At 43.3% G+C, this 72,089-nt stretch overlaps 1 protein-coding gene across 1 annotated transcript; it reads left to right on the top strand.

Annotated features, from left to right (window-relative positions):
* The first annotated feature begins 33,913 nt into the window (after positions 1–33,913).
* Positions 33,914–52,805, top strand: barx1 (BARX homeobox 1). Its single transcript, XM_003223971.4, has 4 exons — positions 33,914–34,681; positions 46,434–46,755; positions 49,180–49,264; positions 52,127–52,805. The coding sequence occupies exons 1-4, from the start codon at positions 34,444–34,446 to the stop codon at positions 52,289–52,291; spliced, it is 810 nt and encodes a 269-aa protein (XP_003224019.1). The 5' UTR covers positions 33,914–34,443; the 3' UTR covers positions 52,292–52,805.
* Positions 52,806–72,089: the final 19,284 nt, after the last annotated feature.

Below are 72,089 nucleotides of genomic sequence, written 5' to 3'. Positions count from 1 at the left end.
TCAGGGGAATTACGCTTGGTGGTGGACTACAGAGCATTGAACAATATCACCAAGCGGAACAGCTATCCCCTGCCCTTAATCTCGGATCTACTGGACCGACTTCGAGGAGCCAAGGTCTACACCAAGCTGGATCTTCGGGGGGCTTATAATCTAGTTCGCATCAGAGAAGGGGACGAGTGGAAGACCGCCTTCCAGACTAAATTCGGATTATTCGAGTCCCGAGTTATGAATTTCGGTTTATGCGGAGCTCCCGCAACGTTCCAGCATTTTGTCAACGATATTTTTCAGGACTATCTAGACAGATTCTTGATAATCTACCTGGACGATTTTTTGGTGTTTTCCAGATCACAATCAGAACATGAGAACCACGTCAAAATGGTGTTGCAACGACTGCGGGATCATGGACTTTATGCCAAGCTAGAAAAATGCGCTTTTGATCTACAAGAGGTAGATTTCCTTGGCTACCGCATCTCGCCTCTAGGGCTTTCCATGGATCCAGCCAAAGTTTCAGCAGTATTGGAATGGCGGGCGCCAACTAACAAGAAAGAGGTGCAGCGTTTCTTGGGGTTCGCGAACTACTACCGCAAGTTCATTCCAGATTTTGCCCGCTGGTCCGACCCCATCACTAGCTGCATCCGTGGAAAGCAGCCTTTCCGCTGGACTGATCAAGCAGAGAAAGGGTTCCAGCAACTGAAGAAACTATTCACCTCCCAGCCAATTCTACAGCACCCAAATCCTGGAACCCCTTTTGTGGTGCAAGCGGACGCCTCTGATGTGGCAATTGGGGCTGTACTCTTACAACCGGTGGGAGATCACCTCCACCCCTGTGCCTTTTATTCTCGTCAACTAACCACACCAGAGAGGAATTACACCATTTGGGAAAAAGAACTACTGGCCATAAAGGCAGCCTTTGAAACTTGGAGACATTGGCTAGAAGGGGCCAAATTCCCCATTGAAGTCCACACTGATCATCGTAATCTAGAACATCTAAGAACTGCCCGCAAACTAAATCAGAGGCAGCAACGTTGGGCTTTATTCTTTGAACGTTTCAACTTCCAGATTCATTATGTGACCCCAGCTCAAACCAAGCAAGCAGACGCCCTGTCACGTAAACCGGAATACGCTGCAGGACGCAAGGAGACCTTTGAATCCCAACTGCTACAACCTGAGAACTTTGCCACGCTCACAGTGGGGAACACCAAATCCAGTCCCATTGGTTCAACTTCCCCTACTCCAGGACCCATCTGTGCTCAAGAAATCAGGGCTAGTCAGCAAGCAGATGCCTGGGCGCAGGACCAACTTCGCCAAGGTCTGCATTTTCCCTTTTCGCTTAAAGATGGGCTGCTCTGCTATAGAAATCATGTTTATATCCCACCCGGACCGGGCAGGGAAAAAGCGCTTCGTCTGTGTCATGACTGCAAACCAGCAGGACACTTCGGACTATTTAAAACCATGCATTTGATCCTAAGAGATTTTTGGTGGCCCAAGATCCGCAAGGATGTGGAAAAATATGTCAACACCTGCCCAGTATGCCAGCGCTCCAAGATACGAAGGGAGAAGCCCTCAGGGCTTTTGCACCCCCTTCCTACCCCATCTCGCCCATGGGAAATAATTTCCGCGGATTTCATCACTGACCTACCACCTTCCTGTGGATTCACCACGATCTTAGTGGTGGTGGACCTATTCACCAAGTTAGCCCATTTCATTCCCTGCGAAGGCCTCCCCACGGCCAAAGAAACTGCGGATCTATTTCTTCAGCATGTTTTCAGACTACATGGATTGCCCAAGAGTTTAGTCACAGACCGTGGATCTCAATTCACCTCTCGTTTTTGGAAGGCACTACAAAAACTACTGGGCATAGACTCTCGCTTATCTTCAGCTCATCATCCCCAAACAGATGGGCAAACGGAGCGCACCAATGCCACTTTGGAGCAGTATCTTCGCTGTTATGTAAACTACCAACAGGACAATTGGGCTTCTCTGTTACCACTGTCTGAGTTTGCCTACAATAATGGAGTTCAAGCTTCTACAAAAGAAACGCCGTTCTTTGCAAACTACGGTTTCCATCCACGTTTCTTTCCCCCTGTCATTGAAACTTCAGAAGTTCCCGCAGCAGAGGATTGGCTGCAGGAACTCACAGCGGTGCAACAACTTTTGCTCCAGCAACTGGACCAAGCCAAGGAGGACTATAAACGCCACGCTGACAAACACCGCCAGCCGGGCCCCGAAATCAAGGTAGGAGATCGGGTTTTCCTGTCCACTCGCTTTCTGCCCTCCCACCGCCCATGCCGGAAGTTAGATGCCCGCTTCATTGGCCCCTATCCAGTGGTGGCGCAATTAAACCCCGTGACTTTCAAACTCCAACTTCCGCGTTCAATGCGCATTCACCCAGTGTTTCACCGTTCCCTGCTCCTTCCGGCGGATGGTGTGCGTCCTGATACAGACCAACCGGCCCCCCCTCCTGTTTTGATGAATGGGGAGGAGGAGTTCGAGGTTGAGGACATTTTGGATTCTCGCTTTCATCGCCGCCGCCTACAATATCTCATTGACTGGGTGGGTTTTGGGCCTGAGGAACGCTCTTGGGAAGACGCCTCCACAGTCCATGCTCCTGATCTAACCCGTCGCTTCCATCTGACCTATCCCACCAAACCGCGACCTCGCGCCTCGGGGAGAGGACCCCAGTTTGGGAGGGGCCCTGAGGAGGGGGATAGTGTGATGAACCATGGGCCTTGTAGTCCTGCTCAGGACATTGTAATCCCTGATGAAGATGAAAACTTGGGTTTTTTACCTTCCCAGTCTGAACTGGATTCCTCTCAGCCAGATCTTTCCCAGGCAGATCTGGAAACCTTGCACCTGCAAGAAAGTTGTGCCCCAGAAGTATGTCAAACAACCCCAGAGCCTACTTCTCCCGTGTTCTTGCGCCGGGAGTTTTGTAAACAACAGAGAAGTTTGGATTCAGCTTCGCGCAGGAGTGCGAGGATAGCAGCTAAGAATGTTGCCAATTAACATTGGTTCTCGTGAGAATCTTTAAGGAGTTTAACATCTGGTCTCAGAGTTTAGCTTTCGTTTCTGATTCCCAGAGAACCGCTTTGGTGAGAAAGTTGGACTCTATATAGGTGTTTTGCCCGCGTAGCAACTTCGCGGAGTCAATTCGTCAGCCTGCGGAGCGAGTTGTGTTTGGACAGCGCGCTCCGATTCAAGCCTCGCTTCAGCTCAAGCCTTGCCTTGCTATCCAGCCTTCGCCTTGCTTCCCAGCCTTGTTTACCTACGGACTTTGCCTTGTTTCCCAGGACTAATCCTTGCCTTGTTTCACGGATTTTACCAAGTTATTCCACGGACCTTGTTCTTGTTCTTAGTTACCTTGTTCCACGTTCAAGCCTTGTTTCAAGTATCAAGTTATTTCCTAGCCACGCTCAAGTTTTATGGACTAAAGGACCTTGTCATCTCCCCTCACTTTGCTTGGCAAAGTGAGTGTTTCGGTTATTGGATTACAACTTTGGACCTTAATATTTCTTATTGGACGTTGCTTTTTTGGACTAATTCTGACCCTTCCTGAAGGGTCTAATTCTGGACTATTTTCTACACTTGTTTTTATTAACTTTATATATTCCTTCAATAAAGATATTAGTTAGATTCTGGCCTCTGTGTATGGTTATTGGTGCCTCTGCCGCCTGGGTCGTGACACTGTGGTATAATACAGAACAATATAATCTCTAAAACCAGGACAGTAAATAAAGAGCAACACTCTGAAAGCAGGGAAATTGGGAATTCCAGAAAGGAAACAATCAGGGCCAGCTAACACCTCTCAACAGGGGATTCCCCCAGGCAGAAAGCAGACAGGCTTTGAAGCTGTAAGGCCATTAAATGCTAATCAAGGTGCCTAATTGCAGCATTCATATCTGCCACAATGAGACTATTAATTGCTATTCAAACTGGCCAACCAAGGATTCCGCAAGGTCGAATGCGGCCAGGCTTGCAAGCAGCAAGGCTATTCAGTGCTTTTCAACTTGGCCAACCAAGATTTCCCCTAGGTGAAAAACCCCCAGGCTTTGAAGCCATGAGGCTATTCCGTCCCGTTCAACCTGCCCAAGGAAGGATGCCCTATGTAGAAAGCGGCCAGGCCTTTAAGCTGCAAGACTATCAGTGCAATTCAAGCTGGCCAAACAATGATTACCCTACAAAGGAAGTAGCCAGGCTTCAAAGGGGCTCTGATTGAGGGTGTTACTCCAACTACTCCAGAAAACGGCCAGGCTTTGAGGCTGCAAAGCTATTCTCATAAACCACAGCAACGCGTGGCCGGGCAAAGCTAGTATTATTATATTATTTTATCTCTCTATAGTTATTAGCATTTGGCAAAAACTTCTGTTAGAGAAGTTTCTTTTCCTCAGTACTCTTCATTTCAGCAATAATCACAGGCATGATTCACGTTCTGTTTGTTCATGTAAATCAGTGTTCGTTGCTGTTATTGAGGCGTTTGCTTTTGATGCTAGCTATTTTGTCACAAAATGAAGGCTTCACTACCTTTTCCTCCCTATCAGTGCAATTGAAACCTGCCTTAATAAAGGACATAATGGTCCTGCTGATAGAAATAGGGAGGTAACAGAACAGCCTTATTATTAGCTCTACTAAACTCAGCCCACCCACTCCCTTAAAAAAAACTGTTTTGAGACAACTAATAATATTATGCTGGATTTTTAAGGGTTCTTCCACTGAGATTCTTAAGGAGTATTTTATGTGTACTCCTTAAGAGTACAGAATACATTTAGCCCAGTGAGGAGAAGTTTAAGAGTGGACATGTTGGCATGTTTCATCATTCTGCTCCCTCGAGAGCCCTGATACATAAGATTGCTACTTGCTGCAGAAGGATGCTGTGGAAAGATTCCAGATCAATGCAGAAGAGAGAGGGATGTTTTCAGGTACTTTCTGATTCTGAAAAGGGAAGGTGGACTTCATCAGGTTCTGGATCTTAATTGTGTCAGTTGGTACATAAGACCAAGAAAGTTAAAAATTATGGCACTGCTTTTGATTCTACCATTCCTTTTCAAAGAAGACTGGCTCATATCAATTAAACTTTGAGACGCTTACTTCTACATAGGCATAAGTGCAAAATATCGCAAGTTTCTCAGATTTGCTATTGGCAACCCTAACCCTAACCCTAACCCTTTACCAATTCAAGGTGCTTCCCTTTGGACTCTCCACAACCTTGAGAGTTTTTATCAAATATATGGCAACAGTAATCTCTTTTTTCAGGGCTGCAGATTTACTCACATTTAGAAAATAAGTTGCTGGTGTAGTCCTCTCTTAGAACAAGCTCCTCCAAGACCTTTGCTGTGTCAGGTCCCTGCTCCTTGCCATTCTTTTCTTGCTATATAAAGACTTCTGGGGCTCTCGGACATCACTGCAGTGGTAAATCTCTGGCATGTTTGAGATTCTGACATCTCCAGCATTGGTTCCTTAAGCACTTCATCCTTTTAGAAATCATCAATGCAGAAGGTTAACCATAACTTCATGAGTGCTTCCATCTCTTGTTTGGTAGACAAGACTTTCAACTCTCCGACAGGCATTCTTTTTCTGGAGCATCCTGGCTTTGCTGAAAGACATTGTTAAAGATAGCAACCTCCCAAGCCTCTCACTATTTATTTGGTAATGTGTATATTTGCTAGCCTTTATTCTGTGTGTATGTTGATTTGCCAGTTTGACTAACCTCTTTGGTATGGGACATGTGCAGACATGTGATTGTACTGAGCATCTTCAGACTCAGGACTCGATTTTGTATTTAGTCTGCTTTACACCTCAGTGGAGATGGATGTCTGTTGCCATTTTGGACTTCAGCAGAGAATCATGACTTATGGACTTCAGTTAGTACCAATTTACTTAAAGACTATGGACTATCAATTAAGAATGATACCCTGTGTACTCAACACCGAGAAGCTATATCCTATCTATAACTGAACTTTAATAAGAAATGTGCCTGTATGGTGAATTAATACAAGATGTTTATGAGTAAACAAGATAAGTTATTTTTCAAAGAATACTTTGTTGTTGTTTTTATCTCTGAGTACATATTTTAAACTAAGAGGTTTCAAGGGAGTATGCATCTTTTGGGCAACTTCAGCTGCAAAGAAACAACCATCCTCTGCTAACCAAATATATTTTGTAGTGGCATGTCTTTGTCATTGGCAGTTCGAAGACATGGTTCTTCAGTTGAACAGCTGAGTTACCTGTGTGCCATTACATGAATGCTTGTGAATATCACTTGTTCAAAGAGTTGACTTCTAACAATGTCATGCTTTTCTTGACTAGTGGTTTTCAAAAGGTGGTCTCCATATATTCATGCAGATTCACATTTGCCTATCTGTTTTGAGGTTCCAGCAGGCAGTGCTATTCTGTATGGTTTTTATTGTCTACTATAACTGTTTGTTAACTGCTTTTAAAAAAAAATTCAGGAGTGTTTTTGGATTGCTTTCAAATGTTTTATCTTCAAAGTGTTTTAATTGTCTTTATTTGTTCATGACCTTAGGAGTCTTTGCTGACTGGGAGCTAATATACAAGCATTGCAATGGAAGGATGGAAGTCACAAGCAGCCACAAAACTTCTGGAGAATTTTGCCTACCCTTCTGAAAGTTTAAGAAAGTGTCAGAGTTTCTGATTTCATCTGTTCAATAAAAGTGGAGACATTTTCCTCCACCTTAACGTGACTTTAATCTTCTTCATTTTCCCCATTCTTCATTCCCTGCTCTTAAAAATGTATAATGTAAGTTCAAGTGCCATTTCTTGTAATCAGCACCTTTCTGAGGTTTCTGAATATATTCTGGAGTTACAGCAGCAACAGCAACAATTAGCAAAATCCAGGCAGAGTTAAGCACATTTTAATCCTATTGTTTTAAATGAGAGGATGAGGCTAGCTTTGACTAGCACTTGAACTTATTGAAAGCCATTTCAGGAGTGCAATCTGCATGAAACTTTAAAAAACAAAAACAAAACCCATATAAGTTAAGAAACCTATGCCTTTAAGTATAATTGAGGAAGTAAAGGGGCCATTAAGGGACACAAGTGTACACATATTTGCTGCAGATAAGATTTTCATATTTCTACTAAAATTAATTCAATAATGTTAGTGCTATAGCTTTTCAAGGCCAGCAGAGGGTACTCTTGTCTATGAAAACATTCACATCCAACATCCAGTCCTCTTGTAAATGCTTGAGGAGCTCAGAGTTATTGTTAGGAAACAGTCAAGGTAGAAAGAGCATTTTATCATTTTTTTGTTCTCCTACTCTTTTATACAGTATTTAGATATGCAATGTTATGTTTCAGGAACTCAAATCACTTTGGTATGTACCTGAAAATGAACCTGTGACCACACTCTGAAGTGAAAAAAATATAGTTATTCAGTAGCATAGCACAAAATGAGCAGCAACATACCCTGTTTCCTCTAAAATAAGACATCCCCAGAAAATAAGACCTAATAGCGGTTTTGTTGAATTGCTAAATATAAGGCCTCCCCCGAAAGTAAGACCTAGAAAAGTTTGTGTTTGGAAGCATGCCCACAGAACAGAACACCAGAGCTTGCAGGATCGGTAAATGTACGTACCACAGATTGTTGTACATGGAAATAATGGTAGTAACAAGAAATTCTTGATAAGATTCACAGTTTGTCTGGTTATTCTGGTTTGTGATGACAACTACTGTACAGTATATAATAAATGTTCATTTGTTTTGTTCAACAATAAATGCGAATTCTTCTTCATGGAAAAATAAGACATCCCCTGAAAATAAGACCTAGAGCATCTTTGGGAGCAAAAATTATTATAAGACACTGTCTTATTTTCGGGGAAACATGGTAGTAAAACTAACTAGCTGATATTTCACAATCTTTTTGTTGTTTATGTTATTATATATGTTATTATATAAGAAACCTCATAGAAACAATTTGAACACCTAGAGTTAAAAAAACCATGAATTTTACAGACAAAGATGTGGATTTGTTTTTTTTTACAAGGATCTGGGATAATTTCCGGATGTAAGCTGAAAGTTGTAACTTTGGCGAGTAGAATATTTAATTACTGCTCCCTCTCCCAGAACAGAGAATAGTAATCATGTTAGCCCTCCAGGCATTGTAAGATTTCAGTTCCCCTCATTCCTTGCCGTTGGCCGAGCTGTCTAGGACTGTTGGATTGGCAGGCCAAACAACATCTGGAGGATTGCATTGTTCACCTCTATTCCTCTGGAAGGAATGTTCACTGTCGAGGTTCTAGCCAGCCACATTCTCTAGGAAACTATAAGACAGAGGTAGGGATGACGCAGCTCTCCAGATGTTGTTGGGTTGCATGTCAAAGACAGCATGGCCAGTTGATGAGGAATGCTGGGAATGACAATCCAATATTATCCAAATGGATATATAGTTCCCACTCCTGACCTAAGAGGAAGCTGCCCTCCATACTTTCATCAATTGGATTCATTTGCTTTTGTTTTATACTTTTACAAACTTTGGGGTTTCCCTCTGAATGCTGGTATCTCCCTTTTCTATCTCATTATCCTCATTTGGGTTCAATTACTATTAATTATCACTGATTGATCTTGCTTCTATCATGAGAGAGAATGTGTTTTAGGACTTCATCACACTACAGCATCTATCCAATTTAAATACGGTTGCTGTGTCCTGCAGAATTCTGGGGTTTGTAGTTTAGGGTGGGGCCTTTAAACTGCTGAGCCAGAGAGTTCTGGGCCTCACTAAACTACAAATCCCAGAATTCTGCAGGAGGCAGCAACTGGATTTAAAGTGGACCCATGCTAGTGTGATGAAGTCCTTAGATCAGCTGTCTGAAATTCTGCTATCTAGGGACAGCCATCTCTTTGGTTGCTATTGGAAAAAGAATGCTGGTTTACACATTCCATTTGGTCTTATCTTTAGCAGGGGTCCTTCTAATGTTATGTTCTTAAAATATGGCTAGGTTATTTTCATATTTTAAATATTTTCCTCATAGTGTAGTGAGTTAGTGTTAAACTAGGACTCTGGGAGACCAGGGTTCAAATTCCTGCTTGGCCATGGAAACCAAATGGTTAATTTAAGGCAAGTTATACTTTTCAACTTCAGAGTAAGGCAATGGCAAACCTTCTCTAAACAAATTTTGCCAAGAAAATCCTATGATAAAATTGCTATAATGAGGAAATGGCTTGAAGGTACACAACAACAACAACCACAACACCCTAGCATTCAAAAATATCTTCCAAACTGGCTTTAACAAACATTTCCACATCCATTTTAAAGAATGACAGAAACAAAACAAAAAAACATTAATAGGAGGGATCTTACAATGAAACCATCAGCAATGAATGAAATGATTTAAAAAAACATAACCCGAGAAAGTCCTTTATACCAGATTTGACTATATGTTGGTCTAGATCAGCACCTTCGGCTGTTAGCATTAATACAAGTTGTGTGTCCCTTATCCAAAATGCTTACAACTAGAAGTTCCAAGGATTTTTTAATTGAATATATTTATTGACATATGGTATGTGCACATAATGAGTTATGGAGCACAAGTCTAAATCTAACATTTATTTATGTTTCATATATACTTTAGACACATAACCTTAAGATATTTTTATACACAATGTTTTCAACAATTTTTCCATAAAACAAATTTTGTGTACATTGAACTATCAGAAAGCAAAGGTGCTGTTGTCTATGAAAATAATTTTGGAATATTTCAGAATTCTGGATAAAAGATGATCAATCTCAGTTGTGCAGGCCCGGTCTAAAGTATTAAATCCTATCCCCATGGCTTCAGTATCTCAGATGCTTTCTTCAAAGTTCAGTCTATAATCTGAAGGGGATTCACCATCCTAGTGACATAGGGACACCAACTGTCACTCTAATTAGAATCTCAATCAGAATTTGGTATTTTGTATTCTCTAGTTCCTGTTCTAAGATCCTGGTTTCTTTCTATTCATTTTCCCTGAGAGACTGGAGTGGATTGGGTGGCCTTTAGTATCTGCCAGGGCTCTATGGTGTCTCCCTAACACAGCTTGTTATTTTAGGAAAGTGTATTCATGGCATGAGTGCAATTTCTTTCTCTCATTAGAGCAGCTTGTAATTGTTAATATTTGAGTCAATATATTAACATTCACTTGTAAATTGCCTTATTAATGTTAATGATTTTCCTGAACATTTGTTACATTAATTGTTGCCTATATATTATTTCCTTATTTTACACTTGATGAAAAAACAATTAAAATTACTAAAAGTGCCAGAATTGATAAATTTCCCTCCACATTACCTCCAAAGTAACAAACTATAGTAATGTGAAAATAGTATCATTATCCTAAGCAATGTTAATGTTCGACATTTACATTATTAAAAATTGACTTTTCAAATAAGTGTTTAAAATATAATAAATTGTGGGTAATTAACTAAATTTTACAAACCCATCACAAACTCTAGTGGCTTTTTAAGAAAACTGGTTGCTGTCCAAGTTAGGACTAGAGAAATGTAGACAATAAAACTTGTTGTAGGAAAAGTGTTATGATTGAGCCTCATGGCTCTGTTACTGACAGACGTGGGCGTAAGACTCCTCGAGAGTCAGATACTCTCGAGGAGCGAGAAAGAAAAAGACTGCGAGACATTTTTGCAGCACCGTCTGACGAAGAGTCTTTTGAGGGGTTTACGGAGAGAATGGAGGAGGGGCTGGTTAGCTCGGAGGAGGATGAGATGGATTGGACTCGGGTAAGGGAGGAATTGGGTGCCACTGGTCATGATGGGATAGAAGATGAATGGGGACCTTCAGGATTAGACCCATGGCTTAGCTGGAGGGATGGGACGGGATCCACAGCTGGAGATGCTGTGGGGCGTAGTCAGAGGTGCTCCAGCTCTGATGAGGAAAGTGATGAGGAAACGCCCGGGTTAAGGAGGACAGCTGACAGTGATGAGGATTTGTAACTGGCATAAAATGGGGCTTGGGAGCAATTGCAAATTGCGTTGGGCAAGGTAATCTGGACGAACGCTTGGGATCTGTGTGGGACGCTTTCCTGAAGACTGGTGTGTTTTCCTGTGCTGAGACGTAAGTTGTTTTGGAATTCAGGGTCAGACGGCGGGAGGAATTGTGTGGGCATTTGTTTGTGCAAACCTGTGCTTACTCTTATTAGCTTGACCTTCCGTCGTCTTCTTGACGGACGCCATCTCCTGTTTTGAAAACTCGGACTGAACTGACCACGGCTTGTCTTCCCCCCTTCTTGGACTTGGAATCTACAAACGTCTGCTTCTGGCTTTGATCTACGGAAAGGAACTGGGTCTACTCTACTGCTACAATCCTTGGCTGATCTGTTCGTGTTGGAAATCCTGTCTGCTGTGTGTGTGGGAGCGACGCAAGTTACTCTAAGCACAGTGTTGGCAGCAGAGAGGAATCTGCTGCCAACTAGTTGCATTCTTTTGTATCTTTTGTTCCTCGGCTTTTGTTTTGTTTATCCCCAGGCTGAAGCAAGCAGTTTGTTTTTACCCGGATTAAACTCCGGTTTAATCCGGTTTATCTTTTGAACGTTTTTCCTTGCCCCTTTTTGCTCCTAAAGGCTAATACTGCCTGGCCCTTGTATTTTACGGGCATTTTTTGAGTTCTGTAATCCAATAAACTCTGTTATCTTGAACCTTGTGGCGTTCTGTCCTTGACAAAAAGAGAACAAAACAGTGGACAAACAATAATTACCCCACTTGTGGGAAAACACAGTCCCTGCTGAGAAAGAAAATACTTTTAAAAATCCCATCTTCTTCTCTTAAACTGAAGAGTTTCTATTGTTTGCTGTTTTCAACTGCCATCAAATTGACTTCAAGTTATGGTGACCCTTTGAATGAGAGACCTCCAAGTCACCATATCATCAGCAGGTCTTAGAGACTAAGGGCCAAGACTAGTACTTTGATTAAGTCTATCCATCTTAATACAGTTTTCCTCTTTCCCATCTGCCTTCTATCTTACCAAATATTATCATCTTTTTATTGAGTCATCTCATGATAGGTCAGAACTAGGACAGTCTCGATGTAGTCATCCTAGCTTCTAGGAACAGTTAGGACTGGATTTGCTCTAGGACCTAATTATTTAAAAGGCTACTGTTTTATCAATATTTCACAAACATTAAACCACAAACTTCATCTCCTTCTCAGCTGCTTGCATGGAATGGGTAATCTTCCCTCAATGTGCTTGTTCTAATAGGATTAATATGAAACAGACTTTCTATTTTGTGTGGTTTAGTTTTGCTTTTATTCCATTTTTAGCCCACCTTTTCCACAAATGTAACACTCAGGCACCTTCTACACTGCCATATAATCCAGATTATCCATTCAGATAATCCACATTATCTACTTTGAACTGGATTATATGAATCTGCACTGCCATGTAATCCAATGAGATAAGCTGTATTTTCTTCAGCAGTGTAGAAGAGGGTCCCATTAGACTAACAAACAAATTTGAAATATGTTAGGGATACCTTTAAAATACATTGAAAACAAAACAGTAGAACCATTAGAACTATAACAACAATTAAAAGTAGAACAGTTGTCAAAACAGTAAAAAAAAGTTATTTCCAGGAGATACAGAATCCAACCAAAGTAAAATACTTAGGATTGAATTGGGATTCACAGGAAACATAGTTTAAATTACACTAACTACTAGTTTTTGTTGTTTAGTGAACAAAATGCACCATTAAATGACCAAACATATGTTTGTGACTACCTGAACACAGAGTATCACAGTACAGTACCTAAATACACCCGATTCTGTCCGCTTTCAGAAGCTAAACATGGTCTGGCTCGATTAGGACTTGTGATGGGAAAACCACCAAGAAATCCTAGGGATTTCCAGGCCCCCATCTACACTTCCATATAAAATCCAGACTATCTGCTCTGAACTGGATTATATGGCAGTGCAGATTCATAATCCAGTTCAAAGCAGATAATGTAGATTATCTATTTTGATAATCTGGATGATATGTCAATGTAGAAGGGGCCCAGATATGGCAAGAAAAGTATCCTGCCTGAAACTGGAAGGCTCCCCCAATCAGTGGGCTAGATGAGCTGAAGGTCTGGCTGATGAATGCATTTTACTCTGTTCCTATGAGCTACTGATCTGCATAGCTACCTCTCCACTATCATCCTTTTTAGAGCTCCTCTACATGAGCCACAAAATCCAAGCCCAGACCAGATCCCAGCCGCACTGGATGGTGATCATTACCTAGGCTGTTCTTTGTTGCTGAGGCAGCTAGCCACAGATCTCCAAAGAGCTCTTGGCCACTGCAGGACATCAGCAAAAGTATCCATACATCCAGTAGCAGACCGGGAATAAAAATAAAAAAGGGAGCCCATCCACAACTATAAAACTATCATTTAATTTAATTATTAAAATAATAATACAACATACAGGTCATTAACATTGTAAACTGGCAGCCTAGCAACAAAGAACCGCCCAGGTATGTTTCAACCTCTTTTTCCTGTGCCATGGAGTGCAGGGGAAAGGGGGTGGCAGCACTGCTCTATGTGGACAGTGAACTGGTTCAAAATAGAACCGGTCCATCCAGGCATGTAGCGGGGGGGGGGGGGGGGGCTTGAGAGGCTTCAGCCAAATTCTCAGGGTTGTCCGCGAGAAGGCCTTACTGGTATTATTTAAACTGTTATTCATATCATGATCTGATCACCATGCTCAATATATCCCATATGCATGGGGGTATTGGGATAACGATACAAAAGGTTTGCTAGGGTAGACCTTCTCTCACTCAAACTCAGCCCCCCACACCACCCCGAATCAAAATCTTGGCTACGGGCCTTGGTCCATCTGTGCATATCAACAGTAGAGTGTGTGGCTGCTCTGGACTTCTGCTATCATGGGGAAAAACTGGGCTAACTGGTTTTATCCTGCATTACAGGCGAGAAGTTTCTGGACATTGTGTGGACATGTGAGAATTATTTCTGCCTTGATTCAGGTGGCCAATATAGATGAGCCTTTGGATTGCACTTTCAGTGTTAAGTTTTGTAAAGGTCTGGAAATGGAAGGAGATAATGAAATTCATCAGACTTCCCCCAACATGGTGCCTTCCAGATATCTCAGGCTATAAATCTTGTTCTGAAAAATGGTTTAAAACTGCCACAGACATAATGTATTCACAATGTAGTTGCAAATCTGAATGTAGTTCTCATGTCATTTCAGATTTTCAGATGTGGGAGTTCTGGCACTTTCTAGACTGGGCCTTTTCTTTTTCTTTCTTGTTTTTAAGAGATTAGTAATTTTTTGAGAAAACAACATCCTTTATTTTGGAGTGTCTGAAATAGATATTGATAGTGGTAAGAAGGTGATCTTCTTTAATTGGAGAGGAAATGGTGGACTTCAGGGTGCAGCCGGGTGTCTCTCACAAGGGAATCCAAATCCGTGATCTCACAGCACTTTTTGAAAGGTAGCTGCATGTTCCAATGGCCTGCCAAAGCCAGGTGCGTTCAGGAAAGTATTTTTTTTCCCCCAGAGTGAGATGCATGTTTTGGCGCTGATGAAATTTTACTCAACCATTAAATTATGTAGTATATTACTCAGGCTTGAATTATGCCTTCGGCAGCTGGGATGCTTTGTGCAAACAAGGGTGTGATATCAGATGTTCCGTGACAATCTAGTGGCTTTCCTGAATGCCTGAGTATTGTAAAGAACGAGCCAGATGAAGATCAGAGAAGCTTATTTCCCCTCTTCAGTTGCATGGCCACAGAAGGTGGGCCAATAAGCAAGAGGAAATGATGTTCCTTCTTGGGAAAGTCACCACCAATTACAAACAGCTGAAGGTCAACTAAAAGAAGTGGATCCGCTTCCTCTTATACCACCCACTGTACTTATTATAAAACATTAAAAACTCCCTTTCAGCAAAAGGGCCAAATCTAAAGCCCTTTTTACATTGCCATATAAAATCCAGATTATCTACTTTGAATTGGATTAGATGGCAGTGTAGAAGGGTCTTAAGAGGGCCCCCAGGACCAAAGTCCAGTGGTGAATGAGGCCAAAAAAAAAACAAACAAAACAAAAACGGGGGGGGGGGGGGGGTAAGTAAATATCAGCATATTTCATCCTAAAGCTTCTACTGCTGCCAGACATGAGCTTTTGGTGAGGTGTTTTAAGATTTTAGACCAGAACAAATCTCACGCATAGGCTAGGAAATCACTAAATGGAGAGGGACCAGAAAGCCATAGAGAAGGGACCAGATTTGAATCCAAGAAGGACCAGATTTGCTCCAAGGACCTGAGGTTCTCCACTCGCATTTTAAGTTGTTTTCATACTGGGGCAACTGTAACAATATCTATGTACCCAAGGAAAGCAATCTCGCTACAATGCCACCAAACCTACTCAAACAAATTTAATGGTGTGTTTAATTAAAATAATACAGATAATGTGTTCACAGTTTGAGGCACCAACAGCCTAAAAAACACAGCCTCTCATAAATGGTAGATAGAAGACAAACAGTTTTGCACTGGATATAGACTTGTGCAAAAAGGCTGGGCAACTGTTGTCCTCCAAATGTTTTTGCACTACAACTGCCAAATTTGACCACTGACCATGCTGACAGTCTGATGGGAATCGTAGCCCAATGAGTACTGAAGGGCCACAGTTGTCCACTTCTGTTAAGTCATCATTCTGTGTGCCCTTTTACCCAGGAAGATGAGATGAGGATAGTAGTGACAGTCTGATTTAATGAGGGATAATTGCTGGTCTACAGGTCAACTCATTCCATGGAGACAACTAGAGCATCAGGGATTCTCATATGCTGGTGCATGACAGAAATATTGATAGTTTTATTTCTGATACACATTTTAATCTACATTTTCACTTGCTGGAACTTGCTTACATTTAAAAAAAAAATTCCAAAAAGGAACATAGAATAAAACCATCTTCTAAGTAAATTTCTGCATGAGTACCTACTCCCCTTGATCCCAAGCTTAATACTCAAATGCACCAGATCCATCTGATCTTGGAAGCTAAGCAGGTGGGGGAACCCAATTAATATCAGGGCTTGTAGACTTTTTTTCAGAGGAAGAAACTGGCAAACCCATCCCCTTGGGGAGATAGGGCAGAATACAAATAAAGTATCATCATCATCATCATCATCATCATCATCATCATCTCTGTGTATTCCCTCTCTGAGGGCCAACTACACTGCAATATAATGTAGTTTCATGTATTTATTTATCGTATTAGAAACGAACCGAGGGTATAGTTGTAATGTACTGTATTTAAAACACAAAGAAAGTTAAAAACTTGGCATTATACTAAATGTCCTTTAACCAGTAGCTGGCCACTTGGAATGCCTCTGGTGTTGCTGTTAGAAGGTCCTCCATTGTGCATGTGGCAGGGCTCAGGCTGCATTGTAATAGGTGGTCTGTGGTTTGCTCTTCTCCACACTTGCATGTCATGGACTCCACTTTGTGACCCCATTTCTTAAGGTTGGCTCTGCATCTCATGGTGCCAGAGTGCAGCCTGTTCAGCACCTTCCAAGTCACTCAGTCTTCTGTGTGCCCAGGAGGGAATCTCTCATTTGGTATCAGCCATGGATTGAGGATCTGGCTTTTTAGCCTGCTATTTTTGGACGCTTGCTGATGCATTCCTGCGAGTATTTCTGTAGATCTTAGAAAACTATTTTTTGATTTAAGGCATTGGCATGCTGGCTGATATCCAAACATGGGATAGGCCAGAGATGTCACATGCCTTGGTCCTTTCATTGCTGGCTGCTATTTCCCGGCTGATGTCAGGTGGTGCAATACTGGCTAAATAGTATAATTTTTCCAGTGGTGTGGGGCGTAGAAATTATGTAGTTTCATAATGCAGTTTAACTGAAGTTCAATGCAGTTAAACTATTATGAAGCTATACTATATGACAGTGTAGAAGGGGCCTTAGAAAAGCCCTGTGCAGTATTATCCCATCTCCTTTGGAACCATGTGCATCAGGTCATTAGAGATCAGGGTGAGTGACTAACACTTTCTTATTTTCTGCAAGGCACTTTTTGAAACCAAAGTCTTTACCCAAGTAGCTTATTTGTTCCCTACAAACAGCATAATTTATGATCTAATAACTTCATTAGGACTTAATTCCCGGTAAAAGTATGAAGGAATGGAATCATATGCATTTTACACATTTCACTTGAAATCATTGGGTCATGCTTGTTGTTGTGTCCCTTATTTCCATCTTATGATAACTTTCAGGTGAAGCTATCACAATGTTGTCTGAGGCTGTGTGACTTGGGCAGTGGGCCAAGCAGAGAATCAAACTCTGTTCTCCAGAACTGTGTCTAGCACTCAAAGTCTGCTATGCTTACCCATATTTAAAAGTAAAGGTACTGTATTGGAATAAATGAGACGTACACTAAGTAGAATATTGTATATATTAAAGATTCTCTTTGTGAAGTATGACAAAATCTATGTCCATCTCTTGTCTCTATGTTTGAGTTGATGCCTGCCTTCTTCTCTCCAACCCCTGGTTTTTCTTCTCCAGCCTCCTGTTTATATCAGTTGAACATTTTCATTCATAGAGCTCTCACTAAAATCTGGTTCCTATGAAGGGCCATAGCCAGAAAAAAAATGGCGGGGGGGATTTGAAACTTTTTAAAAGCTAATCATGAAGAGAAGAACCATAACGCAAAATAATTTAGAAATCGAGCTCCATCGATAAACTTCAGTGGACACTCAAGAAAGATAAACTCCAATGGAAATTCATGGGAATTTGGTTAACCAGTTAAGATTCATGAGTAAACCAGGTTTTTTAAGCCTGAAAATTTTGGGGAGGGGGGTTGAACCCCTAAATCCCCCTTGGCTACACCCCTGCTCCTATGCATACATTGTTTTGTACCACCTTATTTCATGGCCTTTCGTTAAAGTATCTGGATTCTCTGGGCATTTGGAAAATAACACTGAAACTCTTTTATTTGTACTATGGTTGATCCATGTGAGTAAGACTATAATAGAGAAAATGAATGTGGGAGAGACAGACGAAGACGATCAGCCTGGAGAATGATGTCTAAAGTTATATTGAACCTATAATAGTAGTCAGTTGCCATGTTTCTCTCAAAAGCCAATCCTCTTGATATCTTATACTTCATCCCCCAGAGGTTCTGATCAAACTGACTAGGATTTCTGGGAGTTGAAGCCCAAAACTTAGAGGATGATGAACTACTTTCAGTGCAGTTGGACATTACTTTAACTGCCAAGGTTCAATGCTATGGATGTATGGGAGTTGTGGTTTGGTCATGTACCAGCACTCTGGCAGAGAAGGCTAAAAACCTTGTAAAATTAGAGCTCTCATGATTATATAGCAGTGAGCCATGGCAGTTAAGGTGGTATCTAATTGCCTCATATCAATTGCCTTTCCCTATGGAAAACATGCGATTTCCTCCCTTTAAGTGTTGTATTTTATCATCTCCATCAAAAGACAGAATACCAGACCTCCTCGTAAGGGACTTGAGAATTATACCTTCCTCAACATCACTGTGTCTCAATAATCATGATTTTGCACAAATATAATAGATGCTCCAATAGAAGAGGATTGCCCATCTAGAGCAGGGACCTGCCTTCTCCTTGTCTGAGAGTGACTGGGTTTATTGTATCATATAATGCAGTTTCAGAATGCAGATTACCTGCATTGAACTTGATTATATGGCAGTGTAGATTAATATAATCCAGTTCAATGCAGTTAATCTGCATTTCTAAACTGCATTATAGGGCCCTGTAAATCTAGCCTACAAAAGGAGGGGATGTAAAATGTGGGGCAAGGGTGCACAGATTTGCGTGGGTGGAAAACCGGGCAGAAAAAATGATGGCTACAACATGTCTTCCTTTCCTTAAATATTAATCTGTGAACATGGGAAATGGTCAACTAATACCAGTTGCTGAAGTCTATATTGCAGAGGAAAGAACTGGCAAAAATACCTCTAAGGCCCCCTCTACACTGCTATATAATCCAGATTATCAAATCACATAATGCACATTATCTGCTTTGAACTGGATTATATGAGTCTACACTGCCATATAATCCGATTCAAAGCAGATAATCTGGATTTTATATCGCAATGTAAAAGGTGCCTAAGTATCATTTTCCCAAGAAAACCCTATGAAATTCATGGAGTCACTAGAAGTCAACAGGCGACACAAATCCATAGGTGACACACACACACCTATGCTGTTTGATGCAGAGGATGGGGAATTAGTTGTTTCCCTCCAAAGTATTAAGGAACAGTTGTATTTTTGTGTCCATTACATACAATTGATTCTTTTTTTTTTGCTAATAGAGAAAAAGTGGCATAAAATAAATATAAAAATAGTAATGTGTATACATTGATTATACTACCCCAATTTCAATACCAACAACAAAAATACATAAGATACACCTGTGATTCCTATTTTTAGAGATGTTTATATAGAGGGAAAGTGTGTCTTAGTATTGAAGAAATAAAGTGTCTATATATAGATATATTACATACATATATATTTAGACGTAGGAAAATGTGAACAAGCACACTTTATCAAGAAAGTATGCCTCCACAAACTAAAAACCCTCAAATTCCATAGGACTTCACGGCTGGATCTATTGGGCTGGACCTATTGGGGATTATGACTGGTTAGGATCATAACCTATTGGGTAGCAGAGGGGACTTGAAGAGGGTTGCTATTCCGAAAAATCTGAGACTTAAATATCCTAAAAGCACCAAATCCCATCTAATCTTATAAGCTAAGCAGGGTCAGCCCTGTTTAGTTATTGGATGGGAATTTGTGACCCAATACCAGGTGACCTAGGCTGTATTTCAGAGGAAGAAACTGGCAAAACTATATCTGATTATTATTCCTTGCCTAAGAAAAACCTATGAAATGCATGGCATGGTCATAAGTCCAAAGGTGACTTGAAGGCACACACATGCAACCTATGGCTGCTGGAAAACCAGCGTTCAAGTATCAAACTACATTATTTCTACAGCGTGGGTGTGTCCTTGGAGGTAGGTTCTTCCACCTTTTCCCACCAAAAACACATTAAAAATCCTTTAATTCTTTTCCCACCTAAGAAACATAACAATAGATTTGCAGTAGTAGCAATAAGCAAACAGTAATAAGGAACATAAACACACTAAAGAAAACATTGTGACCAGATGTTTATGAAGTAGGTTGGTTAATCATATAAGGAGCATTACTCATCTTTTCAGCACAGCTACACCTGTTGATAGACTCTATAAGCTAGCTGGCATTGCCCACCTTTGTGCACAGGAAGTTGTTGCCAATTTCGAGAGAAATAAGGTTGAACACTGTGAAAGCCACCCACTGTATGGCTGTCAGCCTCCTCCCAGTAGACTTAAATCAAGGAAAAGTTTCATGGGAACCACCACTCCTCTAAATGTTCCTCCAGCAACAGCAAAAGTATCCCTTTGGGCAGCAAAATCAGGCAATCCCAACTGGATGGCCCCCCACGAGCAGAGGTGGTCCAACCGCCAGGCAATCTAGGCATTTGCCTGTGGTGCCATCATCCGGGGCACCGTGGAGGCCCCTGGGAGGGTGGCGCCACACCGGGTCTCCATCACCTTCGGGATGGGCCTTGCCACCATGCAGCCCGCGCGGCCTGGCCATGCCTCCCATGCCATGCGGCCTGGCAGGAGCGGAAGTGGCGGGACTCTGGAGCTTTGCACGAACTGTGCACCCTCCCTGAGCCTCTGGGCGTTAGACGCAGCCGGAAGGGAATGGAAAAGATGGGGCGCTTCTCTTGGTGGGATAGGCCTTTGCGGAGGGAGGGGAGGAGGAGGGGCCCAGCTTTCGTCTGGCACTGCAGATTTGTGGGAAGAGGGAGGGAGCGGAGGAAGTGGGGGTTCATAGACCTGCCTCCTGGGAAGCAGGTGAGGGGGCGAGAAGGGAAAGAGGGAAGGGAGCAAAGGCGGCCAGGGACCTAGACCTAGGCCCCGCCTCCCACGCTGTGTGGCCTCGCCTCCCGCACCACATGGCTCCACGCTGCACGCCCCGCCTCCCACGCCAGGGGGCGGGGCAAAATTCCATTTGCCTACTCCTGAAAATTACCTCAGGATGGCTCTCCCCACAAGGATCTGCCTAGAGGGGCAAACCAAGAATGGGCAACTTGGAAGCCCCTGAAAAGACTCAGAAGTGGTGTTGGGAGATCAAAAGACAACCTGGCTAAATGGCACTACCTAGAAGAATCCTCCACCTTGTGGGACTGTGGAGCAGAACAGACAACTCTGCATCTATATGCTTGCCCACAATGCTCTGCCTCATGCACAGAGGAAGAATTGTTTAAAGCTACAGACAACGCAATGGCTATTGCCTGTTTTTTGTCTATAACTATTTAGCTACTTGTGATTCCTTTTTATCGGTTTTAAACTTATTTATTTATGCAATGCTTTTAAAAGCACAGCTAAAGTTTTAACACTATACACAGAAGATTACAACCGAGAAAGGATAGGATTTAATGGCAGGACATGTTCCAGTCCTAAGCAGTAAGCAAGCACACATACAGCTAGATCCAATGCATGTTTATAAAGAAGAACATTTATGGCTATCTTCCCCTAGTGAGGCTTCAAAACACTTCAGCTTTCATTGGTTCCGTTTATTAAACTTCCTGGAATACAGTTTCAGGCTCCCTCTAGAAAGATTAAAAATGTCAATATATCTGTACAAATCCATAAATTCCAACACAGCATTAAAAAGAATTCCACCGACTAATCCATTTAACCAGTGTATTAGGTTGCATTCCTCCAGACCTCAACCTGGAGGCAAGCCCCGTTGAATACTACGGGATTTCCTTCCTTCTGGGCAAATAGGAATAGGTCTGGGCTGATTGCCTTGCTTCCAATGAAGGATCGGTCAATATGAATGCTCCTCAACATCCTCAGGGGTTTCCAACTGTCCTATTGGGTTCCTCAGAACTTCTTTCTAGGACTTAGAATCAAGGAGAAATTGCTTAGAGATAGAGTCACAGACTTCTAGAGTCGGAAGAGACCACAAGGCCACCCAGTCCAACCCAATTCTGCCATACACACAGTCAAAGCACTCCTGACAGGTGGCCATCCAGCCTCTGCTTAAAAACCTCCAGAGAAGAAGACAGGAAGGTCTTCCTAATGTTTAAGTGGACTCTCCTTTCCCGCAACACTACTACTGTGTATTTATTACAGATATTTATTACCCCTCTTTGGCCACTATTTCACTCTGTGCCAGTTCTTCCTTCTCTGTTGGAGACAACCTTCTTAAGCCTCCTCAATTGGATGCTGGTCTGTTTTGTATTATGTCCTTTTATATCCTGAAATATAAGTATTTATCTTATTTCGTTTTGGAGTTACCTTGTTTCTTTGTACTAAAGCAGTGGAGGGGCTTTAGACCATGTGACTGCTTCAGTGACAGTTTAAAATGTTCAGTTTTAAAAGAATGACGGGTTGGAAATCAGTTGAGCCTTGAATCAGCTTGAGCATAGAAGTCTGTAAGAGTACTGAAACTAACGTTAGAAGCTAGGCTTGTGTTTTCTTTGAAAGTACAGTAAACTCTTATTTAAAAAAAACTATATAAAGCAATATAGTTTATGAAAAGACTATGTGTTGTCGAAGGCTTTTATGGCTGGAATCACAGGGTTGTTGTGTGTTTTCCGGGCTGTATGGTCATGCTCCAGAAGTATTCTCTCCTGACGTTTCGCCCACATCTATGGCAGGCATCCTCAGAGGTTGTGAGGTGTATCATATACCTCACCTCTGAGGTTTTCCGAGCTGTATGGCCATGTTCCAGAAGCATTCTCTCGCCCACAGCGATGGCAGGTATCCTCAGAGGTTGTGAGATCTGCTGGAAACAAAGCAACACCTCCCAACCCTGGAAGGTCCAGGGTGGGAGAAAGAACTCTTGTCTGGTGGAGACACTGCATACTAAGTCAACCAGGAAAGTCAACACTTGATCAACCAACCAGGACACAGCGTATTATTGGAGAACACAGAAATGCTAGACCACTCTCACAACCACCATGTCAAGCTGTAGCTGGACCACTCTCACAACCACCATGTCAGAGAAGCCATTGAAATCCACAAGCATGTGGGCAATTTCAACAGAGAGAGAAAAAACAATGAAAATGAACAAAATCTGGCTACCAGTATTAAAAAGCTCTAAAATCAGGACTGTAAACTAAGAACAACATTCAGAACACAGGCGAATTCCAGACAAGAAACAATCAGGATCAGCTAACACCTCCCAACAAAGGCAAGAAGCAGCCAGGCTTTGAATCTGCAAGGCCATTAAATGCTAATCAAGGCGGCCAACTGAAACATTCACACATGCCTCAAACACACAAGAGTTCTTTCTCCCACCCTGACAATTCCACAGATATGTACACCCCAATTGCCTAATTTCCAACATACCTCACTACCTCTGAGGATGCCTGCCATAGATGAAGGCGAAACGTCAGGAAAGAATGCTTCAGCCCGGAAAACTCAAAGCAACCCAGTGATTCCGGCCATGAAAGCCTTCGACAACACATTATTACACTACACTTCTTGTAGTGTCCGTGCCCAAGATGCCTGGAGGACTCTGGGAGCTGTAGTCTGCAAGAGGAACTTGTTCCAGTCCTGTCCGCGGCACAGAAACAGTGCTTATGGGAGCTCTTGCATGTGGATGGCGCTTTTGCCTTTCAGATTAACAACAACAAGCCGCGCGTTTCCTCGGCAGGGACAGTGCTGTTTACTGCTTTCCTGATCCCTTCTGTTTGGAAGCCAACTTCACGGCCACCAGTGTGATTTTCATTTTCCTATTAACTGAATTTAAACTCGAGTCGGGTCGTAGCAGTCGGACTGGATTTGATCAGTGGCCATCTGCCTGGCAGGCTCCTACACTTTTGGTTGGGCAGAAATCCCACCTTCAGTAGGACTTCCCCCCCCCCCCCCCAAATTGGAGACTGGAGGTTGAACATTCAAGCGACATTATCTCATCAGTTCCGATCTTAAACATATTGGGGGTCACGCTGATTTCGGAGGCGCTTTTTCTATTTATGCAAAGTAGCTTCATAATGTGTTGTCGACCAGAGAAGTCAGCCTTGGTTCATCAAGTCAATCAACCAAATCAGAACACAGCCTATTATTTGAGAACACAGAAATGCTGGATCACTCTAACAACTGCTATGTCAGACTACACAGAGAAGCCACTGAAATCCACAAGCATGTGGACAATTTCAACAAAAAGGAAACCATGGAAATGAACAAACTCTGGCTACCGGTATTTTAAAATTCTAAAATCGGGACACTAAATAAAGAACAACATTCAGAAACAAGGGAATTTCAGACAGGAAACAATCAGGGTCAGCTAACACCTCCCAACAAAAGATTAACCCTAGGCAGGAATCAGACAGACTTTGAAACTGTAAGGCTTTTTAATGCTAATCAAGGTGATTAACTGCAGCATTCACACTTGCCTCCAACAGACAAGCGTTCTTTCTCCCACCCTGGACATTATTCCACAGATATATAAATCTCCCTTGCTTAGTTTCCAGCAGACCTCACCACCTCTGAGGACGTCTGCCATAGATATGGGCAAAATATCAGCAGAGAATGCTTCTGGAACATTACCATACAGCCCGGAAAACTCACAGCAACCGAGCTTCATAATGGTAACGCCTCCAATAAATACACTTCTTCATCAACAAGTTTTCTTGAAATCTTTGTAGCTGTGAGGAAAAACACAACCTCACACTTAGATGGTAGTATTTTTTTTAGTTACTAATTAAACAAAACACAATTTAAAATTTTAGTCGCAAGGTTAAAATAACGAGTAGCCTATAAATTAACGATGCTGTTAGAATCAGCTCCTTTAAAAGCACTGAAATATAATGCTGTTAAAGCAGGCATGGACAAACTTCGGCCCTCCAGGTGTTTTGGACTTCAACTCCCACAATTGCTAACAGCCTACCGGTGAGACTTTCTCCAGTTGTGATGAACCCGTTTCTTAGCTTGCGTCAAAATACTTGGAGGGGCGAAGTTTGCTCATGCCTGATCTGCGCTGTAGAATGAATGCAGCTTGATGGCACTTGAACTGCCCTGGCTCAATGCTCTGGAATCCGGGGGTCTGCACTTTTGGTGAGGCATCCGCACTCTTTGCCAGAGAAGGATAAAAAAAGACCTTGTGAAATTATAACCCCCGTTTAGCACTGAGCCACAGCAGTGAAAGTGGTGTCAAACTGCACTAATTCACTGCACACTGAGTGCAAGTGCAGCCACATGTCCTCCGGGGCTGAGAAGTGTGGGACCACTTTGCTTCCACAGTGCTTTATGTACGTGGTATAGCGCACTAGGAGTACCATAGGAAAGCCGAGGAAAGCATACACACACACACAGGTTTTCTGTATAGCCCAAGAGTCGCGAGAGAAAATCCCCAAAGCGGATCCCTCTCGGGGAGTAAGTAAAGGGTCCATAACAATTGGCGAAGGCTTCAAGTTCTGACAAATGAAGGTTTGTCCTCTCCTCTGACAGATCAGCATAGAAAGGAAAGGGGGAGGATGAGGCAATAGTTGTCCTTCTGTTGGTCTTAAAAAGTAGCACTTCTTAGCAGAGCGTTTTCAATTAAAACCTACTTTGTGTTGTCGAAGGCTTTCATGGCCATAATCACGGAGTTGCTGTGAATTATCCGGACTTTATGGCCATTTTCCAGAAGCATTCTCTCCTGACATTTCACCCACATCTATAGCAGGCATCCTCAGAGGCTGTGAGGTCTGTTGGAAACTAGGCAAGTGAGGTTTATATATCCGTGGAATGTCCAGGGTGGGGGAAAGGACTCTTGTCTGTTGGAAGCAAGTGTGATTAGCATTTAATGGCCTTGCAGATTCAAAGCCTGGCTGATTCCCGCCTGGGGGAATCCTTTGTTGGGAGATGTTAGCTGGCCCTAATTGTTTCTTGCCTTGCACTCCCGTTTTTTAAATGTGGTTCTTTATTTACTGTCCTGATTTTAGAGTTTAGATGTGGGTGAAAGGTTAGGAGAGAATGCTTCTGGAACATGGCCATACAGTCCGGAAAATTCACAGCAACCCAGTGATTCCGGCCATGAAAGCCTTCGACATGGCAAAGAAGGTTTTAATTGGAGAGGCGGTGCTAGGGGCCCTTCCACAAAGCCCTATATCCCAGAATATCAAGGCAGAAAATCCCACAATATCTGCTTTAAACTGGATTATCAGAGTCCACGCTCAAATAATGTGGGATTTTCTGCCTTGATATTCTGGGATATAGGGCTGTGTGGGAGGGCCCTAAGAGGGGCTACTTTTTAAGAGCCCGGAAAATTCACAGCAACCCAAAACCTTCTTTGTTTCGCCCTGTTTCCAAAAGCGGAGGACTTCCTTGGCGCTTCCTTCCAGGGCGCTGCTAGTCCACACTTTCCTGTCTTTCCTTTTTCTTTTTCAAGGAAGGTCTAGCTTTTAGGTGACATTTTAGACACTATATGGGATTTTAATTTGTACGAAGCTTATATCCAGGATTTCTGTGCTGTTTACACTGGAAAGTGTTTCATGATGAAGCTTTTGCTGCCTCAAAAGAGTATTTTCGGCTTCTCTCTCCACCCGCCCCTAATTCTAGGCCGATGATTATCATAATGATCACTTCTCTAAAATGTTACCACGTCCAAGACCAAACTGGTGGATGCTTCTCACTTAGCGTCAATTCAGACTTTACTGGGCTGACGTTCTTTAATCCACAAAGAGTCGCCTCGGAGTTTTAACTACGCCCTTTCCTCACGCTGGAAGAGATCGACCTCTTCTCTGCAGAGATCTCTCCTTCATGCAGACATCACTCTGTGCTTGGACATTTAACAATTCCTAACAGCCTCAGGCGCTTAAGCGGCTGAGGGGGAAAAGGAAGGGGCCTGAGGCTGTTAGGAATTGTGGGAATTGAAGTCCAAAACACCTAGAGGGGCGAAATTTGCCCATGCCTGTGTTATACTGAAGGTCTTCTCAGGGTGGTGGTGGTGGTGGTGGAGCAGGATCTGCGAGGACAGAATGCGAAATAGGTGGGAGGGTGTGCGGTTTTTAAATGCGATAAATCATATTTGGAGCTCGAAATATGCAAATTGTAAGAATCAAGAAAGGTGTGTGTGTAATACTAGTCATGCTATGTCGAGTGAGCAACATGTGACACCTATGATTTATGTGAATGCTACTCGGACTGTGTTAGATGCGAAATACTAGACACAATGCGTAGAATGGGGATTGCTGTAGAATGTGTGACTTGTGTAAGTTATATGTGGAATGTGCAACATGCAGGCCACTACCTGGAATGGGCGGTATATAGAAGTGATATGTAGAGTGGATATTATTCCACTGCCTTCTTCCTAATGTTTAGGTGGAATTTCTTTTCCTATAGTTTGAATCTAATTCCTCCATGTCCTAGTCTACAGCAGCAGAAAACAAGCCTGCCTGTATTGGAAATAACTGCACCCAGTCTCTGGGCACATATCCTTTTGGAAATAAATGGCAATCATATCCTTATTGAAAAAGAAAAAGGATGTCACATCCGTTTGGCAAATGTGAATCTCCATGAAATGCGGAGACCACCTTTTCAAAACCACTAGTCAAGAAAAACATGACCTTGTTAGAAGTCAACCCTTTGAACAAGTGATATTCATAAGCCTTCAGGAAATGGCACGCAGGTAACTCAGCTGTCAAACTGAAGAACCATGTCTTTAAACTGCCCAGGACAAAGACATGCCACTACAAACATATATTTGGTTAGCAGAGGATGGTTGTTTTTTGCAGTTGTAATTGTCCAAAAGATATACACTCCCTTGAAACCTCTTAGTTTAAAGTATGTACTCAGAGATTTAAAAAAAAAAACAAATGTCTTGTTTACTCACAAACATCTTGTACTAATTCACCATACAGGCATATTTCTTATTAAAGTTAAGTTGTAAATAAGATGTAGTTTCTGTCTGTGTTTTGAGTACACAGGATATTATTCTTAATCAATAGTTCATAGTCTTTAGGTATAGTTGTACTCACTGAGGTCCAAAATCATACTGTTTCAATTGAAGTACAAACAGCAAACATGCATCCACTTCCAGTGAGGTCTGATGCAAACATGAGGTGTAAAGCAGACTGCATGCAAAATGGAGTTCTGAGTCTGAACATGCTCAGTACAATCACATGTCTATAACCCCTTCCACATCAAAGAGGTCGGTCAAATTGGCAAATCAGCATACACGTAGAATACAGGTTAGCAAATATATACATTAACAAATAAATAGTGAAAGGCTTGGGAGGCTGCTATTTCCAACAGCCTGCCTCCTCAACGTGCCAATCTTTCAAATATTTAAACATGGCTACCACAGCCCCTCTCAGCCTTCTCTCCGCCAGGTGAAACAGACTCTAAAGCAGTTCCCCATAGGACTTGGCTTGTGTCCCACGTGTATGGAGCTCCTTTGCACTTCTGCTGGAAGTGGGATCCGACGTCGTAGTGTTTCTCTTTCCACTTTTCCATTTGTACTCCAAAAATAAAGGACCGCGCGAAAAAGAACTGCTGCGTCTGGATGTCGGGATGACAAATTGAGCCACCTCCGCCTTACTGAAAAGTATTGAGTATTCCTGTCCCAAAAGGGAAGGGAATGAAGAAACGGGAAGCACGTCTAGGAGAGAAAAAGGCAGGCAGTTTGGCTTTTCCGATCCTGCCTTTGGCTAATCTCAAGGAAAACCCCTGAAAAAGCTGGGTTCGTACTTGACTCAAATGTTTGGGACTGAAAGCACTGCGTTTGGCCTGCCTTCTGTTAGTCGGGTCTTTTTTGTTACATGACCAAGTCGGTTCGACTGAAGAGGGCCCTATCCTGGGTTTTTCTTGGCAAGATGTCTTCAGGAAGAGCGGAGGAGGCCCTTGGCTTTCCCTGAGGCTGAGAGAGTGTGACTTGCCCAAAGCACTCAGATGGGCTCCACGGCTGAGAGGGGGTTCAACCCCTAGTCTCCAGAGTCATAATCCTGCAGTCAAACCCACAACGCCAAGGCGGCTCTTGGTCACTTGTGTTGAAAACAGCAACCTCCCAAGCCTCTCACTGTTTGTTTATTAATGCATATATTTGATAACCCGAATTCTGTGCGTAAGTTGATTTGCCAGTTTGACTGTGCCTCTTTGATGTGGGAGGAATTATAGACATGTGAGATTGTACTGAGTATGTTCAGACTCAGGACTCCATTTTGTATTCAGAGTTCACTTTACATCTCGCTGGAGCTGGATGCATGTTGCTGTTTAGAGTATGCACTGGATGCATGTATGCCTATGGACTTCATTGAATACAGCTATATTTAAAGACTATGGAATATTGATTAAGAAGGATACCCTGTGTACTCAACACAGGGAGAAGCTACACCCTATTCATAACTGAACTTTGATACGAAATGTGCCTGTATGGTGAATTAATAAAAGGTGTTTATGAGTAAACAAGATGTGTTACTTTTCAACTAAAGAAGACTTTGTCTTTTATCTCTGAATGCATATTTTAAACTAAAAGGTTTTAAGGGAGTGTATATATTTTGGGCAACTGAAATTATAATTACAACTGCAACTTCAGCTTCAAAGAAACAACAATCCTCTGCTAACCAAATATATTTTTGTAGTGGCATGTTTTTGTCCTTGGCAGTCCAAAGACCTGGTTATTCAGTTTAACAGCTGAGTTACCTGTGTGCCATTACATTAATAGTTGTGAATATCACTTGTTCAAAGAGTTGACTTCTAACAAGGTCGTGCTTTTCTTGACTAGTGGTTTGCCAAACGGATATGACATAATTTCCCCCTTTTCAATAAGATTGTGATTGCCATTTATTTCCAAAAGGTTATTGCCCCAGAGAGTGAGTGCAGTAATTCCCAATAACTTGAGCAAGCAGCAGCCCAGGATACCACTCAAGAACACCCCACAGGTATCAATAGCACCCAAACCCTAGGATTCTCTCCCCTCCCCCCCTTTGAATGAAACATCCCTGACATTTTCCTTTCTCAAAGGGTCGATGCACATTCTCATCCTTGGCGACTCATTTGGGCTTTTTCACTCCATAGGGTGCCTTTGCCTTTGGAGTCGGAGTGCCATTTTTAAGCAGAGGGGCCAATACACCTTCCTAACACAGTCTGATATCGTTTATCTATCTTTATACTATTAATAGGTCAGCGGTCTCTACTAAATTGCATTGTAATATGATGAAAACAAAACAACTTCCCTCTCAAAATAAGAGAGATGATGACGATGGTGATGATATTATCAAAGAATAGCTTCAGCTGTAAATCAAGGCCAGGACCAGTCCACAATTAATTCCTTCTTCAATGTTCAGTAGCAGAAGTATCCTGATGTCTGGGACTAATTTTCAGTAGAAATGGCTATGCATGTATAGGTTGGCAGCCTCGGAAACCCATCAATATGCACGCAGTACTTTGGTAGTATAATCCTACGCTCCTCTGCTCAGAATGAGTCCCACTAAATCCAACAAACTTTACTATTAGTTTTCTAAAAGGGATGATTGCGGATGGATCACTCCCCTACATGTTCCTGTTTTGAAAACAGTGGTCGACAATCCACCACAGCAGAGTTTTCTGTTTCCTTCTGCGGATAATCTAGATCAGCCTCTTGTGGTTAGACCTTTGCCTTGGGACAAACCAAGCTGGAGTCCGGAGGCTTGAAACGAAGGACCGGTTCGTCTACGGCAGGCATGGGCAAACTTCGGCCTTCCAGGTGTTTTGGACTTCAACTCCCACAATTCCTGGCCTCAGGCCCCTTTCTTTTCCCCCTCAGCCACTTAAGCGGAAAGGAAGGGGCCTGCGGCCAGGAATTGTGGGAGTTGAAGTCCAAAACATCCGGAGGGCCAAAATTTGCCCATGCCTGGTCTAAGGGGTGATATCCTTGGATGCTTTCTCGCCAATGGGTTGCAACCGGGGATATTGATGTGCTGAATCTCCCATCGAGCTCAACTGGATGCAACCCTCAGTGAATACAACGAAGAGGAGGGAATGGTAATGTGATGGGACTGGTTTTGTCAAAATACAACTGGTTTTGTTCTGAGCAAGGAAGGGTTTCCCAGAAGTAGGAGAAGAAACCATTTCAGTCCGACTCCCCAGAATCGTTCCCCAGAATACTTCTAATTCCCTCCTATGGAGGATGAATGTAGGCTTGCGACCTCAAAGCGGTCAGATAACACAACCGACTTCCTACTTCCAATATTGTCATCAAGTGCAAGGAGGTCTTTGCGGGCAGCATGATGCAGGTTGATATGCCTGAAAGAAGTAAAATGTGTATCCGTGTGGATACTTTTATTTGATGCATTTCAATACTTTGCTTATTATTGTGTCTGATCAATAGTTTATTACTAGCCATCGTGCTAGAAAGCAGGATAGACATCTCGTAAATCATATATTGAGATTCTAAAAATCCAACGTACAAGAGAGAGTAAGAGGAGGAGGAGGAGGCTTAATATTAAGGGAGTGGCGGCTTACATATTGATTTCTGAAGTATTGTTTTGATTCCAGGCACTAAATCCGGACAGATCGTGGAAGTTAAACAGTCAGCCCTCATAGTACTTGGATGGGAGATTGCCAGTGAACACGAAGAGCTGCAGGCTATGATTCAGAAGAAAGAACCGGCAAAACTACCTCTGATGGTTCATTTCCTAAGAAAGTATTGTGCAATGCGGGGACGAGAAAAGACGACAGGCAACTTACACGCACATTTTGAATGCCGCTGATATCCATTCTGTTTAAATCAGAAGCACAGCAAACACCATCCCCCCCCCCCCAAAAAAAACCCAAAACTCACAGAACTCTTTCTTGCCCACGCCCTTTCTTCCGCCCCACCTTGTGATCTTCCAGACACGACTTTCTATCCTGGGTAAGAATGACTAATTTACACCAAAGATAAGATAAGGCTTGATGTACTCAACAGTAACCATGCAATCGGTAGTAACCTCATGGACCAGCCCATGCCAGAGCTCCCTGTTCGCTGTGGCCACCCCAGTTCCTTCACGGTCAAGCCAGTCACTTCAAGGATAACATCCATCCATCTTGCCCATGGGCAGCCCCTCTTCCTTTTTCCTTCCATTTCCCCCAGCACCATTCTCTTCTCCAAGCTTTCCTGTCTTCTCATCATGTGGCCACAGTATCTTTTCCTCTAATATCCTTCCCTCCAGTGAGCAGTAGGACATTATTTCCTGGAGGATGGACTGGTTGGATCTTCTGCGATCCAAGGCATTTTCAGAATTTTCCTCCAACACCACAGCTCAAAAGCGTCAATTTTCCTTTGCTCAGCCTTCCTTATGGTCCAGCTCTCCATCCATAGGTTACTACAGGAAATACCATTGCTTTAACTATGCGGGATGCTCTCCTCCCAAGATCTGCGTGTGCAGTAATCTTTGAGCCTAGAAATAGAAAGTCTGTCACTGCCTCCACGTTTTCTCCCTCTATTTGCCAGTTATCAATCAGTCTGGTTGCCATAATCATAAGTTTTCTTGATGTTTAACTGCAGCCCAGCTTTTGCACTTTCTTCTTTCACCTTGGTGATAAGGCTCCTCAGCTCCTCCTCGCTCTCAGCCATCAGAGTGGTATCATCTGCATAGCTGAGGTTGTTAATGTTTCTTAAGGAAATTTTAACTCCATCCTTGGATTCATCAAGCCCCTACCTGCAAGGGCGAGAGTATACAGCCCTGCCCTACTCCATTCCCAATCTTGAACCAGTCTGTTGTTCCCTAGTCTCTTCTTACTGTTGCTACTTGATCGTTATGCAGATTCCTCAGGAGACAGTCAAGGTGGCTTGGTATCCCCATACCACCAAGAATTTGCCACAATTTATTATGATCCACACCAGGGGTCCTCAAACTTTTAAACCAGAGGGCCGGTCCACAATCCTTCAGACTGTGGAGGGGCCAGATTATTATTGGAAAAAAAACCCGGACAAATTCCTATGCACACTGCACATGACTTATTTGTAGTGCAAAACAACAACAACAACAACAACAATGAAAGAACAATACAATATTTAAAAATGACAACAATTGTAACCAACATAAACCTATCAGGATTTCAATGGGAAGTGTGGGCCTGCTTCTGGCCAATGAGATAGTCAAGTTAATTAGGATTGTTGTTGTTGTGTGCTTTCAAGTCATTTCAGACTTTGGCTGAGCCTAAGTCTAAAATTAATTATTTACTGCATTTATTTACTACATTTATATCCCGTCCTTCTCACCCCGAAGGGGACTCAGAGCAGCTGTATGTACATACAATATATTATATTATTAGCATAACACAATATTAGCATTATATATTACTATATTGGACGATACCACTATACTGTAATACTATATGTAATATACAATTAATATTGTTATATGGTATTATTATTAGTATTATATTGTATAACATTATAATATTATTATCAATATTATATGTATATAAAATATCTTATATTATTTAAAATGATATAAAATATTATATTATAAAACTGAGGGCGGGGGCCAGGTAAATGACCTTGGAGGGCCACATCTGGCCCCCGGGCCTTAGTTTGGGGACCCCTGATCCACACAGTCAAAGGCTTTAGAATAGTAAATAAAACAGAAATATATGTTTTTCTAAAACTCCCTGCCTTCCTACCTTTAGGAAGGATACCTGTGAAAAAGGGGAGAACAGCTCCTATGTGTGTACGATAGAGACCGCGAGAGAAAGAAGGAGGGATTTATCGTATCCGAAGTGAAACTAAGAAGGAAGGAGAAGTGAAAAAAGTATTAGGCTGGGTTCTTCGGTGTGAACCAGGTGGCGTCCTTTACGAGCTCCAGAAGGGAAGGAAGAAGCGGAGGGGGAAGAAGAGAGAGGAGGAAGACAAGAAAGGGGAGGACAGGGAAGTGGAGGGGGAGGGGGCGGAGGCGTGGGCCAGCGAGGCCTCTCCAGGGCTCGCCCTGTCTCTTGGGGGGCTGCCCTTGGCCAGTGGGCCCTACCCCCTTCTGCTGGAGGGACAGACCCTGCTGCCCATCTGCTCCCTACCGCCTCCCTCCGGAATAACGAGCAAAGGGGCTGTCCGAAGAGGGTCGTTTCCCAATCCGGATCGGCCCCCGCCGCCCCCTCCAACGTCGGCCTCCTCACCTCCCCCTCCCCAGCTCTTCGTCCAGCGCCAGCTCTATAATAGGCTCCGATTTGGAGCAGCCCCGGGGCGGAGAGAGGAAGCGAGCAAAGAGGAGGAGGAGGCGGAGGAAGAGGCAGCCAAGGAGGGCGACACGGAGGCCGCGCCTTCCAGGAGCCGGGGCTTCTTCTCCGGGGGAGTTCGAGGCCCCCACGCGGCGGAGGGAGAGGAGAGGCCGCCGCCGGGATGCTGCTCTCGGCCAGGCCTCGGCCTCCCGCCCGTCCCCAGGCCCAGGCCGCTCCAGACCGCCGGATCCGCTGAGACTTGGGGAGCAGCCGCCATCGCAGGCGTGGCTGTCCCGTGTTGGGCGTCCTGGGCCATGCAGCACCCCTTGGACCTGGGCGCCGCCGCTGCCCACTACTTCCCCGCCCCCGCCCCAGACCCCTTCGCCGCCGCCGCCGACCCCCGGCCCCACCGCTACCGCAGCTTCATGATCGAGGAGATCCTCACCGACCACGCCGCCGCCAAGGCCTCCTCCGCCCCCGTCGCCGCCGGAGAGCTGCTCAAGTTCGGGGTCAAGGCGCTGCTCTCGGCGCGGCCCTACCACAGCCCCCTCGGTACGTACCCCCTCTCTCCCACGCGCTTCCCCAGCCCAAGGCGCCCCCCAACACCCCACAAATCCCCTCAAACCCTTTCCATGCTCGCCTTTATTACCAAATGGCTTTGCTGTTTTTGTCGAAGACTTTCACGGCCGGAATCACTGGGTTGCTGCGAGTTTTCCGGGCTGCATGGCCATGTCCCAGAAACATTATCTCCTGACTTTTCTAGTCCCATATCTGTAGCAGGCATCCTCAGAGGTTGTGAGGTCTGTTGGAAACTAGGCAAGTGGGGTTTATATGTCTGTGGAATATCCAGGATGGGAGAAGGAACTCTTGTTTGTTGGAGGCAAGTGTGAATACTACAATTAATCACCTTAATTAGCATTGAAAAATCTTTCAGCTTCAAGGCCTTGTTGATTCCTGCCTGGGTGAATCCTTTATTGGAAGGTGTTAGCAGGCCCTGATTGTTTCTTGTCCGGAATTCCCCTGTTTTCAGAGTGTTGTTCTTTATTTACTGTCTTGATTTTAGAGGGTTTTTTTAATACTGGTAGCCAGATTTTGATCATTTTCATGGTTTCCTCCTGTCTGTTGAAATTGTCCACATGCTTGTGGATTTCAATGGCTTCTCTGTGTATTCTGACATATCAGTATTAACAAACTCTATAATCAGGACAGTAATTAAAGAACAACACTTTGAAAACAGGGGAATTCCAGACATGAAACAACCAGGGCCAACTAACACCTTTCAACGAAGGATTCCCCCATATGAAAAGCTTTTCAATGCTAATCAAGGTGATTAATTGCAGCATTCACTCTTGCCTCCAAAAGACAAGAGTTCTTTCTCCCACCCTGGACCTTCCAGAGATATATAAACCTCCCTTGCTTAGTTTCCAGCAGACCTCACAACCTCTGAGGATGCCTGTCATAGATGTGGGAGAAACGTCAGGAGAAAATGCTTCTGGAACATGGCTATACAGGCCGGAAAACTCACAGTAACCCGACTTTGCTGTTGTTATTGTTGATGATAATGATGGGAAGTTGAAGGACCAGCCAACTCCCTTCCCTGGAAGTGGAGAACTTCAGAACTAATATTCCCGGATCTGTCCAAGGGCCTCTCCCACAATTTATATTTCTACAAGAAATTCCTCCCATGTTTATACCTGCAAGACTGAGACATAGGGGCTACAGAGAAAGGTGCAGCTGTAAATAAACTTCCCAGAGCGACTCTGCGTCTAAGCAAACAGTTTCGGTTCAAACGCACAGCCGCCTCACCGACTTCGTTGCCTTCTCCAGGACTAACTCCTTCCTTCTTATCAACCATGGCCTTGAATTTTTAAAAAGCAACCCGAAATTATATGGTCTGAAAAATCCTTCACTCTAAAAGATTCGACACCAAATTAAATTGTTTCAGTCTCAAATAATGTAGCCAATTCAGAACAAAACGGATGTGATAGAATAAATTACTCCAGGATGATGCCTTGAAAGTGTGTATGTATTCTGCAGTACTAAACGAATAATCCAGATCCACAATGCACTCAGCAGGACCACAATGGCATATACACCAAGGAACCAAAAGAGCCGAGATGACCATATGGACAAAAAATATCCCAGACCCCTATTAGCATAGTATCTTTGCCATGCAATTAAATAAACCTTTGGGGCAAATAACTTGGAGTTTGGCCTGAAATATCATACATATATCGCCAGCGCTTGTGTCGATCAGGCATGGACCTGCTTGGGCCCTCCAGGAGATTTGGACTTCAACTCCCACAATCCCTAACAGCCCCAGACCCTTTCCTTTTCCCCTTCAGCCGCTTACTGGGGGGCCTGAGGCTGTTAGGGATTGTGGGAGTTGAAGTCCAAATCTCCTGGAGGGCCCAAGTTGGCCCATGCCTGGTGTGGATGCACCTTTCTTGCCCCTTTCGTCTACGGTATTTTGTCTTTTTCCCTCCTTTCCCAAGGAAGGAAAAACAGTTAAGGAGGCTCCAAGGTCAGCTGCCTTTAGCAGAAGTGGCTCTTTTTTAAAAAAATGGGCACTCCAAGTCCATTAAATTCTTCTAAAAGAGTTCTATTGAGCCAGTCGAATAATAATAATAATAATAATAATAATAATAATAATAATAATAATAATAATAACAACAACAACACCGCCCAACAAAAAAAAAATCGTGATGCATTCTTGGTTTTAAGGCCCGTTCCTGGCGTTGTTTGGGGCTCTGATTGAGAAAAGTGCATTGAATAGACCTCATCAGCTCTAGTTTCTTAGCTATGGTCTTTATGGTTTTCTAAGGCAGAGCAGATGGCATTGATAGATGGCATTTGTTCTGTATCTCAAAATTTAGAGCTGATAGAGGAAATCTGGTGCCATTTTTGGAATCAGCCAGTCAAATGGACCCAGAAAGAAGGCTAACATTTGTGGGGCCACAATGTGTGTTGGTCTGCATTATTATTATCATCATCATCATCATCATCCCGCTTTCCTCTCTTAAAGGAGACCCAAAGCTTCTAGAAACATGGTGGGTCAACACACACCTAAATTCCATGGATCCAACCAATCTATTCTAGTTGGTGGGTTGCTGTGAGTTTTTCGGCCTGTATGGCCATGTTCCAGAAACATTCGCTCCTGACATTTCACCGACATCTATGTCAGGCATCCTCAGAGGTTGTGAGATCTGTTGGAAACTAGGCAAGTAAAATTATATATATCCGTGGAATGTCCAGGGTGGGAGAAAGAACTCATGTCTGCTGGAGGCAAGTGTGAATGCTGCAGTTGGACACCTTGGATTAGCATTGAAAAGCCTTGCTGCTTCAGGGCCTTGTTGATTCCTGCCTGGGTGAATCCTTTGTTGGAAGGTGTTAGCTGACCCTTATTGTCTCCTGTTTTAAATTTCCCAGTTTTCAGAGTGTTGTTATTTATTTACTGTCTTGATTTTAGAGGTTTTTTTAAATACTGGTGGTTATATTTTGTTGATTTTCATTGTTTCCTCCTTTCTGTTGAAATTGTCCACATGCTTGTGTATTTCAATGGCTTCTATGTGTAGTCTGACATGGTGGTTGTTAGAGTGGTCCCAGTGATTCCGGCAATGAAAGGTTTCCACAACACGGTTCCAGTTGGGATTGACATCGTGTTTAAAACCTCGCATAGGCCTGTATATGAATATATACTTTATGTTAGTATATACAAAGGTAAAGGTTTTCCCCTGACATTAAGTCTAGTCGGGTCGGACTCGGGGTTGGTGCTCATCTCCGTTTCTAAGCCGACGTTGTCCGTAGAAACCTCCAAAGTCATGTGGCCTGCATGATTGCATGGAGCGCCGTTAACTTTCTGCCAGAGTGGTACCTATTGATCTACTCACATTTCATTGCTTTCGAACTGCTAGGTTGGCAGAAGCTGGGGCTAACAGCGGGAGCTCACTCCGCTCCCCGGATTTGAACCATCGATCTTTGGATCAGCAAGTTCAGCAGCTTAGCGGTTTAACCCGCTGTGCCATCGCGGTTTGCAGAGATTCCACATTTTTATAGAATTCTGTAGAATTAGGAGAAAGCGAGGCTTCAAACACCCATCTTTCCTAACATATGGCCTTCAGTATCTCAGAGGGAGGCCTTCAATCTCCTGGCGAGTTTCCTTGCCCTTATTTGCTCCAAATCTCAGTTGTTCGTTTCAGTGGCCCCTTATTTTTGTCTGGGAAATGGCGCCACGAAGAAGCGGGCTCCCTTTTTCTCCCTGGGGGCCCGTCCACACAGCCATATAACCCAGAATATCCAGGCAGAAAATCCCACAAGATCCGCTTTGAACTGGATTATCTGAGTCCACACTGCCCTATATTCCAGTACAAAGCAGAAAATGTGGGATTTTATTGCGCTGTATGGAAAGGGCCTGGGATGCCGGGGAAGCTCCCCGCTCCCCCTGCCTCTGCCATCTTCTCGGAGAGGAAGGTGGATCCCCTCGCGTGGGAGTCGCGCCCTGCAAAGGCCTGGCCGCGGGGGTGGGCCTCTTCCTCCAGAAAACTCGACAGGGTACAGATTCTCAGGCCCAGAGGGGAAAAACGAGGCCTTTCATTTGGAGAAGAAAGAGTGCCTTGAGGCCAGATTCCCCTCTGAGTTTTAGAGGGCGGGAGGAAAGTGGCACTTTCCGAAATGCCAGTTTGATCTAGGTTTCCTTTGGCTTTCAAGACAGAAGAAGAGAGGCAAGATATGCTCCCCTCTTCACCCATCTTCTCTCCCTCCGTGAACACGGCGGGATTTCCTGATGCCAGGTCTATTTAGGATGAGGAGACATTTCTTGGGGCCCGTGTTGTGCTTTGGGAAATGGCGAAGCCTCCAAAGGAAGGAACACCACCAGGGCTGTAGCCAAGGGGGGGGGGGATCTTTAGGGGTTCAACCCCCCCCCCCCCCGAATTTTTCAGATTTACTCATGAATTTTAACTGGTTAACCTAATCCCCGTGAGTTTATCTGAAGTTTATCTGTCTTGAGTGTCCACTGAAGTTTATCGATGGAGCCTGATTTCTAAATTATTTTGCGCTATGGAACTACTCTTCCTGGTTCGCTAAAAAAAGAAAATTTCAAACCCTCCCCCCACCCCGAATTTTTTTTTCTGGCTATGGCCCTGACTACCACATCCGCCCATAAGGTGCCTTTTTCCCGTTCCTGGGACTAAACCAGTAACCGCAAAGGTTTTCCGGATGTTCTCTCCGTGACTCTCTGGGTCCCCACCCGGGCTGTTTCCCCCTTGGCTTCTTCCAAAACACGGCCACACGAAACCATGCTCAAGGAGGGTAGAGAGAGAGAGACCTTGGCGTTTCAAGAAGCGCTCTTCCCAGTTTCCTCGCCCTATTGAGGCCTCTCTGTTTGAGAGGCGCCAGTTTGGGGCGCAAAAAAGTCTCGGTTACTTTCGACGCGCGAGTTTTTTTTCCCCGGTCTGTTGCGGAGGAGAGACCTTTGCGCCAACGTTTTTTGCCAGCGACAGTTCAAAAAGGATTCCACAGCCCTCCTTCCCCTTTGACACCAGCCCTCCCTCCCCGAATGGGCTACTTGTTGTAGCTTTGCGAGATAACATGGAATGGATTCGGCTCTCCCGTTGCTGGGGTGAATCTCTCATTTCGGATTGTGGAAGGTTAGCATTAAGCGTTTTGACCACCGTAGAACTTGATCCCGACTCTAATGCTTCCCTTTCTTGATCTTTTGCTTCAAAACAACGGGGGTGGTGGAAGGAGGGAAAGAAAGAAGGAAGGAATTTAGGGGAGAGGGGATTGTACTTCTATGCAATGGATGGGAGTGAAGTTTAGGAGCAGAATATACAGGCCAGAACAGGCATGGACCAACTTGGACCCACCAGGTGTTTTGGACTTCAACTCCCACCATTCCTAACAGCCTCAGGCCCCTTTCTTTTCACCCTCAGCCGCTTAAGCGGCTGAGGCTGTTAGGAATGATGGGAGTTGAAGTCCAAAACACCTAGAGGGCCCAAGTTGGCCCATGCCTGTCCTAGAACCAGGGTTTCGTATTCTATGCTTGGTAATTTCACGACAGTATGTCATCCCATTTTATAATTCCGAGCTCCTCCTCAAGTTTCCTTCTCGGGAACTCCAAACGCTTTGGCTTTCGTGGAAATACATTTCCTAAGAAAAGTGCGGCCGCCGATAGAGGCAATGAAGGGGACTTGAATATGACCTTGGCTGGGTCTTGTGCTTGCCTTTTTGGGTTTTCTGTATGATTAGGTATCAGAGGATGGTTGTATATCTCTGACAACACAGCAGGGCGCACATAAGAGACTCTTGAGAAAATACGACTTTGTACGTTTTTTCCTTCCTGCTGAAAAAAACCGTGTATGTATTGATAGTAGTGAAATTATGTCCTAAGACTTTGACCCCACTGCATTCAACAGAACTTATTCCCTAGCCTTAGACGGCTTCTAAGGAAGACTCACTTCTAAGGAGGCAGACTCCCTTATCTCTGTCGATAATATGTTGTGGAAAGATTTCATGGCCGGAATCAATGGGTTGCTGTGAGCTTTCCGGGCTGTATGGCCATGATCCAGAAGCATTCTCTCCTGACGTTTCGCCCACATCTATGGCAGGCATCCTCAGAGGTTGTGGGGTTTGTTACAAATTAGACACAACACTCAAAAATAGGGGAATTCCAGACAACAAACAATCAGGGCCAGCTAATTACCTCCCAACAAAGGAGGCAGGCATGCTCAGAAGTTGTGAGCCACTGAAATCCATAAGCATGTGGACAATTTCAACAGAAAGGAGGAGACCATGAAAATAAACAGTATCTGGCTACCAGTATTTTTTTTTAAAAAAAACGCTCTAAAATCAGGACAGTACAACACTCTGAAAAAAAGGAGAATTCCAGGCATAAAACTATCAGGGTCAGCTAACACCTCCCAATAAAGGATTTCCACACGCAGGACTCAGCCAGGCCTGGAACCTACAAGGCTTTTCAATGCTAATCAAGGTGATTAATTGCAACAATCACACTTGCCTCCAATAGGCAAGAGTTCTTTCTCCCACCCTGGACATTATTCTACAGATATATAAACCAAACTTGCCTAGTTTCCAACAGACCTCACAACCTCTGAGGATGTCTGCCATAGATGTGGGCGAAACGTCAGGAGAGAATGCTTCTGGATCATGGCCATACAGCCCAGAAAGCTCACAGCAACCCAGTGATTCCGGCCACGAAAGCCTGGGACAACACATTATTGACAGGGATAAGGGAGTCTGCCTCATTAGAAGCGAGTCTGAAGCTGCAATTTTAGGCTTGGGAATAAGTTCTATTGAATGCAATGGGGTAAAAGTCTTAGGACGTAATTTCACTATCAATACATCAGTAGGAAAAAAAACCTACAAAGTCTTATTTTCTCAAGAGTCTGTTAAGTACACCCTACTGTGTTGTCACCTGTCTTCACGTCAACCCAGGCTAATGGAAGCCCTTCGTGAAGTTTTCTGCATGCCTGCCAACTCATGTGTGTTAGGCACTGAATGTTGCCATTATCATGTTGTAAACCGCTTTGAGTTCCCCCTAGGGTGAGAAAAGCGATATATACATACAGTAAATAAATAAACCCCATGCATTTCACAGAGTTTGCTTAAGCAAGGACTGCTCTGGTAGTTTTACCAGGTCCTGCCTCTGAAATGTCACCTACAGAACCTAATAGTCCTTGGTGGTCTCCCATACAAGTACTAACTAGAACTGACCCTGCTAAACTCCCAATATCAGACTTTGGTGCCTTCAGGGTATTTAAGTCCCTTGGTTTATTTTTTAATGGCGTCATAATAGTAGCAGTAAGATTTGCCATTGCCTTACTCTTACTAGAATTCAAACCCTTGTTCTCCCGGAGTCTTAACCCAACATTCAAACCATGACACCACATTAACTCTATATCTTCCCCCACCAGTGTAAAACTGAAATATATCTCAATTTCATCCAACTGTTTTAAAACACTAGTATTGGCTGCTAGTGAGTCGATCTATGAAGCAGACTCAAAGACAAATGACAGCTTAAAAACAGCAGCAGGAAGGTTTCCCAAGTAGGTAGGCTTGGATCATTTAAAAAAATATTTATAATGTATGCTATGAAAAAATACAGCAGGGCCACTTCATTAATAGTAAAGGATTTCCACAGAACGCTGAAATAGGTTTTTAAAGCAAAAGCAATAGGGTTTTTTTTTTGGGGGGGGGGTAGCCATTTCCTAAAGATACTATTTGAAATGTAAAGGAACCAAAACATATTACTGAATTTTCCAGAGACACTGAGGGGATTTATTTTTCTTCGAGCTCTGAGAATATTTTCTTTTGCAAACAACAAAGAGGCATGTAAATACGTTCCTCTATGCTATTTGTTTTGCAAATGTAGGGCATTTGGACTTGTGGCTTCTCGGACAAAATATTAAAATAGGATAGACAAGACCGGTTTGGTGAAATGCATCAGTTGGGGAGCTGCCTGCACACTTTACGGAAGAACTCGTCCAACTTCCAAACCAAAACTAACTGTTTGCTAATTGCCATTTCCACTTTCCTAATGGAGACTCTTAGGATGGTATTTCCGTGACAGTGACGTCATTGTTGATTATCTGTAACGGTGATTGGTATTATTGTTAAGTGCCTTCAAGTCGTTTCCGATTTATGGAGACCCTAAGGCGACCCCATGACAGGGTTTGCTTGGCAGGATTTGTTCAGAAGAGGGTTGCTTTTGCCTTTTTCCGAGGCTGAGAGAGTGTGACTTTACCAAGGTCCCCAATAACGACTACTGCAATCTGGCTCCCTATTACCCCCGCCCCCCAAGAAGATCCAATTCGCCCTCCTTAGAGAAGCCATGGGCATGGCACTTTCATTTGTCTGCAACTGAAGCGCCAGCTCCTAACCAGCCTCTGACTTTTTAAAACTGGCATCCAAAGAAGTTGTTGGCCTCGCAGCGCAGATACTGGAAACTTGATGACACAAGTGACTTGTGCAGTTCAGGGATGAAACCCAACAGATTGCAGTCATACCCACATTTAGCTTCGAGCAAGCCCCGCTAAACTCAGTAGGACTTTATTTCTGAGGAGATGCCTGTGGGTTGCACTTTTGTTGTTGTTGAATATCACCAGAATGGCCGGCGAAAAAGGCCCAGAACGAAACTTTCAGAAAATATGGGCAAAAGGTTTCTTGCAAGCCCTCCCCCTCAAATCAACCAATTCCTTTAGGTCCAGAAATAGGCTAGAAAAAGGATTCCCTCTTCCTGCATCTGATGGCTTGTTGTAGTTTTTGTTGTTGCGTGCCTTCAAATGTCGAATTATGGAGACCCCCCTAAAGCGACCCCAGCACGGGTTTTCTTTGCAGAATTTGTTCCTCTGAAACTGAGAGAGTGTAGCTTGCCCAAGGCCACCTAGTAGCTTTCTACAGCCAAGCAGGGATGAATGTTTACTCAGAAGTAAATCCCCGCAGCGTTGAAAGGTGCTTATATTTAGGGGTCGAATTAATGCACTGTAGAATTAGTGCAAAGCTTGGAGAAGAGAATGATGCTGGGGAAAGTGGAAGGGAAAAGGAAGAGGGGCCGACCACGGGCAGGATGGATGGATGGTATCCTTTAAGTGACTGGCTTGACCTTGAAGGAGCTGGGGGTGGCGAGGACGGCCGACAGGGAGCTCTGGCGTGGCCTGGTCCCTGAGGTCACGAAGGAAGGAAGAGTCGGAAGCGACTGAACGAATACATCTCAGAATTAATGCAGCTTGACACCACTTTAACTGCCCTGGCTCAAGACTCTGGAATTTTGGGAGTTGTAGTTTGACAGGATCTTTAGCCTTTTCTGCCAAAGAGTACTGGTCCCTCACCAAACCACAACTCCATGTAGTTAAAGTGGTATCAAACTACATTAACTGGACGTGATAGATGTCCCCAAAGTATAACATCACCATGCGTCAGACGCTGGCTGGGTCCATACTGTACAATAATGCAGTCTCAGCTGCATTATACGATCAATGTAGATCTATATAATTCAGTTTGAAATGTTCTTTTATTTATTGTGTCACAAGCGAACAGAGGGTACAGTTGTAATGTATTTAAAACACAAACAACGTTAAAATTTGGCATTATACTAAATATAATTTGACCAGCAGCTGGCCACTTGGAATGCCTCTAGTGTTGCTATAAGAAGGTCCTCCCTAGTGCATGGGGCAGGGCTCAGGCTGCATTGTAGTAGGTGCCCTGTGGTTGGCTCTTCTCCACACTCGCATGTCTTGGACTCCACTTGAAATGCACTGAACTGCATCTATATGGATTTCCACTGACTACATAATGTAGTTCAAACTGCATTATTTGGCAGTGTCGATACAGCCTTCATGGGTTGGCCTTGCATTTTCTCCTGCAACTCGAACAGCTCCATTCCAGTCACAATAACTCGGAAAGAAATGCTATTTTTATTAAATTAAGGTGAACTGCCAAATAAATACTTTTAGAATTGCAATCCTGGTTCCTAAATGCATTCCCCTTCCCTGAATTTTTGGATTTCCGTGGGCTAAGAAAGCCCCTCTATAAGGAACCAGTTGTTCTTCAGGGCAACTTTCCTAGAGAAGTGTGCCCCCACATACGAGGTACAGCCTTGAATTCGGGAGTTGGAGGCAACCCTCCTCTGAATGAATCCTCCCAGTCCAATTTTACCATTATAGCAGTCTGATCTCACTTTAACTCTCGGGATTTGGTGTCCTGGAATTTGTAATGGTAATGGGGTGGTAAAGCCATTCTGAACAAATCTGAACAAAGTGTTAGATTCTCCTTAAGGCCACCCTAGATCGGAAACTATCTGAAGGCACGCAGTAAAAGTGCAACTTAATATTCGACACCAAAGATCTGTGGCCCTCTGCTCTGCATGGCAGAACCAGAACCCTCTGGCAAATAATTCTAAGTGAAAACTGCAAATCCCAGGATATTATGCAAATGTTGTTGGGGCCTTTGTATGAAATGTATCAACACTATCTTTGTCCAGCGTTGATACATTCTAAGAATTTTCCTTAATTCAGATCTGGAACCTAGGGTACATCCACTATGTAACAAAATTTCAAAAAAAAATTCTGTTCCTGGTTTGAAAGTGTGATTTCCTGTTTAATTGTGCGTTACTTACTTCGAAAACAGTTGTTCTACTCCAGATACTTCGATTTTGTGGCTGCCACAAACTATGTTGAATTGGTTGAGACTGGATGTAGTGTTCATTGAAAAACTATAGTAACATGTGCTGCAGGATGTCCCGGAAAAACCCAGTTTTTGCAATTTAATAAAAGTTTCCTATGTTTTTATGACACAACCAATTAGAAAATGACATTTATAACCCAGGAACAAAAATCGTGTTACATAGTGTAATATAAAATGAATGCACCTTGGCATCTTGGGATCTGCAGTTTGTTGGGGCTCCCTACTTTTTGGCAGAGAAGGGTAAAGGCCTTCTAAATCTCAGCCTTCCATAGCATTGAGCCATAGCAGTGAAAGTGGTACCAAACTGCATTCATTCTACCGTGGAGATGCGCCCTGAGGCGCAATTCAATTTGAGTTTCAGTTCCTTGCATAGAAAACGCCACAATGGCGAAATGTTCTGCAAAGAAATGTTGTGGAACTAATGCCCATTGGCCGTGGATTCATAAGACTTGTAATTGGGTGAGGCACCAGCCCTCTTGGGCAGAGGAAGCTAAAGACTTTGTGAAACTACAACGCCCATTTTTTTTATCGTGTCAGAAGCGACCTGAGAACATACTGCAAGTGGCTTCTGGTGCGAGAGAATTGGCCGTTGCCCAGGGGACTCCGGGATGTGTTACCATCCTGCTGGGAGACTTCTCTCATGTCCCCGCAAGCCAGAGCTGACAGACGGGAGATCACCCCGTCGAACCGGCAACCTTCAGCTCAGCAAACCGACCTTCAGATCAGCAGTTCAGCCGGCCACCGCGGCTCTTATAACACCAATGATTCCATCATATTGGCCCATTGCAGTTAAAGTGAGTTAGGGACATGGAACACCATCCAGAATGCCCAGGATGGGGGATTCTGGGCGGTGCAGTCCTTCCAAAGTTATTTTCCCCAGCTCTGAAGCGAGGGGAAGGCTGGGGCTGAGGGGCGATGGCGAAATATTTTGTGCTCCAGAATCACCTTGTCCTTCCTTCCTTCCTTCCTTCCTTCCTTCCTTCCTTCCTTCCTTCCTTCCTTCCTTCCTTCCTTCCTTCCTTCCTTCCTTCCTTCCTTCCTTCCTTCCTTCCTTCCTTCCTTCCTTCCTTCCTTCCTTCCTTCCTTCCTTCCTTCCTTGCAGCGGTCCTGAAAGCGGAGCAGGCGGCGGCGGTGTTCAAGTTCCCTCTGTCGGCGGCGCCGCTGGGCTGCTCGGGGCTGAGCGCGGGGGCGGCGGCGGCACTGCTGGCGGCGGGGGGCTCTAGCTCGGGCTTCCCCGGCGGGTCGGGCCCCCCGCACCTGCCCCTCGAGCTCCACCTCCGCGGGAAGCTGGAGCCCGGCGCCTGCGCCGAGGCCGGGGCCAAAGCCAAGAAGGGCCGCCGCAGCCGCACCGTCTTCACCGAGCTGCAGCTCATGGGCCTCGAGAAGCGCTTCGAGAAGCAGAAGTACCTCTCCACGCCCGACAGGTGAGCCCAGGCGCCCGAGCCTGCCTGCACCAAAGAAAGGCAATCGCATGCATATTTGCTTACACTGGTGCAACCCTTGGCAGTGTTATATTTTATTGAAGAGGGCAGGGCAACAATAATGATTTCACAGAACCCCTCCAAGGCTACCATTGACACTAGCAACAAAAATGATAGATGCTGTTGTCGAAGGCTTTCATGGCCGGGTTGCGGTGAGTTTTCCAGGCTGTATGATCATGTTCCACAAGCAATCTCTCCTGACGTTTTTGCAGGAGTCTATCGTATACCATGCAGTCTACATAGGGACCACCAAATGCAGCATCGCCCAAACGCGAATCAAAGAACATGAAAGGCACCGCAGACTCACTCAGCTAGAGAAGTCAGCCATAGCAGATCACTTGATGAACCAACCTGGTCACAGCCTATTATTTGAGAACACAGAAATGCTCGACCACTTCAACAACTCTCATGCCAGACTAAACAGAGAAGCCATTGAAATCCACAAGCATGTGGACAATTTCAACAGAAAGGAGGAAACCATGAAAATAAATAAAATCTGGCTATCCGTATTTAAAAAACTCTAAAATCAGGACAGTAAATAAAGAACAACACTCAGAATACAGGGGAATTTCAGACAAGAAACAATGAGGGCCAGTTAACACCTCCGAACAAAGGATTTCCCCAGGCAGGAAACAGACAGGCTTTTAAGCTGCCAGGCTATTCAGTGCTAATCAAGCTGGCCAGCTGCAACATTTACACTTGCCTCAGGCAGACTCGAGTTCTTTCTCCCACCCTGAACATTTCACAGACATATAAACCCTACTTGCCTAGTTTCCATCATCTCACAACCTCTGAGGATGCATGCCATAGATGTGGGCGAAACGTCAGGAAAGAATGCTTCTGGAACATGGCCATACAGCCCAAAAAACTCACAGCAACCCAATGATAGATGCTGTTAACATATTTATTCCTCATTATTCCTACAGTAGAGCTATCCTCTCACTGATTCTCATAGCAATTATGTTAGGTCACTTTGGGTGGATCTACACTACCTTAAATCCCAGGATCTGATCGTAGAGTATTTGCTTATCCCAGATTATTTGGCAGTGTAGACTCATATAATCCAGCTCAAAGCAGATAATCTCGGATAGGACCCTGAGATATAGGACAGTGTCGATCCAGCCTTTGGATTGCAAGGGGCCAGAATCACCTCTGTAATTGTGAGAGTTGAAATCCAAAACACCTGGAGGGAGAGCCCAAGTTTGCCCATGCCTGATTTACACTGTAGAATCAATGCAGTTGGACCCCACTTTAACCACTAGGACTTCATGCTGTAGGAATTTGGGAGCCATAGTTTGATGTGACACCACCTCTCTCTGGCAGAGAATTGCAACCTTTGTTAGGTAATTTGCTTTAATAGACTTTTAGAAACTTTTAAAGATGGAACTCCATTTCTCTAGTATTTATGCCTAGAAGGCACACTGTTGCTTTCTGCTTGTCCTGAGTAAAAGCTTTGCTAACTGTCCTTTTGTTTTGCTTTTTTTAATGCTTTGTTGGAAAGGGCAGATTTTTACCTAAGAGCTTCCTGATTCCATAGCACTGAGCAATGGCAGTTTATACCATCCTGACATATTATATTTTTATGTATTCCTTTGTAATAATTTGCTAAAAGAGCTGAAAAATGGATGTTAAGTGTTTGGTTCACCCTTTAGATTGCATGCGTTGATCTGCCTCCACAGGGTGTCCTATAGCATTAATTCTACATTCTCAAGGAGAAGGGCTTAGCTATTTCCTTCTTCGGAAATGCAGCCTATGGCATAGGCCAAGGTAAACTGAGATAGTATTGCTTATCATCTCTCCAATACTTGATAACTTGAAATTTAGTAATTTGTCTGATGTTTTCATTTTCTTATATATTCAGAAGCTCCCCATAATATGAGGACCTTGAAGTTTAAAGCCTAAAGCTGTATTTCAAGGGCCTTCCTCACAGAATATCAAGGCAGAAAATCCCACAATATTTGCTTTGAACTGGGGGCCCTTCTACACAGCCATATATCCCAGAATATTAAGGCAGAAAATCCCACATTATCTGAGTGTGGACTCAGATAATGTGGGATTTTCTGCCTTGATATCTGAGTGTGGACTCAGATAACCCAGTTCAAAGCAGATATTGTGGGATTTTCTGCCTTGATATCCTGGGATAAAGGGCTGTGTGGAAGGGCCCTTAGTTAGCTTCTGTTTAAATCTAGTGCTAGGTTTGGTGCATGGAGCAGCATCTGAAACACCTTGGCTCTCTAGTTATGTTTTATATGCAGAGGCTGGGCTAGAAATCCTGGAAAGAGAGGGACTAGTTTACAAAGGGGGAGGGGTGAAATCTGGGGAGGCAGATGTATCTATCCAAGAATCTTTCCTTTCTTTTCCCTGTAGGATAGACCTGGCAGAATCCCTGGGCCTGAGTCAACTGCAAGTAAAAACCTGGTACCAAAACAGACGAATGAAGTGGAAGAAAATAGTAAGTATGTTCAAGGGACTATATTTTGATTACATGGGCAGCCACAAACAAAAATAACCATGCAACCAAATGACATTTCTTGGCCACCTGGAAAAAGGGGAGGAGATAGATGTATAGCTTCCAAACAAGATTTTTTCAGATATAGTATGTTCCAATTAACAGTATCCCTAGTCATTCAGTGCCCAAATTGCTAGGGTGGTAGGTGTCTTAATATGTTGCATCTGGGAAAGGGTTGTGCAAGAAAGTTTCTTCAGATGTTCTGAGGTAGAAGGGAAAGCAGTGCTGCTGAAATACAACTCTCACTACAGTATGATCATGATCAGATCCACAGGTCCTCTACCTTACTCCAATGCAGTGGTTCTCAATCTGTGGGTCCCCAGGTGTTATGGCCTGCAACTCCCAGAAATCCCAGCCAGTTTACCGGCTGTTAGGATTTCCGGGAGTTGAAGGCCAAAACATCTGGGGACCCACAGGCTCAGAACCACTGCTCTAATGGTTATAATAGTACTGACAAGGTTATTTTATCTCCACCCCAACCCCTTAACCTGCTCACCCCAATCCTAAAAATATTGATAGAAAGTATCACTAAACCGAATAGTACTTACACAGTTGATACTCCTCAGGATAAGCCATGTGTAGTGGACACCAGTGGGTAATTTCCTCACTCTGGAAACAGAACAGAACAACAGAATGGAAGCCACTATCGTAGAATATCTTTCCCAAATGGTTATCTTAGTGTCCAGTAGTAGAGTGAAAGATCTCAGCTTTGACATTTATCCAGCTCAACTGACCAGATGAACATTTGGGCATGACTGACTGAATGTGATCCAACATTTCAGCATGACTGACTTACTGTGATTCAGCTGTGTCAGTGAAAGTTACACTGCTTGTCTAGGTTACAATCCCCACTAAGATAATTAAATAGGGGTGCAGTTGGTTTGGCTCTTCTGTCTCAGTGATGAAGATTTTAGTCTCAGGCTTTGTAATCAGACAGGACTGGATCCAGAGTAAAGTTGCAATCCTAAACACACTTCACTAGAGTTGAACCAGTGTAGTGCAAATCCATATCATAAAAACACTCAATCTTTAGTCTAGCAGAACCCTAAGAGTCAAATTAGTAGTGGTGAATTTAAGTTCTGGTAAAACCAGGTGCAGTAGGTTATATTTCAGAAGGATCTCTGACTGTTCTTTGTCTTTGAAATTCATGAGGTCACCATAAATCTACAAGTCACATATGACACACAATTTTCAGTGGGAACTATGTCATGGTAAAGCATTGTGGATCCAAGCTTTATTTACTAATAGTTTAAATGTGGAATTTTAATGTGGTGATGATCAAGGATTTCACACTAATGCCTCAGAGTGATTCAAGGGACATGAAGCTGATTTTCCAAAACAATATCCTGATTTGCCTAAGCTTTTGGGGGAGAGGGAGAGACTGTCATCTTCCCTAAATAGCACTTGCTGGCCTTAATGAGATGATGTAATGTTTATTTTTTGTTGCTTAAAGTCAGCACCTTATATGCTGATCTTACCCATGCTTATTTCAAAGTAGGGAGAGAGGCCATTCTAATCACACATATGTGGAAATTAACCATTGAAATAAATGAGACTTGACACATCAACATTATATAATAATAATAATAATAATAATAATAATAATAATAATAATAATAATAATAATAATTCTATAAATGTATATTTAGGGGACACAGAGGCAAGTGTAACAGAAACATTACAGATATGTGAGAATTTGGTCTGGGGACAGAGTAATGAGAGTTCCTACCAAATAAGTCTGTAACATGGAACATAATATGAAACTTAATAACATAATGTGAACAAGCATGGTGTAATGGTTTGAACATTGGAGGAGGACGCTGGAGACCAGGGTATGAATCCCTGATTTAATGTCCACTGGGTAGCCTTGGGGAAGTCATACTCTCTGTGCCTCAGAGGAAGACAATGCCAAACCTTTTATGCATATATCTTGCTAAAAAAGTACCATATGATAGGGTTACCTTAGGGTCACCATAAGTCAAGTTACACAGCATGAAAAATGTGAAGTAATGTGACTAGGAATTGGCTTTGTGTACTTTGCCAGTTCTCCTATGAAGGCAAACTCACATCCCTGAGAATAAACTCTGTTGAATTCTGGGTTGCTGTGAGTTTTCCGGGCTGAATGGCCATGTTTCAGAAGCATTCTCTCCTGACGTTTCACCCAGATCTATGGCAGGCATCCTTAGAAGTTGTAAGGTCTGTTGGAAACTGGGCAAGTGGAGTTTATATATCTGTGGAAAGTCCAGAGTGGGAGAAAGAACTCTTGTCTGTTGGAACCAAGTGTGAATGTTGTGATTAATCACCTTGATTAGCATTGAAAAGCCTTGCAGCTTCAAAGCCTGGCTGCTTCCTGCCTGGGGGAATCCTTTGTTGGGAGGTGTTAGCTGGCCCTGATTGCAAGCTCCACTTGCCTAGTTTTCGACAAACCTCACAACCTGAGGATGCCTGCTAGTGTGGGCGAAACGTCAGGAGAGAATACTTCTGGAACATGGCCATACAGCCCGGAAAACTCACAGCAATCGAGTAATTCCGGCCATGAAAACCTTCGACAACACATTGAGAAGTTTTTCAAACATATAGAGCAAGAGAGTGAGAGCAAATACATATTACATTACATTTCTGTCTACCTCTCAATTTATCTTGAAGTATTACACACGCGCGCGAGCGCGTTTCAAGATAGACAGGCAGACAATATATATGTGGTTCAAGATAGATAAACAGACAGATAATTACAGGGTTCACTAGATCTTGAAGCCGGTCCTTTTCTCAGCTGGGTCTCTTCCTTCGCCCCCTTTGTCTTGGCAGGTCTTGCAAGGCGGAGGGCTGGAGTCCCCCACGAAGCCCAAAGGGCGCCCCAAGAAGAACTCCATCCCCACCAGCGAGCAGCTGACGGAGCAAGAGCGGACGAAGGAGCTGGAGCGACAACCCGAGAGCCTCGGCTCCCCCGGCCACGTCAGCCAGGAGGAATAGCTTCAGCCCACGCGGCAGCGCCCACGGACTCGGGGGGCCTTTTACCCGCCTCCCCTGCGCCTGCGGACTTTTGGGGACTCCCTGCCGCGAGGAGAAAGGCCTCCTGGACCTTGTAGGCCGACTCGACCTCGCGTGGATTGCCTCGGAGGACGCGGGACACGGACTCGAGGGCCGTGCAAGGCGGTCCTGTTCTTTCTTATGCAGCTGCTGAGAACCCGAGGAGGAAGCGAGAGGAATCAGAAGGGTGGCCGAATGGTTAGTGGGCCGTTCTTCCCCGTCGGTTGTGTCCCATTTCCTCTGGTCTTGAGCTGCCCCTCCGCAGAAAGGAGACGTGTCCCTGGGTGGGAGGTCAAGGCCTTTGGCACCCGTGGGCTTCCATTGGTCTCCTTTGGCCTGGTGAGGCAGAGGATCAGGCGGTGTGGAGGGGCCTCTTCCCTGAACCCGGAGAGCTCATTTCCCACTCGGGGTTTAATTAATATGAAGATAACTGAATAAAAATATTTTATGAACAGTTTGGCATGAGCACTGCAAGGCCTTCTTTGCCTCAGACCATCGCTAACGGGCCCAGAAAGGGTCCAAGGTTTGGGGTTTTGTTTTTGCCTTTTGGAGGGTTTTAGCTGCAACGATGTGGCAGGGTGGTGGTGGTTAAAGGCGCATCTACACTGTAGAATAGATGCAGTTTTGCACTCCTTTAGCTTTTTTTCGTGTCAGGAGCTCTTCTGGTGTGAGAGAATTGGCCGTCTGCAAGGACGTTGCCCAGGGGATGTTTTTCTGTTTCACCATCCCAGTGGGAGGCTTCTCTCAGGTCCCCGCATGGGGAACTGGAGCTGTCAGAGGGAGCTCACCCCGTTCCCCGGGAGCTCGAGTTGATAGAGGGAGCTCATCCGTGGCAACCTTCCGGTCAGCAACCCAACCTTCAAGTGAGCAGTCCTGCCGGTACAAGAGTGTAGCCCATTGCGCCACCGGGGGCTCCATCCCACAGGTGCCATGGCTCAATGCTATGGAACCCTGCGAGTTGTTGTACAAGAGCTTTAAAAACCTTCCTTCCCAAAGAATGCTGGTGCCTCACCAAACTGCAGATCTCAGGATCCACAGCACTGAAACATGGCAGTGGGGTCGAATTGCAACAAAACCTACAGTGTAGATGCACCTTGAAAGCGACTTCACAGCTTGAATTGAGTGGTAGGCCCGGTGCCGCAGTGGGTTAAACCCTTGTCTCCGCAGGACTGATGCCTTGAAGATTGGGTTGCTGACCTGAAGGTTGCCACGGATGAGCTCCCTCTATCAGCTCCAGCTCCATGCAGGGACATGAGAGAAGCCTTCCACAAGAATGATAAAAGCATCAAAACATCCGGGCCTCCCCTGGGTAATGTCCTTGCACACGGCCAATTCTCTCACACTATAAGCGACTTGCAGGTTCTCAAGTCGCTCCTGACACGAAAAAAAAGTGAGATTCGCTTGGATGAGGCTGCGGTGGGTTTCCCTTGGATGTCGTCTGTCGGCGGCGGGCTGAAGCGGATGCCATTCAGGTTGTCAGTCATCTTTCTGACGGACGTGGTCAGGTCAGTCCTGCCGGAAGCCCACGTGGCCCACTACTGGCAGGACACCGTGGGGACCAGACCGTCCTGTGCGAATGCGCCTCTTGAGGAGAGACTCCGCTTTAGGTCCTGAAAGACAGAATCCCTTGTCGCTGTCAATGAAGTCTTTCATTTCGACGTCTAAAAAAGTCCTCCCTTCCTATGGGTGAAGAAGTTTTTAAAAAGATTTTATAAAACAGGAGATTCTTTTTCAGACTCTGTGATGGGCATCAGCATTTCATCCCAATATTGCAAAGATTTTGTGTGCGCGCGGCGCATATAAACCATTTCGAGATGGGTAGCAGAGGAAACTCAACAGGGCCGGAGCCCTGCATGTTGACCTGGGAGGAAGGGAACCTCTGCTATTGGAAAATGACTGCACCCAGTCTCTGGGCATATACAGTATCCTTTTGGAACTAAATGGGAATTATAGCCTTGTTGAAAAGAAAAAAAAATGATGCCATATCACTTTGGCTAATTTGAATCTCCATGAATATGTGGAGACCACCTTTGGAAAACCACTAGTCAAGAAAAGCATGACCTTGTTAGAAGTCAGCTCCTGAAGCAAGTAATATCCACAAACATTTCTGGAATGGCACACAGGTAACTCAGCTGTTAAACTGAAGAACCATGTATTTGAACTGCCAATGACAAAGACATGTCACTACAAAATATATTTGGCAAGCGGAGGATGGCTGTTTCATTAAAGCTGAAACTGCAGTTGTAATTGTAATTGCAGTTGCCCAAAAAGTTATACACTCACTTGAAACCTCTTAGTTTAAAATGTGCACTCAGATAAAAAACAATGTTTTCTTTGAAAAATAACATATCTTGTTTACTTATAAACATCTTGTATTAATTCACCACACAGGCACATTTCTTATTGAAGTTCAGTTCTGGATGGGATGTAGCTTCTCTCTGCATCGAGTACACAGGGTATCATTCTTAATCAAAAGTCCATAGTCTTTAGTATACTTATACTCACTGAAGTCCATAAACATACATGCATCCACCTCCACTGAAGTCTAAAGCAAACTTATTCCACTGAAGTCCAAACAGCAACAAGCATCCCCCTCCACTGAGGTTTGGACACATACAGTCTACAAAATGGAGTATTGAGCCTGAACATGCTCAGTACAATCACATGTCTATAACCCCTCCCATATCAAAGAGGTACAGTCAAACTGGCAAATCAACATATACATAGAATACAGGTTTGCAAATATATATATCAACAAACAAATATAGCGAGGCCTGGGAGGTTGCTATTTCCAACATCTGCACTGTGGCATGAATGCAGTTTGACACCAATTTAACTTGAAAGGCTCAATGTTATAGAATCTTGGGAGTTGCAGTTTGGTGAGGCACCGGCAAAGAAGCCCTTGAAAAACTACAACACTCATGATACCATTAGCAGTATCATCCAAGGCAGCGTCAAACTACTTTCAATCGGGAGTGTAGATCCACCCTCCGAGGCCTCTTTTCCTCTGGGTGTGGCATGGGGAGTGGCGAAATTGGGTTGTTGTGAGTCTTTCGGGCTGTATGGCCATTTCCAGAAGCTTTCTCTCCTGACGTTTCGCCCACATCTGTGGCAGGCATTCTCAGAGGTTGTGAGGTATGTTGGAAACTAGGCAAGGGAGGTTTATATATATCTTTCCTGGTCCTTAGTTTTTCCAGTTTCCTTGTATCTTGGAACAGTTTCTCCCCGTAGAGATGTTCAATGTATTCTCTCCCCGGTTTCCCAGCTTACTCGGAAGCCGCCTTGTGTGTTTTCTGATCTTCTCCTCCAAACTTGACTAAATACAGAGACAGAAAAGTCCTCCCAAGCGAGGTCTTCTCTCGCCTTTTCTTCCCCTTAACGGGAGCCTTATGCAGCCTTTCGAACTGCATTAGAAGGCACCAGCTGAAGCATGCATGGCTTCCCCTGGTGAAGACTTCTTGGCCACGCTGAGACAGGCCTTTTGTAAAAGAGGAGCTCTTTAATCCAGGGGTAAGACACAGATGTTTTTGTTTTGACTGTAGTTCCCACCGTCCCTTACCGTTAGAGCTGATGGAGGTCTGGCCCCTTCCCCGCCCCACTTTTCCAGGCCTTTACTTTTTGAGATCTGAATCGATTCAGGCATGTTTGCAGAAGCGAGTTCGGTGATTTTAAAAAAATATTGATCAGTACCACTGCCTTCTGCATCGAAGATCTGGCTGAAATAGCCCATTTCTGTTGTTGACGGTGATAAAAACAACATCTTGGCCTTCGTTGGGACCAAGTAAACATCCACTGAACTCGTCTCCATTGAAATCTATGGGAGTGACGGGTGCCAGACTTACTTATTTAATTAATCCCACTCCTGCTTTTTAACCTGCACTTGCCCTTTTTTCTGTGACTGATTCATGAATGCTTCCAAGTAGTAGTAGCAGCAGTAGTAGAAGAATAGTGTCGTCTTCATCTTTTAAATGATTGACGGCCTTTCCTCAGATTTTCATGGCTCCCTTCCTCCGAGTTTAAACCTGCTTTGCATACCATGAATGGACTTCCATGTAAGACTCTTCTATGAATGAGATACCTCCAAGTCACACCATCAGGAACGCTGCCTGCACAGGTCTTCTAGGCCTCATCTACATTTATAATGCCATTTCAAACTTTTTTTTTCGTGTCAGGAGCAATTTGAGAAACCGCAGGTCGCTTCTGGTGTGAGAGAATTGGCCGTCTGCAAGGATGTTGCCCAGGGGACGCCCGGATGTGGTGATGTTTTTATCATCCTCGTGGGAGACTTCTCTCATGTCTCCGCATGGAGCTGGCGCTGATAGAGGGAGCTCACCCGCGCTCTCCCCGTTTCAAACTGTCTCATATAGTCAGTTTAACTGCCTTTCAGACTCCACTATGTAACACTGTAGGTGGGCCCCAGACTCAGGGCCCTGGTTTCCTCCACTGAGTCTATCCATCTCGAATTCAGTTTTCCTACTTCTCCTCGTGCTTTCCACTTTACCAAGCATTACACCACCCAACAAAAAAAATCCTCGTGTCTTGTTTTTAGGCCTGTTCCCAAGGTTATTTGGGAGGCTGATTCAGAACATTGCCGCATCAGCTCTAGTTTCTTAGATATGATTATAATCATGGTTTTCTATGAGCGAGGAAATGAAGACTGGTGTGTGGTTTATGTTCTGTATCTCAAAAACTAGAGATGATAAGGAAAGAACTGGTGCCATTTTTGGAATCAGCAGGTCAAATATCATCAGAAGCAGGACTAATATTGGAAGCCTCAAAACGTGTGTTGGCATCCACTGATGTCATGTCACGAATCTGTCCTTATGTAAATCCCATGGATTCAATGGATCTAGCCTAGAGTGAGCCAACAAGTGTCTTGGGCCCTACATGCTAAGCCAACCTACCTTAATATCCGAAGCATTTTAATTGTGTTTGCTTTTCTTCATTCGGATATAGAGGAATATTCTCCTGGTCCCTCCATCTCTCTGGATGCAGCTATACTATAGAATTAATGCAGTTTGACACCACTTTAACTGCCATAGCCCCAGGCTATGAAGTCATAGGAGCTGTAGTTTTAGGAGAGTGCCAGAAAGTGCTGGTGCTTCACCGAACTACATCTCCCAGGGATGACAAACGACACAACCATCGGCTCTAAGACGATATGACGAGGAACCAGATGGTCAAGAACTCCTTTCGGTGAATCCAGGCCCGTGCACGAAGTCCCACTGAATCCAGTTCCTCCAATCGAACATAGAGGGAAATTTGCTATCAAGTAAAAGACTTTTAGTCCATCCGGATGTTTCTACACTCCACAGGCAGGTAAAGTGCTTTGGTTCCACTTTAACTGTCAAGACTACCTCTGGTGGAGTCCTGGGACTTGCAGTCTCTGAATTCTTTGCCTGAGAATCCAAATAAATCCCGAACAGCAACAATAATATAATATTCTCAAAAATACTCCAAGTTGTGAGTTTCCAGGTTTCACAGAACTCCTTCTTAAAATTGGACGTTGAGGGGGGAAAAGAAAGAGGGCGGGAGGGGAAGGAAAAGCCGGTGTTGCTAAAAGGTGTGACCGGGCGAGATGAAGCTGAGGGCGCGAAAAGGCTGCTCACCGTCGGAAAATATACGAGTTGGTAATGAAAGTGGTGTCGAGCCGCACGAGTTCTGCAGTGTGGATGTCCCCGGAAGTCTTCCAGGGCGACTTTAAAGACAGAGCAAACGCGGGAGGGAAGGGGGGAGATAGGAAATAAGAGGGGAGGCAGTTTAGCAACGCAGTGAAAAGCGACTTCTACCAGCTCTTCCATTAACTCAGCGGAATATTCTCCCCAGGTGTTGACAGACGCGTCATAAGGCATCACTTTTGACATGGTTTTGGCACGTTGGGCGAAACCCCATTTACTGGAACTCGGACTGACTTCCCGGGAAGAAGCTAATTCTCTTTCTCCTGCAAAATTCTTCCTTGTCTCCACTTTGTAACCCGTAGGGCAAGTTTGCGTCGAGGGGGACCGTGGCTTGAGGCAAGATGGAAGGTGTCCAGAGAAGGGCAGCCTGGCAGTCCTAGGAGAAGCTGCTTGGGAGCTGGGTTAAGAGAAGTCATGAGAAAGTCATCGGAAAGGATGCCATAAGGAAGGCTTGTTTCCTCCTGCACTGAGACTGGGAGCAATGGGTTCAAATTATGGAAACATTTGGAAGAACTTCGTAAGATCTGTTCAGCAGTGGAACTCTCTGCTTTGTGGTATCTTCCAACTGTAGGATTCTATGACTGTTTCCTAGTGGGCCGACTTAGTTCTATTCGGCGCAGTCTCCTGGACATCCTTTTTCAAAGAGCCAGCCTGGTGTTGTGTTTTGCACCTGGGATTAGGACGGAGGAGGGACCCCACTGGGAGTCATTTGGAGAAAGGCATTTAACAGTCCCCTTGGGTCGCACGTGCAGAGAAAAGAAATATAAATAAAGGATATTCCAGTTCTCTGCCAGAGGGCTCTAGAGGCCTGTCAAAACACATATCCCAGCTCCCACGGATTGCAGCCATGATGGCATCAAAGCACTCCAACTCTGCAGCGTGGAAAGACGTGGAAGACATTAAACGCACAAGGAGCCTTCCACACAGCCATATAACCCAGAATATCAAGGCAGATAACCCACCATATCTGCTTTGAACTGGATCATCTGAGTCCACACTGCCATATAAACCAGTTCAATGTCGATTTTATGCAGCTGTATTCAAGGGGCCCTAAAGTTATGCTCTTCTTGACCTTTAAAAGTCATCGCTAGCTCAAAGAAAAAAGAAAAAAGAAAAGCAAAGCGGAGGAAGGTTGGATGGCCAACAGGGACAAAGATGACAGTGGGAGAAACCGGGTCCGGTCGAAAATCCAGGGCTCAATAGGAAGGAATCTTGAGAGTTGCAGTTTGGTGAATTACCAGCACTCTTTGGTACAGAAGGCTAAAAACCTGATAAAACTTCATCCCCAAGGATTTTTTTTAGCAATGGCAGTTAAAGTGGGGTCAAACTGCATTAATTCTACAGTGTAGACACACCCTTGGGCCACCTTTTCTGCCACTGCCTGTAACACAAAAAGCGAACTAACACTGAACATTTCTTCAGTGGGTTATCGAAGGCTTTCATGGCCGGAATCACTGGGTTGCTGTGAGTTTTCCGGGCTGTATGGCCATGTTCCAGAAGCATTCTTTCCTGATGTTTCACCTACATCTATGGCAGGCATCTTCAGAGATTGGGAGGTTTGTTGGAAACTAGACACAACACTCAAAAATAGGGGAATTCCAGACAAGAAACTATCAGGGCCAGCTAATCACCTCCCAAGAAAGGATGCCCCTAGGCAGGAAGCAGCCAAACTTTGAAGCTACAAGGCCATTCAATGCTAATCAGGGTGATCTATTCCAACATCCACACTTGCCTCAAACAGACGAGAGTTCTTTCTCCCACCCCGAACATAATTCCACAGACATATAAACCCCACTCGCCTAGTTTCCAACAGACCTCACAATCCCTGAGGATGCCTTTCATAGATGTGGCTGAAACGTCAGGAGGGAATGCTTCAGGAACATGGCCATACAGCCCGGAAAACTCACAGCAACCCAGTTTCTTCAGTGGGTCTCCTCCCTTAGGCCTGGTCTAGTCTAACCGACACCAGCAACTGGGTTTAGAACCGTAATTTTTTGCTAGTTTTCAGTGAAAATAATCCAGATTCCACTTTTTTCGGAAAAGGAGATGCCTGTCTCTGTGGAAGGATTTGCGTAAAGGAGGTTCCCCCCACATTCCCCCCCCCCTTTTCCTTTCTGTGTTTCCTATTTCGATATCAAATGACAGCGTGGCTGTGGAAGCAAGCAATTATCTGACTTGTCCAAGGAAAACTCCCAACAAAAATAGAGCAGGAGCCCACGCAGTGGAAAGGAAGGGAAGGGAGAGCCAGCAGGAGGAAGGCTGGAAGAGGAATGAAACGCGGCATCGGGACTTTATTGGAGCGACTGATCTTTGATATTTGCAGGTGTGGCCCCTCTTGTCACAATACCTGGCTGACATCTGCGATAGGAAGAGACCATTGGCACCTCTCTGTTTGACAAGCAGACAATATTTGAAGGGGGACGCAGCCATAGCCGTGAGTGCTGGACCTTTGTTAGATAGCACATGCTATCCTCAGCCCTGGAATCCCCGCTAGGTCATGCTGCCTCATCATACCAGAGCATGGATCCACTTTGAATCTGGTTTCTGCCTCCTGCAAAATTCTGGGGTTTGTAGTTTGGTGAGGCCCAGGACCTGTCTGGCCGAGCTGTTTAAAGCCCCCTTCCCAAAGTGGATTTAAAGTGGGCATCCCACTGAGAGCTCTCAGGTAAGTCACACTCTCTCAGCCTCAAAAGAAGGCCATGGTGGCAACCCGCCTCTGGAAGAGGATCACCTTAGCACCCCAGTGTTGGAAAGAGCCATGCAGTCCAACCCACAATGCAGCTTCTCCACAAAGTGGGCTTCCAACCCGTGTTTAATAGCCAGTGGCCACACCAGAGTTTAAAGAGTGGGTAAAGAATGTGCATCCTATTTGAAATCCTGTGGCTGCCTTTTGCAGAATACTGAGGTTTGTAGTTTAGGGAGGGTCCTTTAAACTGCTCAACCAGAAAGGTCCCAGGCCTCACTAATCCACAAACCCCAGAATTCTGCAGGAGGCAGCCACAGGATGTCAAGTGGGATTTCCACGACTTTTCAAGGCAGTTCTTTCCATGGCTGAGTAGTTCCCAACCGTATGACTTCCAAAACACCATGTCGGGTGGATTTCCTTTCCCGTTTTGAGAATTCTGACATTTAGGGAACTTCCTCCCTTATTCCTGGCTGGGAATTAGACAGATTCCCCGGATGTTGTCGGAGTGCAATTGCTACGGTCGTATTCAATGGCAAGACCATCATCACATCCGCCTGACTCTTGTTTGCTTACTTTTCATCAAGAATTCATATAAAAACAGGGTGAGAAAGGCATGTCTCCTCCAATCTGCATGCCTGAAACCAATTAAAATGAAATGTATAACCATATTCAATGTGTATCTCGATTTGCCAATTTGACTTACCTCTTTGGTGTGGGAGGGGTTATAGACATGTAATTGTACTGAGCATGCTCAGACTCAGGACTCCATTTTATATTCATGTCTGCTTTAGATCTCAGTGGAGGTGGATGAATGGTTTTTTGGACTTCAGTGTGTACAACTATACCTAAAGACTATGGAATGTTGATTGAGAATGATAAACTGTGTATTCAACACAGAGAGAAACACATCCAATCTACTACTGAACTTTAATAAGAAATGTGTCTGTATGGCAAATTAATACAAGATGTTTGGGAGTAAACAAGATATGTTAATTTCCAAAGAAGACTTGGTTTTTAAATCTCTGAGTGCACACTTTAACTAAGAGGTTTCAAGGGAGTGTATCTATTTTGCGCAACTGCAATTTCAATGAAACATCTTTAAAACTCTGCTAGTCAAATATATATTTGTAGTGGCATGTCTTTATCCTTGGCAGTTTAAAGACATAGTTCTTCAGTTTAACAGCTGAGTTACCTGTGTGCCATTACATAAATGCTTATGAATATCATTTGTTCAAAGGGTTGACTTCTAACAAGGTCATGCTTTTCTTGACTAGTGGCTTTCAAAAAGTGGTCTCCACATATTCATGGAGACTCATATTTACCAAACTGATATGACATATTTTTTTCTTTTTCAACAAGGTTATGATTGACATTCATTTCCAAAGAGATCTGTCCAGAGACTCTTGTTATTTCCAATAGGTTATGTCCAATATAATTTCCTTAAGGAAAACTTCTTTTGTGCCAGGATCTGCCCAATTATAGCAGTCAGCCTCTAATGTGTGGGTGCACTAAGTCTAGCTGTAGACTCATGTATGACAACACCATGCATTTCCTAAGCTTTTCTTAAGCAAGGAATACTGACAGGGAATTTGTTCCTCTCCTGAAATATAAACTACAGTACCTGGTGTTGGTCGGCAGTCTCCCACCTAAGTACTAATGAAGGCCAACCCTGCCTAGCTTTCAAGATCAGGTGGCATCTGGTGCCTTTGGAGCATTTATCTCAGATGATAATACCAGGGTGTTAAAACTTGTAGATAGGAAATTTGACTATGGTATCTCTGATTAAGTGTGCTTTTCCTCTATTTTTCCATCCACATTTGCCTCCTTGTCTAATTACAGGATTTTTTTTATGAGAGTAAGAATATACTACTTTCATGAAGGATACAAGATTTTTTTTACACAATCATCAATTGCAGAAACAATTTTAACGCCATTGTTGAATAGTTAAACAAATAAAACCAAACCAAACAAAGAAGTCAGGAAGGAAGTAGTTTGCTTAAATAATGATCTGTGTTCCATAATGTTGCTACCTGGAAAACCCTAATTTTCATTGAGTGCAAATGTCTGCAGAGGATATATTTAAGAATGCTGTTGAGAAGTCAAATTTGACAATACTAAGAGATACTCAAGATAATTTTATCATCTTCCATCCCCAAGAGATACACACCACTTATGTGAGGAGTTATGAATTCATTGTCTGAAAATAATTTAAGATGAAATTGTTTCCATCCCAGCTACATAATATGCTCAGCGCAGTGTCTGAAACTCACACAAAAACCCATGAAGATAAAAAGGAGCAAAAGTAAACAAAGTTGATGGAGAGAATTCAAAATGACTAATACTTATTTACCAAGTTTTTTTGAAGTAGGTTATTTTTTTAAAAAAGACATTGCTACTGGATACACCTCCTTCCATTCAAAAGTTTCATGAGCTGAAGCATCTCTACTACATACAATTCTAACAGTTAGATTGTCCTATGATTATTTTTACAGGAGGTGGTCGATATCAAGCTGTAATTTTTTAAAAAAAAAAACATTTTCCCATCACCACAAAACATGAGAATTAAAAAAAATCCACTCCACTCTTATCAAAGCAAAATGAGTTAAAAACACAACAGATTGGGGATCACAAAGGCAAATATTCAGGAATGTTTTGCAAAAACCCGAAAAAAGCCTTGAAACAAAGGTCAGTATTGTGTAGTTCACTGACTGAATTGTATGAATCCATTTGTCTCCACTGGGAGTCCAAAGCCAGGACTGGTGTCCATTTGGACACACAGTTATTATTTCAATATGCCCTGTCTCTCGGAGTCTCTAGTCTCCATGATAGGGTACATCACTAGATGCTGATATGTAACGTAAGGCCACCTATGCATCTTTGGACAGGATTAGGTTTTGATGAAAAAAAAAAGGGGGAGGTTGACTGGAAGAGTAAAGAAACTGCTTGGCTTCTCCAGTCTCAAAACTTCTAATTCATTTGGAAATGTTGGGGAAGTTAAAAGTTGCCTACTCTTTTTGAAGTGATATTCTGGCTTTTTGGCTCCAATTTCCATCTTCCCTTTTTTCTTCTAGTTCCACATTCAGGTTCTAGCAATTCAGCTCTGACAAACATTTCAAGAATTATTGGTCTTCAAACTGCAGTTAAATGAGTTATTGAAATGACAGATGGTTTGAAACAATTTCCATATTTCCATAGGCATCCTAATGTCTCTCTTCTTACCTTTCAATTTCTAAGAACTGTCTCAAGCTGGAATTTAAAAATGAGTTGCACACCTCACCCTGCCTTCTGACTGCAGATCAGGTAAAAGGAAACTGAGCTGATAATTCACCCAGCAATTCATTCTGCACACGCCTCTGTTCTTTTATGGCTGGAAGGGCAAGGCACCTGGTTCACATTTTCTGGGGAAATGGGTTAGCCGTTCCTTCCCAAAATCTACAGCATGAATCTGTAGCATCTGTGCTGTTTCATTATTGTTGGAAGAAATTCTTTTCCAAGTCTGTATTTCTCCCAACAAACCATTTAGAAAAGATTTATTTGAAATGGTGGAAACTAGTTTAATGGTACGTTGTGTGTGTGTGTGTTAACAGATTGACTAGTATCTGCCCAGAATAGTGAATTATTATGTTTATTATTATTTTTATTCACTACTAAGACAGCATCGGTTTATGCAACTGTAGTGTAATGGTTTTGAGCATCAGACTATAACTCTGGAGACCAGAGTTCAAACCCTCACTTGAACATGGAAGCCACTGGCAAATCTTGGCAAATCACTCTTGTCTCAACCTCAAAGGAAAGGAATGGCAACCCCCCTCTGAAGAAACCTTACCATGAAAACCCTGTGATAGGTTCACCTTAGGGTCACCATAGATTAGAAACAACTTGAAGGCACAGAACAACAACATGTAATCAACAGCTCAGCTCAGGTCATGCAAACTCAGCACTGTAGCTTCCTTTGTTTAACCAGTAATGACATTTTTCTATTTTTCTACTGCCTTCCCCTTTACCAATTACTATCTTTTGCAATGACATACTGGTCTCATGATACACCCAAATTACAATCACCTTAGATTAGTAAGGTTGGCTTCTAGTGAGAGTTGGGCTTGATGTGCTCTTGATCCACTTATATCTCTTTTTGATGGTCCATACACTTAACATCTTTCTTCAGTTTTCACGATTGTATACAGAAACTAGGAATTCTATGTCACCAATGGTTGTGGGTATGGTATTTAATAAGGTATCTTTTTACTTGAAGATCTTGTCTACTTACTTCAAGGTTCTACAAGATTTGATTGTTTTCCTCCTTTTCTTCCTTTTATATTGACACAGCCTAATGCACATCTCTCTTAGAAGGAACAGGATGATGGAATTAGAATTAATGGAAGAGAAATCAAAGTTGCCTCCTAATTTGCCTGGAGAGCAGGCAAATTAGGGAGTATCTTATGATCATGGGTGGGAGAATGCACAGCCCAGAATATAATGGTGACTTCTCATAAATTCTGATACTTCATTTAATGTGTGATTTCCCTCCACTTGGACCCAAAATTCTGCCCTTCCAAGCTTAGAAACTCTCATAGGTTTATGGGGCCATGTGCTCCATCAGGAGTAGAGATCCAGTATCTGCAGTTTTACAGATGTTTGATCCTAGCTATCCATACATTCCTCTTGACTAGCTCAAAGTCTTTAGCTTGAGCCACTATTGGAAATGGAACAGTGTTGGCTTCATTGCCTCCTAGCCCTCTCAACCATCATGCCAAAGCTTCTGTTCAACAAAAACTTCTCCTGACCCTGTCATTACCCCATAGAAGGGGCAGTGACTATGACCAGTGAATCTAGTTGGGGAAAGGCTCCAGCACTTCTCTCCTTTATAGTTCACCCTACAGAGGAATGACTGTCCCACTGGCCTGAATCTCACCAGTTGCCTCCGTGCAGCCAGCCAGGCATGTAGTAGGGATGAAATTCTCAGGGTGGTCCGCGAGAAGGTCTTACTGATATTACTTAAACTGATATGTTTATTCATATCATGATCTGATCACCATGCTCAATATATCCCATATGCATGGGGGTATTGGGATAACAATACAAAAGGTTTGCTAGGGTAGATCATCTCTCACTCAGACTAAGCCCCCCCCCCCAAAAAAAATCAAAATCCTGGCCACGGGCCTGCAGCCAGCCATCACTATTTAGGATTAAAATCAGTTATTGGGCCTTAAAGATCCTGACAACAGCAGCTCTGATTCAATGAATCCATGTATATGTGTCACATAGATTTCTTTTGGAAGCAAACATGTGGACAATCAAATATTCTGTAGTAACAAGTTAAGAGCCAGAATTACATATAGCCTGCAGGATTTGAAACATATTCCCCTTCTAATCTGTGGTCCCATTCAATACATTTCATTAGTGGAAAGCTACAGACCCCACCCCCTTTTAAAAATAAACATGAAATTAGGTATTTTCTATAAATGAAATGTCTACTTTCTTCACCCATCCCTGCACTGTCATGTATTTGGTAGAAAAGAGATAGCATTCAGAAAGTGAGTTTTCCTTGAGTTCCTGTGGGTTAGTTTAAAATACAAATTCCTGTTAGACCAGAGAGCCTGAAATTGGGGACAACCAGTTTTGCACCAAACACATTGGCATATTACTCTATTTCCTTCCCTTAAAATGTACAACAGTGTTTTTCCTGGACTCAGGCACATATTATCCACAGAGATTCCCTTCTCTGACCTTTTGTTTACATATCTCACTTTTCCAGTGATATTTTTATTAGTGTACTTTTGGTAAACATGTCCTAGACTGTCCTGCAGAGTTTCTTCACTATACATTGAATCAGATCACATTCAGTTTAAGGGAGAGTTGCAGTGTGAAGATCACATGGTTAAAAACATGTTAAAAAACCAATATGTTAGACAAAGAAAAACATTTCAGATGTAACCTAGAAATAGGACTTCATATTTTGGGGTTGGGTGAGAGGAAAAATTGTGGGAACAGATTATGAAATCCTCATTCATGAAACAAAAAGTCCCTGTCGCTAAAGCCAATTGTGCCTAACCAATGGAGATGCACACAGAAAAATGTTCTGAAATCTCTCTTATAAATGATAGGGTAAAAGCTATCCAAAAGTTGTTTTTTCCCCTTGCAGTTGAAAGGGAAAACGTTTTAAATTGAGAAAAGGCAAAACTGTACTTGTTTTCATATTTATTCAATCCTTCCTCTTTGGTGAAACCCATACACCAGCTCCATCTCCTCCCTTCTTACTGGGTTTGGTGCTCCAGTGATAGTAGAGATGGGACAGAGGAAGGACTTCCCCTGTTCCTTACTGCTCTGTTGGGTTGAGAAGAAGAAACTCCAATCCTATACAGATTTACCTTGCAATAAGCTTTGTTGAACCATGTTCTTCTTTCCCAGTTACCATTCATATGGGTGGTTACATTTTGTGTTGTTTTGTTTGTTGTTTCAAGGTTCCAGCGTACTCCTAACTGAATCACTAGCATGGAAGTGGGTGGCTTGAAGAGGCTCTGAGTTTGAATAAAGGGAGCTGTTGTTTCAATTTGAGAAAAAAAATTAGTAATCGTTTAGAATTATAATTACTGTAAAATGATTGAAGACAAATCCATCAATTTTGGGAAAAGACATTCATAACCTTTTGCATACATAACCTTTTGAAAGGCATGACTTCCAGAGAAGAGCTAAAAACTTGTTGGAATTAATCTTCTCTTTAGTAGTAAATACCCACTAGTATTCATGCAAGGCAAATTCTTCAGTTATTAGACTGAACTTATTGTCTCTGATCTGTTAAGAACAGAGACTATGCTGATGCAAAAAAAAAAAAAAACAGAGTTTCAGAAGTGTTATTTCAGTTGCTCAAAAACGTATACTCTCTCTTAAAGCATCTTAGTTTAAATTATGCTCTCAAGAGATAAAAATAAAGTAGTCTTGGTTAAAATAACATAGTTGGTTTACTTGCAAACTTCATGTATTCACCATACAGGTACATAGTTTATCAATCCAGTTACAAATAGATTTGAAGTAGTTCCTCTGAACAGATAACACGGACCACCTTTCTTAGAATCAACAGTCCAAAGTCTAACGCATCTCTCAGAGTCTAATGGAGTGTCTCTACTCTAAAACGGAGTCTCAGGTTTGAATAGTATCAGATCTGGTCACATGGTCTGCAGTCCCTCCCACAACATAGATAAAACTGCATACCAGTACATACATATACAATACAGTAAACAATTTGAATTATATATATAACAAATAACTAGTATAGGAGGCTTGTAGAAGGTTGCTATTTCCAACAATTAAAGGCCTAGACAACTGCTGCTATCAGAGAGGATTCAAACTTGGGAAAAGATATATTTTCTTATCTCGTAGACCTTGCTATACTGGGGATATTCACTTGCCTAATCAAGATTGTCAAGGAAAATAGAGAAATCAGATCTGTGACATCTTTTTAACATACTGGGTATTATACCAAATAACTACACATTGGATTATGTCTATAAATTGGACTCTGCTGGACACAGGTCCATAATGATCACCTTGAACAATTGTGCATTCTGTAAATCAGGAATAATTCTTCACCCATAATTATTATCATTTTAAAATTGAAAATGGCATTAGTGTCACTATTTCAAAATTGTTTCCTTCCCTTAATAGGGAAGATTAGGAGTGTAGGACCCTTTAAAAAGTAGGGAAATCACAAATATAATAGCACACTTTATTTACCCGAGAAACCACATCTCTAGGAATCTCTAGGTCCTTTGGGACAACATTATGGTCAATTTTTGCAAGAGAGGACGTATTAAGCAAATTCACAAATAATGAAATCTGCAATAGCTAAACCAGCAAATGTTGAGGCCACTTGAAGGTAAGTTGGAACATAGATCTGTATGTATGTGTGTGTGTGTGGGGGGGGGGGGGCAGAATTTCATTAGGAAAAAGATGTGGCAATAGTATTGATTTCATTTCTTAATACCTTAGCCCTGATCAGATAAATCAGCCCTCTACATTTGTGATTTTGACTTTTGTAAATTTGATTATTCATGGATTTGATACAAATGTATTTTTTTAGGAATCCCTAAGTTATGGAGTGGGCTTCTATGTTCAGCTTTCTTCTAATGTTTCCCATAGAGTCATGCTGGAGGACCTAGACATTTCTAGAGAAGTGTTCTCTCATGTTAAAACAGTAATTTTAAGAAATTATATTCATTGAGATTTATATAATCCCAAGAAACTCAATTTTGAAAAAAATATTTGAGAATTCCTTTCCCCCCCACTTTCACAAGGGCCCTAACTTCAGCAAATGTGGAGGGCTGACTGTATTGTTTTAAAAAGCAGGTAGCTCCTAATTGTCAATTTCCTGTGCCTTAGTTAACTGTCTTCTTGCATCTCCACCTTTGACATGGGCTGCTATGTCGTTTCTTCACTTCCTTGCTATATCATTCTCCTCCTCCTCCCTTGCTTCCACTCTGATTATTCTGGGAAGAGAGAAGTACATTAAGAAAGTAAAGTTTTTTTTAAAAAAAAAACATTATGTGGAGTGATTACTCACTCTATCCATCTTTACGTATATTTATTACAAAGTCTTCCTCAAGGCTAAATATTTCTTTTGATGGACTAGTTTCCAAACCTTTTATTATGTTTGATTTTGGTGACCGTACATTCAACACTACTTCCAATGTTTCTAATCTTAGCTCAACATCTAATTATAACAAATATTACCTAAAATTAGTGTTGCCACTTCAAATGAAAAGAATCAGCCATTTGCAACGTGAGGATTTTATCAGAATGGCCTTTGCTCAACAAACAAGCTAATGTCCCATTTGGGCATGCTGGAAATATTTATCTTCTGAGACAGCAAAATCATTTGCAGAATGCTTTAACTGCTAAATAAATATTTTACTGGAAACTTCTGAAGCATCATAAATGCAGTCAATATAAACAAAGCAATGTGGAAACAAGCTTTAAGTTTAAGTGACTGCTGGCTAATTCATTGTGAAACTGGATTCTGGTTTGCATCAAGGAGTGTATTAGCATTTGGAAAATCTGATTTCTTCCCACTATAATAAGCAAATATTCTGAGCTTGTTTGCAAATTCTGCCAGCAAAAAAAAAAAAAGCACGTTGAGCTCCAGGCCTTGTGATACAGCTGGAAAGTCCTCAAGTGAGTGCCAGTTATTAACTTAGCTGCATCGTCATTATTTTTAAATTGTGTTCGCTGCTTATAAAAGGTGATGGATTCAAAGACCTCCATGGAGAAAAGGGTTGCCTTCTTGGCCGTAGCACAAGCATATTCCATTCTCCCTTGTAATTTTTTCATGGTGAGTCATTCTTATAAATGCACCCACATGTGGTAAAATCTAACCACGTGAAATACAGATCACTCTCCACTCTGGAAAAAAACCTGGTGAATTCTTCTGTCTTCTGTCTTTCATTCACCACATGAGGGCACATTCATGAGTGCAAGGAACCACAGAAGCATTATCTTGTCCAACATTAACGTAGACTTTAAGGGTGAACCTTGTGTATTCAAGCGTATTGTAACCACGTCTTTCTTTTTCTAGAGCTCTGAGACCAACCAGAGCCAAGTGCAAAAGCCATGTGCTTAGAATGAAGATTCAGGACATCTCTTAAAATATTTTGAATGAATAAATTTGTCTTATGTAGCAGATCTAAACAAAAGTTGCAGGTCTTCCACACAAAAACAGATTACTGCTTACCTCAAGTTATCTTTATTCCAGCAGGCTGCCTTGTAGAGGTAAGCCATATACAGCTTTCCTCAGTTGACTATAAAAAAGGCACCAGAGAAGGGCTTCGCCGAAACCTAAATGCCCCACTTGGCCCTCAAATATCCCTAACCACTTACAGATTCTCCCTAGGGGGCAGGGGAACTGGAGCAAAAGCCACATCACTATGACTGCAGTTGAGAACCCAATACAACCATACTAGATCAAAACTATGGTCAACTGAGTAGATCAGAAGCAGAATATGACATATATTCTCAAGACAGCATATCCAATAGTATAAAAGGGTGAAGGGTGGGCAGATGGGTGGCCTTGGAGATGCAGCTCAAGACATTTTGTTGTATGATGTAGATTAATATATACTTCCTTTGGAGGGGAGGCTGATCAACATATGTTTATTTTTATGTTATATTGCTCATCCAATTTGTTTATGTATGTATGTGTGTGCGCACATACATAAACACACACTCTGGTTCTTCTGCAAAGGACAGTAGATAGGGGATGAACTGGGTGGATGTTTGTGGATTTGTGGCTCTGCCAATAAACAACACCTTTGGAGAGGCAGACCTCCACTACCAGATGATGACCAGTGGGCATGGTGCTGTACTCTTCTGATCTGCCACCTGATCCAAAAAGCTCACCTTTTGTCATGGGAAGATTGGTTCTGACATGGATGAATGACTTGGAGTAACATACTGTCTTAGCATGCAGTGAAGTGTCCTATGAGATGACGTGAACAACAGAAAGCAAGAGAGAGAGGTAGGAGGAGTATTTGCAATGGAGAAATACAAGCATCATTGGTGTATAGATGTGTGAATGGAGAGAGAGAGACTGCACAAGTGCTTGTCTCAGTAGCTGGCAGTACTCTGGCAGTACTCTGTCCCAATGTCTTGCTCTGACAAATTCCCTACAGAATGATATATACTCATGGTTTCATCTACTTGCACCCAACAAAATAGTATATTTTCTCTATTATCCTCCAGGTCAATTCTACAGTAATTTCCAACAGAAGTTATTTGTTTATTTCAATAGAGTTCATTATTATCCATAGCTTCCTGTTTCCATGGTAAGTTTAGGAACTTATCCCCAGTGGATATGGGGGTCATACTGTATTGCAAAACAAGGGGCCTTGGGCAGTGCTGATGCTACCCAGCCACAGCAAACAAAAACACCCCTCCGTAATGTACAACAAAACAAAACCCACTTTGAACCATATTTTCTATTATAGCAAAGTAACCATTGCTTTTGAGGTCATCTATTTATCCATCTCAATGCCCTGATCTAAGGAAGGAATGGCTCACTGAGGCTGGAATAGGAGGAAAAGTTGGTTGTCCCAGTCACTCCTGCACCATAGGGGAGGGCTGGGCAAGAGAGGAGATGAAAGGAGAAGAAGAGGTGGTGGTGTGATGGTGATAATGGTCGCATCGACATTACCAGGAGCAGCAGTGGCAATAGTAGCAGGTGAGCAACATTTGCCTGGAACCCCCCGGTGGCGTAGTGGGTTAAAGCCTTGTGACTTGAAGGTTGGGTTGCTGACCTGAAGGCTGCCAGGTTCGAATCCAACCTGGGGAAAGAGCGGATGAGCTTCCTCTATCAGCTCCAGCTCCATGCGGGGACATGAGAGAAGCC

This window comes from Anolis carolinensis, chromosome 2, assembly GCF_035594765.1.
Source record: "Anolis carolinensis isolate JA03-04 chromosome 2, rAnoCar3.1.pri, whole genome shotgun sequence".
NCBI lineage: Eukaryota > Metazoa > Chordata > Lepidosauria > Squamata > Dactyloidae > Anolis > Anolis carolinensis.
Note: the sequence above shows the minus strand (reverse complement) of the source record. Positions and strands in the feature narration are given on the sequence as shown.

Bases quoted from the DNA above. Each gene is read 5' to 3' on its own strand.
- barx1 (XM_003223971.4), top strand. From the start codon at position 34,444: ATGCAGCACCCCTTGGACCTGGGCGCCGCCGCTGCCCACTACTTCCCC. The intron at 46,756-49,179 runs GTGAGCCCAGGC...TTTTCCCTGTAG, and splicing joins TACCTCTCCACGCCCGACAG to GATAGACCTGGCAGAATCCC. The intron at 49,265-52,126 runs GTAAGTATGTTC...TTGTCTTGGCAG, and splicing joins GAATGAAGTGGAAGAAAATA to GTCTTGCAAGGCGGAGGGCT.